General features: G+C 47.1%; 1 protein-coding gene and 1 long non-coding RNA gene across 5 annotated transcripts in view; both read right to left on the minus strand.

The window, feature by feature from the left end:
• RAPGEF1 (Rap guanine nucleotide exchange factor 1) overlaps window positions 1–28,421 on the minus strand; it is a 114,042-nt gene extending 85,621 nt beyond the window's left edge. For 2 of the 4 annotated variants that reach the window (XM_061603859.1, XM_061603858.1), the window contains exon 1: window positions 27,953–28,421. In XM_061603859.1, coding sequence (XP_061459843.1) covers window positions 27,953–27,977 — 25 coding nt within the window. In that variant the 5' untranslated portion in view covers window positions 27,978–28,421. The remainder of the gene's footprint in view (window positions 1–27,952) is intronic. The other 2 variants (XM_061603861.1, XM_061603862.1) reach the window with 2 other exon arrangements.
• Window positions 28,422–33,786: 5,365 nt separating this feature from the next.
• On the minus strand, window positions 33,787–40,981 carry LOC133373876 (uncharacterized). The gene is made up of 4 exons (XR_009759764.1): window positions 40,894–40,981; window positions 39,582–39,810; window positions 37,130–37,203; window positions 33,787–33,860 (listed from the first exon to the last, which is right to left on the minus strand). It is a non-coding gene; the product is annotated as an uncharacterized LOC133373876 (long non-coding RNA).
• Window positions 40,982–63,728: the final 22,747 nt, after the last annotated feature.

Raw genomic sequence — 63,728 nt, forward strand, 5'->3', positions numbered from 1 at the left:
CGCACGCGCGCACACATACACACAGACTCCAAAATGCAAAAATGAGTTTCCTTCCCCGTCACTCAAAATTCACACGAGAAAATTCCTCCACTCTCTTGGCAGAGAAATGCATTTATTGTTTTTAAAGACAGTAGGCATAGCTCAGCAGCACAGCAGCCCCTTTTTCCATGCACAAGATTCCAGGTTCAATCCTCAGCATCTCTAGGTGGGGCTGGGAAAGAAACACACACACAGAGAGAGCGTGAAATCCTGGAGAGCAGCTGCCAGCCAGAGTAGACAATACTGAGCTAGATGGACCACAGCCGTACAAAGTCCTGTGAAAAAAAAGTTTCTTAAAAAACGTTTTTAAATATATTTTGTTTTAATGTATTTTAATGTATGATGTTTTAAAGTGTTTTTAGTGCTTTTGTTTGCCGCCCGGGGCTCCTGCTGGGAGGAAGGGCGGGACATAAATCAAATAATCAACATGAAACTATTATTTACCACAACTAGAGCAGGTTGTCAAATAGTGACCCATAAGCATTGTCTCTAGAACAGCTTTCCTTAATATGGTGCACAAATTAAACCAGAACTCTCCCTAGAAGCTAAAAGGATGAAACGGAGGTTATCGTACTTTGGACACGTAACGAGAAGACACGATTCACTAGAAAAGACAATCATGCTGGGAAAAACAAAAGGGAGTAGAAAAAGAGGAAGGCCAAACCACAGATGCATCGATTGCATCAAGGACCTGAACTTACAAGATCTGAACAGGGTGGTTCATGACAGATGCTCTTGGAGGTCGCTGATTCAGAGGGTCGCCGTTAGTCGTAATTGACTTGAAGGCACACAACAACAACAAACCAGATGTTTCAGACTACGAATCTTATCAGGCCCAAGAGGGTCAGTTCTCTCCTGCATGGAGTTAAGAGTCACACATCCTCAGTTACGGTGATACCAGCTCAGCAGCCGTGATCGTGCCCCTCCCCTCCAGGTTCAGCTCATAACGCTAGGACTCGGGGTCATCAAATGAAGCTGAATGTTGGAAGGTTCAGGACACATGGAAGACAGAGTGCTTCTTCACACAGCACATAGCTGAACTATGGGATTCGCTCCCACAAGAGGCAGTGACGGCCACCAACTCAGATGGCTTTAAAAGGGGATTAGACGAATTTATTTAGACTAAGGCTCTCAACAGCGACTAGCCACAATGGCTGTGTTTGGCTGAACGTCAGGAAAAACTTCCTGTTAGAGTGGTGCGAGAGTGGAACCCATGACCAAGAGAGCTGGTGGGCTCTCCAACACTGGAGGCATTCAAGAGGCGGCTGGACAGCCACCTGTCGGGGTGTGCTTTAAGTTGGATTCCTGCACTGAGCGGGGGGTTGGAGTTGATGGCGTTTTAGGCCCTTCCAACTCTACTATTCTGTGATTCTACCTCCACTGTTGGAGGCAGTATGCTTCTGTGTTCAAATCCTGCTTGCAGGCTTCCCATAGGCATCTGGTTGGCAACTGTGAGAACAGGATGCTGGACTAGATGGGCCGTTGGCCTGATTCAACAGGGCTGTTCTGATATTCTTAGCTTGCAGAGGAGCCTATATGACAGCACTCTTCAAGTACATGAAAGGTTGTCACACAGAGGTGGGCCAGGACCTCTTCTCGATCGTCCCAGAGTGCAGGACACGGAATAATGGGCTCAAGCTGAAGGAAGCCAGATTTTGACTGGACATCAGGAAAAACTTCCTGTTAGAGCCATACGACAATGGAACCAATTACCTAGAGAGGTAGTGGGTTCTCCGACACTGGAGGCATTCAAGAGGCAGCTGGACAGCCATCTGTTGGGAAAGCTTTCATTTGGATTCCTGCATTGAGCAGGGGGTTGGACTTGATGGCCTTATAGGCCCCTTCCAACGCTACTATTCTATGATTCTATCCTGCCATGACTGACCACCTCATTGGGGAACAACTCATAAGCGTGCAAAGGCCTCCAAAGGTGCCTGAAACAGTTTGGAAACCTGCAATCTTGCTTTTACAGAAAACATGTCCATCATCCATTTCATGTGTATACACATAGCATGTCTGCAAATTAAGCAGTGCCCCCCCCCCCCGCCCAGGGCAGAAAATTCACAGCCTGTTGCTGCTGAACCACTGACCGCCTCTTGCAACACCAGCTCCCAGAACATCCCCAGATGCTGACTGCCACCGCAAGGATTGAGCAAGGCCAGCCAGGCCCTAAACGCAAACCCTTCCTCAATCTGGGCATCTGAGACTCAGCACACAAAGGCCTCCTTGTGGCCCCAGCCCACTCACAATACAGCCACAGTCGTCCAGAGTTATCAGGGACAAACATTATGACATTAAATGGCATCTGTTGAATAAACTGCTCCTGACAAGAGGAGCTTTTTAAATTTTTTGTGAGGCTGTTCTTTAAAAAATTTTTTTTTAAAAAAGCTCCTCTTGTCATGGGGCATAAAAGCATCCTCAATGCCACTCAGAGATGACACTGAAAAGCTGCGTTTGCAATGTCGCCAGTCCTGAACTAGCACAGCCCTCGCCAACCTGGTTAACTCCAGATGTTTCGGACTACAACTCCCGTCGGCCCCAGCTGGCACGGCCCTGCTGGAAGGTGCCAGGCTGGTCAAGGTCGCTATTCCTCCGTCCACACCTAACCCCGGCCTTTGCATTAGTGTGCTGTGGGGAAGAAGAGGGCACAGATTCCCAAATGATATGGTAAGAGAAGCTAGGGTGTCATGAGAAATGCGGTCCCTTTTAAACAGAGCTAGGGAAGTTGTGTAGATGAACTTTAACTCCCATCAGTCGCAGGCTGGGGTGGCCAATGGTCAGGGATGGTGGTAGTTGTAGTCCAACAACAGCCAGAGGGCTGCAGCTTCCCCATCCCTGCCTCAAAAAAAAAGAGAGTAACATCTCCTGTGGGCTCAAAGGTTGAAATATATGGACGAGACTCCCTGCTGTACATTCCATGCTCTGATCTCATTCACCCAGAAAATCAGCCTTTTGGTGAAGGGTGTAGCCATGCCCTTGGGGTCAGACTCCTTTTCTTCAGGGGATGAGTCTGGGGATTTGGAGCAAGCAGGAGCACATGTGCAAGGGAAGCCCACTGTGGCAGTGTCCCCCCGACCCTAGGACATCATCACAATGCTCTCCTCTGAACTCAGAGGAATTCAGCTGAAAAGCCCTAGTGCAGGGGTGGGGGAACCTTTGGCCCACCAGATATTGCTGAACTACAACTCCCTCTGCCCCAGCAAGCATGGCCAGTGATGATGGGAGATACAGTTCATCAACATCAGGAGGACCAAAAGGGTCCCCACATGCGCCCTAGCAGAACCACAATCTCCCCTGCTCCATCAGAAGCAAGGATGGCCGGACCCCTTTAAAGGAAGTGGCTCCTCTTGCCAGAGAGGGCTGCAGCTCCTGTTGGAGGCTCAGTCTGAGAACACCTGCTGCTGAAGCAACAATTGAGCTTGGCTCTTCCGGAGTCTCCAGCTTGAGCCTGGCGTGGAGCTGTCCAGGGTATCACTGAAGCCTTGCCTCTGGACTGTCAAACAGAACAGATGTGCCCAATTTCAGGTTACAAAAATAAAAATGATCCTGTTCTCCTAAGTTTTGGAAATAGTGGATTTAGGCTGCTGGAACTAGACTCACCCCCCTGGGGAAAAACCTGGCTCCAAATCTCAACTCAGCCACGCAAGGTCACTGGGTGCCCTTGGTTAGCCTTTAATTATTGGTGTAAACTTGCATACAACCAAATCCCAGGATACTTAGCTAAAATCTGGGGAGATATGTTTACTTCCAGATGGATGTCATCGTACTCTGATAAACTTTCTCATTTAGGTCTCTCCTCACAATATCTAGCTTCTCTTGACATAACTACTGCCAGAAATACCATATGCTCCAGACTAAAAGATATAGACAGACAAACCGATACAGCAGCAGCCTTTAAAACTTGCTCACCCTTGTCCCATGCTTTATCCTTTGACCCCCTTAAGTATCCGAGCTATCTTAATTATCAGTTAATTCCTAAATATTGTCATATGTTCATAAAAGCTAGATTTAACTGCTTAAGTTCTTCAATAATGGATGGTAAATTCCGTATGATCAACGGCTATGTTTGTGTAATGAGGGGGTAATGGAAACGCTCTCTCATACCTTGTTGGATTGTCCATTATATACTCGGGAACATCATAATTATATTTTTCCAATTATAGAAAAATACCCAAGTAAATCTTCTAAGGAACTCATAACTTGCCTCTTGAGCGGTCTGAACGAACGACATACGAGAGCAGTAGCTAAATATCTGTATGTAGCTCAGCTTAAACGTTCAAACCTTTTAAAGTGATTGTATTAACATTGAAACTCTAATTATCAGATCCCTTGATGATACTTGAGAACAACTATTTTATTTATTCTTGTAACAATTACTTTAAATTCCTTTATATTTTTGTATTAACTCTGTATTATTTATTAGTTTGTTTTAATCCTATTCCCACACTTCCAACTATTGTATATTAACCGCTGATTTTTATGGGTCTTTGACTGCAAATAAACTTTGTAAGATGGGTGCCCTTGGGCCAGTCACACTCTCAGCTTAACCTACCTCGCAAGGTTACACTGAAGAGAAAATGAAAAGAATCCCCCCCCCAAAAAAATTCACCATGAGAACATTGGAGGAAGAGTGCAAATGTGGGTTTACATACTACTTTTATCTCCTCTCTCCTCTAAGGAGCTCAAGGCAGCGCACATGATTTCCCACTGTATCCTCACAACAACCCTGTGAGGTAGGTTAGGATGACAGATGGTGAGTAGCTCATGGCTGGGGAGGGGAATCTGAACCCGTGTCTCTCTGGTCCTAGTCCGACACTCTAACCACTACCCACACATAACCCACACTGGCTAATTAAGCACAAATTGTTGGAAGCCCAAACTTACGGGAGCTGCTTTGCTGGTAGATCTTTCCACTAATATGCCATAAGGGTCCACTGCCAAGGGCCACACCTCACCATTCCTTGAGCCAAACGTGATGGCCAGGCATTATTGCAGGTTGCCCAACATTGCATCCAAAGCGTAGCTCAAAGCCACCCAAACCCAAGCCCCAGCGTGAAGTCAACAAGAAGAGTGAGGCAGCTCACTAGAGTCTCCTCGTCTGTATGTGTGCAGCAGTGGACAACAAAGTCCAGTTTCCCCCTGAGCACGTGCTTTGCATGCAGAAGGCTCCAGGTTCAAGCCCTGGAATCTTCAGGCGGGGCTGGGAGAGGCTCCCTCTCTGAAACCCTGGAGAGCCGCTGCCAGAGTAATGGAGACAAAATTAAGGGAGGTGGTCCAATGAGTCTTAACTCGTTGCAAGGCAGCTTCCTGGTGTTTTTAAAAAGCAACTTTGGGAGTGCCGGAAGGCCGGCTGAGTAAGATTTCCAGGCTGGGGGTGGGCAAGCAGGGGAGTTCTGCAATGGCAAGTGAGTCAAAATTATGTAAAGTACAAAACATTTGTGCAAATTGGCTCAGCTTGTCAATGTTCTACAAGGGACAGAATTCAGCTCCCTCATCCCTTGGAGCAAATATATATATTTTAATCACAATGTTATCATTGTCTGACATTGTGAAGTCTTGGAATAACTCCTCTTGGGCATCACTGCCTAGATTGGGAGTAGCCAACGTGGTGCCCTCCAGATGTGGCAGGACTCCAACTCCCATCAGGCCCAGCCAGCGTGGCCAATGCACTTGGGATGCTCATAGTCCAGCAACATCCAGAGGGCACCATGTTGGCTACTCCTGGCCTAGGCTCTGAACGGTGGTAGTGAGATCTTCCTGAAGCCTTTTCTCTGCAAATTGTTTCTCACGCACCCAGATCCTGTGCTACAAAGGGTGGCTGAAGTTCAGGAGGCAAGAGCTTTTCCACAAGAAGAGGGGCATCCAAACTGGCAGCTGAGGCTGCTTTGGGCACTTGCCCTCACAGCCACAGCATCCCAGCTTCCTCCATGATGATGAATGTCACAACCAAGCAGGAAAGCAGGAAAAGGGGGCCACGTCCCCAAACCAGGGTCTCCCAAACTTCAGGTAACCAAGGGGGACTTAAAAATAATTTTAAAATAAGATTTTACAGGGACATGCCCTAATATAGTAAAATATACAGCTAAAATGTTCAGTGTTAGAGTGTGTAAGAGTAAAAAAATTATCCAGCTTCAGAGCAATCGACTCGTGTATTTCTATGAGAGGCACTACTCTGCCCAGACCCCTCTTGACAGGATGTCTGCAAACACACAGATCAGTGATTCATGCAGAGATGCAACATGCAGCCTCTTCAGAGGAAAGGGTAGTAATCCTGCTGTGCTTTCTGGATCAAGAGTGATGCCAGTCATGCCTGGTGCACAAATGGGGCCCAATTACATGCTCCCAGAGGAGGCTGTTGGAACGCAGCAAAGCCAGAACAGTGACTCATGCAGAGTCATAGCATCCTCCCATGTGTTCGGGTATATTTTAGGTTCATGGAAGCTTTCAGTTATTCAAGTGATGTCTTGCAGCCTGCCCCAGTACACCGTTTGGGAGTTAAATTGCCAGAACCATTTGCTCAGATATGTCTTCTGCCTCAGTGCCACTCAGTTGTGGGAAAATATCTACAAGCCACTCATTTGCTCTAAAAGGCACCAAGTTGTCTTCACACCCTCACAGAATGCAGGAAACGCATTACTCATGTTTCCACCCCTTGCTGCAAAACAGACCCTTTCCTATTTTTAGATTTGCATGTGCAACTTTCATAAGGCACCAAGCATTTTAGAGTCTTCCTCCTAACTGCCCCAACGCCCCTTTCAAGTAGGCTAAACCTATTTTCCAAAGAAAATATTACAACACAGAGATAGCCGGTTGCCCTCAGCTACCAAGACTGTGGGTTGTGACCTATACTAGTCCTGCTTAGAATAGACCGATTGAAATGAATAAACATGGCTAACTTATGTCCATTAATTTCACTCTTACTCTGAGTAAAGCTTAGTTGGATGCAACACAGTGTTAGCTGTACTCAGAGTAGACCCATTGAGATTAATGGCCATGGCTAACTTCGGTCCATTAATATCAACTTAGTTGGAAACAGCCCTGTACATCATTGGGATGGGATTTGAACTCAGGCCTTCTTCAAATTCAAGTTGAAAGTTGCATGCAATAGGTAACAGCTTCTACGTTAGGGATCAACATGGTTTTGCCAAAATCAGGCAACTGCTCTCCAGCTGTTGTCACATGATAGCTCCTATCATCCCTGCCCGTTGGCCACACTGGCTGGGGCTGATGGGAGTCCATCAACATCATTTTAAAGCTTTTGTTTTTAAATGTTTTTAACGTTGTTTTGTTTTAATGTATTTTAAGGTCTGTTTTTATGATGTTTTAAAGTGTTTTTAGAGCTTCTGTTTGCCGCCCTGGGCTCCTGCTAGGAGGAAGGGCAGGATATAAATCAAATAATAAATAAATAAATAAACATCAGAAGGCCCACAGCTCCCCGCCCCATAGCCTAAATGCACAGAGCTTCCAAGAGGCAGAAACTGCACCCAGCGCACTTTAATAAGCAGGGCTGCTGAGAGCCAGGAAGGAAAGCAAAGTGCTTCTGCAGCGCAAATCCACCCCTGCCCTCTTGCCAACTGCAAATGCATCTTCCATTGGCTACTTAGTGGAGAGGCAACTCAACTCCTGATTGGTCGAGATGCCCAAAGTGACCTATTGTACATTAAAACTGCTGTGTCTGCCCCTCAGTGATGCCACAATGGACCACTGCCGTTCCCTGATTGGCTGGGATCACTCATAGGAAGCCGCCTTAGACCACTGGTCCCTCTAGCTCAGTACTTTTCACACTGACTGGCAGCGGCTCTCCAGGGTTTCAGGCAAGGGGTCTTTGCCAGCCCTACCTGGAGCCGCTAGGGATCGAAACTAGGGCCTTCTGCATTGCAAAGCAGGTACTCTACCATTTGGCCAGCCCTTCCCCCAGAAGATAAAGCAAAATTCTAGTCCTCGTGGTTGCATATAAAGCACTGATTTAATAGAAACCCAGGAAGCTGCCTTATGCCGACTCAGACCATTGGTCCACCTGGCTCCCAACGGTCTGCACTGAGTGTAACACAGGCCTTCGTCTGCAAGCAACGCCCTTTAGCTGTCTCTACAGCACCAGCAGGTCAGTGCCTTTGCAAAAGAATAAACGGACACAAAAGCTTCCAATTGGGAAAAGTTAACACGTGGAAAGACAGCACGTGTGTATTTCAATCTCCCTGGACATGCTGGCGCTAACCTGAAAGTCGCCTTTCTTCAACGGAGGAATTGCAAGAGGGAGACTCCAGTGTGAAATAGCTGAACTAAAATAATGATGTTTGATTTTAGCCATTTAGACTTGAAGGGAGACAACGGCTTCTTCTTTAGCCACAGGGGCTAATTTACACAGCCACGATAAAATAATTACGCAATCAATGACTGCTGCTGTGAACGTATATGCTACTTATTTTGCATACACTTTAAGTTCTAACTGAACTGACACAGACTGTGTTTTTTGCATTTCATTACTATCAATTTTTTTTTTATTAACAATTCCTTACATTGGCCTCACACCAGAACTCAACAAAAGCTTGTGTCAAAATCACATTAAATACACAAGGTGGGTCTTCCTTGCTGGTATGCTAGATATAGCCAGCATGGCTATGTTCCCCCTCCACTGTCAGAGGCCGTATCCCACTGAGAATCCCAGTCGACAGGAATCGCAAGGAGGGAGATTTGCTCTTGTGCTCAGTCCTGCTTGTTGGCTTCCCATAATAGGCAACAGGTTGGCCACTGTGAGAACAGGATGCTGGACTGGATGGGCCTTTGGCCTGATCCAGCAGCCAGGCTCTTCTTGTTTGCTAGAGACAGCCTTCAGACCTGGCCCGGGCTACCTCTAGGACTTCAGGAAGCAAATTTATTTATTTATTATTTAATTTATATCCCACCCTTCCTCCCAGTAGGAGCCCAGGGTGGCATTGCTGAGTTTCTCTAGAAAGTTTTTTGTTGTTATGTGCCTTCAAGTCAATTTTGACTTATAGTGACCCTATGAATCGGCAACCTCCAATAGCATCTATTATAAACCACCCTGTTCAGATCTTGTAAGTTCAGGTCTGCGGCTTCCTTTATGGAATCAATCCATCTCTTGTCCGCCCTTCCTCCTTTTCTACTTCCTTCTGTTTTTTGCCTTTTCTAGTGAATCATGTATTCTCATGATGTGTCCAAAGTATGATAACCTCAGTTTCATCATTTTGGCTTCTAGTGACAGTTCTGGTTTAATTTGTTCTAACACCCAATTGTTTGTCTTTTTTGCGGTCCATGGTGTGCGCAAAGCTCTCCTCCAACACCACATTTCAAATGAGTTGATTTTTCTCTTATCCATTTTTTTCACTGTCCAACTTTTACATCCACACACAGAGATTGGGAATACCATGGTCTGAATGATCCTTTGGTGTTCAGTGATGCATCTTTGCACTTGAGGACCTCTCCTAGTTTTCTCATAGCTGCCCTCCCCACAGTCCCAGCCTTCCTTCTGATTTCTTGACTGTTGTAGTGGCTCTTATCACAGGCTGAACATTCACTGGCTCCTAATAAGCCGGGAGTAAACAGCATGTCTCAAAATGGACTTTTAATTCACACAACTGGAGCACAGGGAGTTTGCCTGACCTATCTAGCTCTGTAGTGTCTACACTGATTGGCAACAGCTCTCCAGGGGGTTTCAGGCAGGGCTCTTTGCAAGCCCTACCTGGACGTGCCAGGGATTGAACCTGGCACCTTCTGCACGCAAAGCAGCCCTCTGGAAGGTCACACTCAAATTTAATTGGCTTTTGTGCGAGTGTACAGAAGAACGCAAGCAGTTTGCTGGCCTCAGCTGGGGGCGTGGGGGGGGCTGCAACAGCTGCTGGGTGGTGGACAAAATCGGGGTCCAACAAGGTTGCTTCAGCTTCCTGAAGAGGTTGCCAAAGGCATCTCAAGCGGCTGCTGCTTCCAACCATCTTAGCTAGAGGCACCCTTCCATCACCAAAGGGATCCGCTTTCCAAGAGATCCCTCAGCTGCTCAAGGGCTGCTGTTCAAGGGAACACGCGGCTTTAATTGGCGCAACACATCTGTAAAGCCAAATACTTCGGATTCCTGCCGATTTTTCCCGGTTAAGCAGAAGCGGTGATGACTTCGCAGAGTTGGGTTTTGTTTTTGTTTTGTTGCTTCGACTGTGTCATAATCCATCGACACTGCTCAATATATCCTGAGTGGGCCAGCGTTGCTGAAGGGTCCACGGCAAGCAAAGTGGGCCACCTCCTTGCACAAGGAAAGCATGAGCACCTGGTAACAAGGTAGCAGCTAACTAGCGTCTGAACCAAAACAGGGGGAAAAAAAACTTTTGGTCAGAGCTGAGAGAATCAAAATGTTGCTGCTGGCATAAAATATACAAATTGTTGACGTCTACAACATACGCACATATGCACAAGCTATTCTGCTTCTATGCAGTTTGGTGTAATGGCTAAGGTGTTGGACTGGCACCTGAGACACCAGGGTTCAAATCCCTGCTCAGCCTCACTGGCTGGCCTTAAGCCAGTCACTGTCTCTCAGCCTAACCTACCTCACAGGGTTGTTGTGAGGATGAAATGGAGAGGAGGAGAGCCCTGTGCACCACTTTGAGCTCCTTGGAGGAAAGGCAGTATATCAATGTAATAGATAAATAAATATCAGTCATTGCAGTAGGAGGGGGGGTGGACACGAAGAAGTAAGAAAGGCATTGGAGACCTTCCTTTTTCAACATGCCTTTTAAGTGGAGATTCAAGAGTAAGCTGTTCGTAGCTGTATTGTATTGTTTTTATATATACATCGATTAATCACTTCAGGATGTTGCACGGGAAGCAATTCATAAATAAAATCCCTTCACCCACCCACCCAACTCTTACTCAGGGTTGTATCCAACTGACTCCTACTCAGGGCAGACACACTGAAATGAATGAACCCATGTTAGTCCTGTCCGCTAATTTCAATGGGTCTACTCTGAGTAGGACTAACATGAAATACAATCCTCAGTTACTCCTTTAACACCGCTGCTGTCTAGTTCCTGTGATTTTACCAGGCGCTGTCTACACACTAGGATGTCTTAAGGACTAGAAACTTGCTGCTCGCTTCCCACTCCCTTTTTCTAATTTAAAAAATAGAAAGCTAAGATTTTTAGGATATTTTATTGCTGTGCCCTACTACCACTTTTTAACAACAGTCTTCAAGTCACCTTGGAGACCCACAGGTGGAAAACATTTTACGCAACTCCTCCACCCACTCCACGCCATCTAGCCATCTAGCATTGCTCTGCTCAAACAGCAAACTCCTTGGCGAATTCTGTGCCAAGGGAGGCAGCCTCATGCAAGCCAAAGGCAGACGCAAAGAAGATGATGTCATGCGCTGCCCCAGTTCAGGCAGATGAGTACACTGCTAAATCAACTTGTTTACAGTGGTCTAATTGCCCCTGTGCCAGCAAGGAAGCATAGCCCTGAGGGACAATTACTGCCTGCCTGTACCACCACCGCCCTCTTTGAGCTACCTCCCAAACTTCTTTCCTGGGAGGAAAAAAACAGCACTGAGTAGAGAAAACATGCACCTAGCGTTGCGCCTGAGAAGCTTCCCTGGCTCCACCAGGAGTGAGAAAACTGGTCGTCACTGGGCCCAGATCCGGTCCTGGGAGCCATTTTATTTACCAGTGCCACTGCTGACACTAGCAAATTTTAGGCTTCATCTGTGCTATACATTTAAACCAGTATGATACCATTTTAAACAGCCATGGCTATTCCCAAAGCATCCTGGGAACTGCAGCTTGTTAGGAGACCCTTGTCCCCCCCTCCCAGAGTGACAGTCCCAAGAGTGGTTTAACAATAAATCGATCTTCCTAGGGAACTCTGGGAATGGTAGCTCCATGAGGGGAATGGGGTGTGTGTGTGCATCTCCTAACAACTCTTGGCACCCTTCACAAACCACACTGCCCAGGGTTCTGCCAGGAGGAAGCCGTGGCTGTTTAAAGTGGTATGATATTGTAGGTGGGCCTTTAATCAAAATGCAGTTCAAAAGGAGGGACCATGTGGAAGCATCGAGATCGCACGGAAGAGCCACACTAAAATCAGAAAACCTATCAGGCATTTATTTAAAGCATTTTCAGCCCGCTCTTCAGTCAAACAACGAGAATGCCACTCCTAGGGCAGCTTCCAGATGTCAATGATACGACCGTCCCTGCTCTTGGGGTTAGGCTCCACAAGACGCGACACAAAAGGAAAAAGGGATTAGGAGGGAGAAAGAGCTAAACGTGGGCACTGAGATGATACGAGTGCAAGTTCTTCCTGTATGATCACATGACATTCCTAGATTACTAGAGTGGTATGAAGAGAATTCATGGCTGCTACTGATAGCTGGAACAGAATGGACTCTCGTGCAAGACTCGTCCATCCTTACCCCAGCCCTGTGAGCAGTGCACGATCCTGCCCAAATGGAGACCGGAATGCTGGGCCGAAAGAGATTATTAAAATGCATATAGCGTCTTTTGCCTCCTCACATCAAATGATCCATCCCTGAGTGCCACATATTGTTTATTTTCAAAGCACTCCTTGTAAACATCATTAAGTGCTGATTCATTTAGTCATCTGTTTCTCAGTTTCAATTCCTGACAGCTTTATTTTAAGATTCCAGAATGTTTCCAAACATTTTTTTTAAAATCAGTTATTTCCAAACAAAATCACTTAACACAGTCAGGCTGCTCTAAGAATGTTTGTTTGTCCCACTGGAAGCCCAACAGTTGGGTGGTTTCTAAATATGTGTGGAATTTGGTTGTTGTGGAAGAATCCTAATTCTTCTCCCTTTCTTCAATTTTTTTTTACTCCAGGAATTCTTCAGGACTGGGGTTTCTAAAATAAAGGGGGTAGAGGGGGAAACTCTTTCTCTGCAAACTAGAAGATCAAAGTTCTGGAACAACAATTAGGGGCAATGGGGTGTGTGTATGTCTATGACCTTCACACTTGGCTGGGCACATGTGCATTTTATATTCTGGTGGGGATATTTCAGAACAAGAAATAAAATGAAAATGATCCCTCAGTCTCTTTCATCTGTAAAACAGGAATACAACGAGTCTACCTTGCAGGTAGTCTAGGCTATTTTAAATACTACTCATACTAACAATAATAATTTGATTTATTCATCCTAAGGTTCCAGAGTGGGCCACAACAATTTAAAAAACAAAACTGAAACAGTTTAAAACAAATTACAATCACAAGAGGAGGGTGGGTGGTAAAATATACATCTCAAGTGTCAAAGAGGTGTGCCTTAGGCATACAACGGAAACTGTACAGTGGAGGTGCCAGACGCACCTCTGTGGGGAGGGAGTTCCATAACTTGGGGGCTGCCACAGGGAAGGCCCTCTCAAGGGCCAACCCCAACACACACTAAGCTTCTGAAAGCTGTGGAACTACCAAGAGAGCCTCCTCTACTGATTTCAACCCCTGAGAGGATCTGTAGGGAAGGAGCAGGACTTTCAGATATATGGGCCCTAAACTGTTTACATTTTCCCCTCCATTTTGCCAATTATTTCAAGGGTGCTGACTGTTTGCACCACAAGAACCTGTGCGCCTGGGCAAGATGTCCCTGAACATTCAGGACACGCCATTCCAAGTCTGTCCGCAGATTTCCTCCAGCAGCTGGAAGTTACCAGCTCAGATGAATAATTCACTTTACAGCTGCTTCTGCTGTCAGACAACTGGAAATGCAGACTTCAAACCATGCATTTTTTAGAGAGGTGGAAAATAAGATCTGCTAAAACATGCACCAGCTATGTCTAGCTTATGTAATATCTCTCTGGGGGGAAAAAAATTCCAGGCGTCTGAGGTCAAATGTGTACATTTGGCACATCTGGGGATCCAGCCTGTCACATAGCAACTGCTCAAGATGGGTGTCAGGTGAGATGATCTGGTGCTTAAGTGTTCTAGACACGTCTCTGCTGCAGCCCCCAGCCCCCAATCACTCTTCTGAACCAAGGCAGGCAAACTTCGGGAACCCAAACGTGCATTTCTGAGTCCTCGTGGCTATAAAGCTCAGTGCCAAGATAAAATGGCAATAAACAAATAATCAGCACAGCTTTGCAAACGTCCACAAAAGTGACGTGCCACTCATTTGTGGCAAATCAACAGCCCAAGAGGGAACACAAAACCAAGACTCTTACCGTTCACAAAAGCTCCCTGCTCTGGTCACTTGAAGGCAATTCTTACTCACTGCAGACCAGAAGCCTGAATTAGGGATGCCGCCACATAGGAAGCTGCCTTACACCGAGTCAGACCACTCGTCCCATCCAGCTCAGTACTGTCTGCACTGACCAGCAGCGGCTCTCCACAGGCAGGGGTGTCTCACAGATCTACCCGGAGATGCCAGGGACTGAACCTGGGACCTTCTGCTGCTCTACTGCTAGCTGTGGCCCTCCCCCTGAAGAAATCAACTAGGAACGCTCAGGCAGATGAACACCCCTGCTCGATTTCAGCTCCCACAATTAGGGTGGGCTGCACTCTCTGATTCCGCTCGTACAGCCCACCTCCCTAGCACATCCGAGTCCCAAAGAGGAAACAGCTCAGATTGGGAGAGGGCAAGATGTGGTCGAAGGCAATGGCTCCTTCTTGGATGAGGGTGGGACCGCTCAGGCATCTTCCCCTTTGAAAAACAAAGGGGATGCTTGCAGCGTCTCCTCCTGCTGGGATCACGGGGCCTGAACTACAATTCCTATTGTCCCCTGCAACCGGCATTTTGCACCTGTAGCAATCAGTGCTACAGTCCAAGGCAGGATGACGGCTCTCCTCTGCCTCCATGGTCGGAGGCAGCGTGCTTCTGAACACCAGCTGCTGCAGGAGGGGAAGGGTGCTCTTGCACTCAGGTCCTACCTGGGGGCGTCCCACCACAATCCAGCTGGCCACTGTGAGAACCGGATGCTGGGCTACAATGGGCTACTGGGCTGATCCAGCAGCAAGGCTCTCCTTATGTTCTTATGATGAGACACTCCAAGGGTGTCCTTTGCTCTGACCTCCAAGGTGAGCTTTTCTCCCTTGGGACTGGGCTAAGTGGGCACGCTTCCTGGGTGAGGGCCCTTCCGCTTGCCTATTCCAGGTCTGAATCAGAAAGATAAGGAAATCAGGAAGCAAGAGTGAACAGAGCTAAAATTCACTGGGCTTTTCAAATTCAGAAGCCAGGGTGGCCTAGAGCTACGTACCCACCATACATGCAAAGCACAAGTCTTCCCCCAAAGAATCCGGAGAACTGTAGTTTGTAATGGGTGCTGGGAATTGTAGCTCTGTAAGGGGGATGGTACATGATTCTACAGTTCCCGGGATTTTTTTAAGGGAAGCTGTGTGCTTGAAATGCATGGTGGATACACAGTCTGAGAGGCACCACAATGGGCCAGACAGAGGAAATTTGGGTTCAAATCCCTGCTCGGTCAAAAATCTCCCTTGATGGTGAAGCCATTTTGAAGGCCATTTCCTCACAGTTTTTTTGTTAAAGTTTGTGTGTAGGATAGAGGAAGCTACCTTAGGCGGCATACACACCATACATTTGAAGCACATGGCTTCCTCTTCCCCCAAAGAATCCTGGGAAATGTAGTTTGTTAAATGCTGCGTACTCACCATACATATAAAACATTTGACTTCCACCAAAGAATCCTGGGAACTGTAGTTTGTTAAGGGTTCTCGGAATTTTAGCTGTGTGAGGGGTAAACTATAGTTCCCTGGATTCTTTGAGGGAAGCCATGTGCTTTAAATGTGTGCTGCGGATGCAGGCTGAGAGGCACCATGTTTGGCTGAATGGAGGAAGCTCGGGTTCAAATCCCTGCTTGGTGAGAAATTCTCCGGATGGAGGTGCCGATCCCAAGAGGCTACTCTCAGATCTGAAAGAAGTAACTAAATCTGGAGAGGGGTTGTGAAGCCAAGTGAGATAATTATAAAGCACGCTTGATGTGCTTTGGAAATAAGAGGGAGGTCCCCTTGTTGCCTTGATCACATCAATCTCCCCGCTCTCCAAGGCTCCTTCACGGCTCAGCGTAGTCAGTCCTCAAGTGCCCACAATCTGCTTGCTTGATGCCAACCTGCCCAGCTTATCAAAGCAACATGCAAATCAAGTGGAGAGATTAATATGCAAATGCAGCCTCAGCTGGCAATATATTTTCAGCAGGCTCGCCTGTAAGGCAAACTGCTTTAGCCTTCCTCTAGCCCATCATCAAGAAAATAAATACATCTTTGGGGACATAGAACGACTACAGCTGGGTGGAGAGAGAGGGGGGGAAGAGCAAGAGGCAACTCGGCTCGCTACGCCTGATGCACTTCGACGCAGTTCGAGTCCCTGCTTATCCATGACAAGTTTCAAGCGACTAACACGCTCCATGAGGAAAGGTTACAACACTTGGGCCTTTTCGTTTAGAGAAAAGGCAAGCGGGGAAGGGAAGGACATGGCAGAGGTGTATACAATTATGCATGGCAGGGCTGTGGAGTTGGAGTCGCGGAGTCGGAAGCAATTTTGGGTGGAGTCGGTAGAAATGTACCGACTCCGTCTTCATAATAAATTTTGATTGACAAATTTTTTAAAATATCAATTCACAATGTCAGAGAAGCTTCCCATGAAGTCAGCTGTAGTTGAGCATTTCACCATAACTCAAGATGGAAAACATTTTGTGTGTCACAGGACCCAGATGAAGACAAATGCTGTGATGCCAAGATCAGCGCATATTCAGGCAGCGATAAAAATGCTCCTAGGAGAGCTTACAATTTAAAAAGACATTTACAGCCCTTTCCAGGGCTGTGGAGTTGGAAGCAATTTTGGGTGGAGTCGGAGAGTAGAACAATAGAGGAGTCGGAGTTGGAGGTTTGGCATACCGACTCCACAGCCCTGATGCATGGTGTGGGGAAAGTGGGTTCTCTCTCTCTCTCTCTCTCTGTCTCTCATAATATTAGAACTTGTGGACATCCAATGAAGCTGAGTGCCACAGAGAGAGCTTCCGCATGGCTTCAGGACATTCCGGGGCGTCCGTGTGCATGTTTGGTTACAAGCCATCAACCGTTCGGAGCAGAGCTTCCAAGGAGGAAGACCCTGAAGACAAGAAGTGGTCAAGAAGTTTCAAGGGAAGATGAGAAAGAGAAAGCTAGTGAAGAAGAAATAAAGAAGTATTTAACATTTTAAAAAAGGAAACAAGCTGAGGGTGGGGAACCCTCAGGGCGCACGCTGGCAGTGGAAGGGACCACCCCTTCAAACACCTCTCTCTCTCTCTCTGATTCTTCCTGCCAGGGAAGGGGTGGATTGCTCTTGAAAGAGGTCTGAACTGAGTTCTTGCTCCTTCCATTCCCCCCTCCCCAGCTCTATCTCTCCCCTCCGTACACACACATGAAATTAGGCCAGGGGTACAGGCAGGCCAGATCACTCTCTGTCCCCACCCCTGCAGGCCAACTCTGATGGGTGGGTGGGACAGCCCACCTGTCAATCACCTGACATGATTGCCAGGTGAGTTGCCTTACCCACCTCTCAAAGCCACTCACACAGCAAGCACCCAACAGCCAACTGGTTGCTGGGCACTCGGGAACTGAAGCGCAAGGAGCTTGGACGGTCCTATGCTTGGCAAAGCCACTTTCCGCAGAAATCAGCTAGGATCGCATTCACAGAGTCAATGCGGCAGCCTTTGGGTGCAGGTTGCCCACTCCGGATATAAAAATATCTGCTGGACCAGGCCAAAGGGCCACCTAGTCCAGCATCCTGTTCTCACAGTGGCCAACCAGATGCCCACAGGAAGCCCGCAAGCAGGACCTGAGTGCTAGAGCACTCCCCCCTCCTGTGGTTTCCACAACTGGTATTCAGAAGCACACTGTCTCCGACAGAGGAGGGAGAACAGAGCCATCACGACTAGTAGCTTATCCTCCCTGTTTAAGGAGCTGAAAATGTCACAAGCAGATGACAGCATTTAAGACAGCACAGAGCAGCATTTAAGAATGAAGCAAGGGGATCAAGCCGGAAAAAAAAGTTACAATATTCTGGGATGGAAATAACGGAAAGGCTTGTGAGTGTGCATAACGAAATTTGCAGGGACTGGCGGTAGGCTCACGTGCCTTCTGCGGCACAGTCACTGACTTTTTTTCATTGGAGGAAGGAAGACCAGAAAGGCTTCTTTTGGGAGGAAGGGTGGGATAAAAATTTAATAAATAGAAGATTCCATAGTTTCCCACATGGGAAGAAAATTCCAGATATGACTTTGTACCTAATTCATTCTGAGACCCCAGATGCTGGAAATAATTATCTACCCCAAGGGTAGGAAAAACAAGAAAAGGAATCACTCCCCCCACCCCCTATCCACCTTGAAATATAATAAACTCATAAGGTACTTCCCAAACTATGTCCCAAGGCCTTTCTCCAGAGGAGGGTGCCTGCTTTATCTCTGCATGACTCCCACTACTCTAAGGTGGCTTCCTTCCAAGCAGAACACATGCACAGATCAGGGATGCCCGCAGAAACGCAAGAGGTGGACTTCTCTATATACTCTAAAATGGGGTGGGGGCCTGTGTTCCTCCAGATGTTGCCAGATCACAAGTCCCATTGCTCTAGACCACTGGCCATAACAGCTGGGGCTGATGGGAGTTGGAGTCCAACAATATCACGAGAGCCATAGTTTCGCCACTCCTGCTCTAAAAGGAAACCCTTTCAAGTGTTAAGAATGAAAACAGCCTCCAGTTTTTATCAGGGAGACAGATGCTTTACTTTCAGAAGTTTCAAAAGAAATTATGGAAAGGCAACCCACTATGCCAACACTTTGCCTTTAATTTTTTAAAAATACATATATTATACATAATACTATTGTGATCAAAGTTAGTATTCCAAATTGTTCGGCAGCACATTCTCAGTCTGAACCTTGTGGTGAAGATCCTAGCTAAACTACTGATTTCGCCTTAAGCTCTGCATTGCGTGACAGTTGGCAAGTTTTTTTAAAGCAAACACACACACTCTAAATAGGAAGTATGTTCCTCAGGCTATTTTAATGCCATTCAGACCATGCAGGCATGGAGATTTCCTGGATTAGAAAACATACTTCAGAAAACTATAAGAGGGTTACAAGGCCAAAGTCACCCTCGGTCAGGCATCAAAGAAACTCTTGAGGCAGTTTCATGGCCATTGTACTCAAGATTGTTTGGGGCGTGGGTATTCTTTTCTGTCGTGAGCTTTTCTCTGGAAAGGAAGGATATGGATTTATAAACAAAAGGAAGCAGTACTGAAGATAGCAGCAGACTAATTTCTGAATGAATTAGTTCACATTTATGATGTCCACAAATTGCAGTTCTTTGAAGGCGTGTGTGATTCCGAAAAGAGTCATACTCTGGAGGCAAACAGTTGTAATCTTTTGTAAGTGAAGACCTTGAGAACAAACATAACTTGCCTTGCCGGATCAGGCCAAAGGCCTCTTCAGAGACTCTCAAGCTGTAGCCCATGGACCACTGGTGGCCAGCAAGCTCTGTCCAGGTGGGCTGTGGAACAGTTACAGAAAAGTCAAGAACAGCCACGACAGCATAATGCAGTGGTTCAGAGGGTTGGACAAGGACCTGAGAGACCAGGGTTCAAATCCCCACACACCCAAGAAGCTAGTGACTGTCTCTCTGCCCAACTTACCTCACAGGGTTGTTGTGAGGATAAAATGGGGTGGGGGAGAACCAGGTATGCTACTTTGAGCTGCTAGGAGGAAATGGGGTTTATAAATGTAGTAAACAAATGCAGTAAAGATAAATCTGTTCTTGGCCCTACGCTTTATGTATTTTTTGTCTTATAGTGGAGACTGCAGTAGTTTTGACCAGGGCTGGGTTTTATCTGACAAGGGCATGGACTAGGACAGGGTTCTCCAACCCTGGTCCATGCTGGCAAGGGTTGATGGGAGATGCAGCTCAAGGCATCTAGAAGGCACCAACTTTTTTTGGGGGGGGGAGAGAGAGAGACTGAAGTGCAATCTTACTAATTCCCCCTTAATTCACAGTTCTGGAGCTCACTTTTTAAGTCATAGCCCCTTTCCCCACAATTCAAAATAAGTTTCATATTTTAAGGTTTAAAAGGAGCACACAGCAGAGAGACACTGAATCCTGCGATCCTTGTAAGGCTGGAAATAGTACTATATCCAAATGAGGAGGTGGGTAATCTGCCCCACCATCTAGCTCACGTCAGAGTGGCTTGAAAATGAAGTGAGCTGTTCTCCTCCAAAAATTCAGAAATGGCTCAGCTGATTTCCAATCCAATCTCGATTCACTAAGTTTTCCCAAAGGTGGCCTTTCAAAGCAGCCCCTATGCAAATGGATGGCTACTTGGAAAGGCTGCCCCGGGGTGAAAAGTGTTGCTGGAGAACAAAAAGCCCACCCAGCCCATCTGGGGAAGTCTTCCCCAGATCAGATATTAACCTGAGCCAGAGAAGAATCTGGGATCTTCTAACGCTCTTCTCTCGTTTGAGACCCCTGAAAGTTCATCTCTCGGAGTAAGCATGGCGACCCTCACCAGCGTTTCTAATCCAAACATTATCCAAGTGCAGCTGCGAAAATTAATCTAAGCAGGTTTGCAATACTCACCTTAGCATGAAGCAAGCATTAAATACCCAAAAGTTCATCTATAGTTTAGAACAGAATTTGAGTTGGAGAGAATACCTAACCCTCTCACCCATCTGCATAAGCCCTGATTGTCTGCGCCTTATTATTGTTGTTGTTGCTGCTCTGACAGCAAAGAAAAAGAGAATCATTTTCTTCTCCCCTTCCTCCCTAACGTGTGACGTGTTGCCATGGCTGCATTGCCAGATGCAAGGAGCACTGGGAAATGTAGATTTCCTGGTGCTACTGACCCATATCGGTGGCACTGGAAAACTCTGAAATGGTCAAGAGTTTGGTTCAAAAGAAGAGAGCCGGTTTCCAAATTTTGGGGGGGAAATAGGCTTCTGAGCCAGGCAAGGAGAGTTCACTCACCACCAGACTGAAAGCAGCTGTGTTTTGCTCAACAACAGGCTAGTAGTCTCCAGAAACAGTGTAAAGTTGTCCACTACTACACAGAGTGGCAACCTACAGTCAAACCAAAACTGTGACCAGGTTGGTCAACCTGTGCCTCTCCAGATTTGCTGGACTGTTAACATCCATCATCCCTGACCATTGACCATGCTGGCTGAAGCTGATAGGAGCTGAAGTCTACAACATCCTCGGGGCTGTAGATTCCCCATCCTAGCTCAAAGCATCGCAAAGCAGAGCAGGGATCCCAAAGAGGTTAACAGCACAATCACATAAGAACATTAAGAAGAGTCCCAATGGCCTATCTAGGCCAGCTTCCTGTTTTCACAGTGGTCAACCAGAAGCCCCAAAGGGAAGCCCGCAAGCAGGACCCGAGCTCAACAACATTCTCCCCACTTCCACTTCCCCACAACAGCTTCATCCCCCATGAATTTGTCTAATGATCCTCTTTCAAGGTCCTCCAATTTCAGTGGTCCTCACTACCTCTTGGCTGCAGCTAATTCCACAAACTGCCTCACTGGCCCAGGCAGGACTAGCCATTCTCCTTTCAGCCACGAGAAGAGTCTGGCAACAACAACTACACGTTAAAGAAAAAAAAATTACGGGTTCAAGATAAGTGGGGTGGGGGGAAATCTCTCACCAAAGGGGCAGTCTGGTCGACCAAAAAATTATTTTTAGACAGATTTCCAGCTCCTCTTCCCTTTGACAGAAAACCCAAAAGGACTGTCCACACCCTGAAAATAAATTTAGAAATTCTTTCCAAATTCAGCTTTTTGGTGAAGTCACCAGTCAGCTGCCTCGCATTCCAGCAAACTTCAGCTGTCTCTTCCCTCCCTAACCATACAAAACATTCATTCCCTTCTAACACCCGAACAGGCATCTGTTTGTTGCCTCAACGAGCTCATGGACTACTTTTTTATTTCAGTAATGTGGCTTTTGAGATTATTACCATACAGTAATATTTTCAAGTGCTTCTGCTGTCAGAGGTCTCTGAATGCCAGTTGCTGGGAATCACAATCGGAGAAAATGCTGTAGTGCTCAAGTCCTGCTTAGGGGCCTTCCCAACCGGGCATCGGGTCGGCTGTTATGAGAACAGGATGTTGGACTAGATGGGCCTTTGGCCTGATCCAGCAGCCAGGCTCTTATACCGGCTCTCTCTCCCCCACCACATGCCACCGCTCAATCTTTACGCGATGTAAAAGCCACTCACTGCACATGGTGTACAAGCCAGACATACACTTAAGCCAGTCTGCTTTACTGATGTGCAGTAAGACATATTGACACCAGCCTGTGGACGGAAGTCAGCTGATGACAGCATCCATGCAAGTGCATATCCCAACAGAAAACCCTGCCAGAACAAACTATGAGGCCAGTAATTCCCAGAACTGTGTGCCACGCACAGAGATATGCAGGTTGACCTATTTTCTGCCCATGTCAATTTTTCATTCATAAATAAGTTCCGTCCCATTTTCCATATTCATCTATAAATTTTATTAAAGAAAAAAAACGACACCCAAGAACATAAAAATGTGTATTTAAATGTTATTTTATCTCAGTGCACACTTTTCTTAACATATTTCATTTATCAAATATGCGTTTTTAACCATTTTATTAAAGTCAAAAACTTCATCCCCAAATTCAGAGAAGAATAAATTAGAATAATTGTGTTCTGATCCACCGATCAGTCTGGGAGCTTAGGATAAGGTCAGTTTGCATCAGAATTCACAGAATCCGATTCCTCAGTCATCCCCAGTCATAAGACAAATATGTTAGAGGTTCCTGTAACTACTCAAAGGACCTACTCACAGACAAGGCTGCTTGCTGTATCTCTGCATGATCTACTGCTCTGGCCCCTGCTTCCCTCCAACCGGCTTCTGAAGGAAGGTAGAAGGCAGCTTCCTATGTATGGGTCAGACTCTTTCGTCAATCTAGCTCAATCCTGTCTACACTGACTGGTAGTGGCTCTCCTGGGTTTCAGACAGCAGCCCCTCCCAGCCGGGGCTTTTTGCACGCAAAGCAGGTACTCTACCACTGAGCTACAGCCCTTCTGATATCTCTGCATTAGATGCAGCAGAATAAATTAGTCACTCCCAATACACACACTCATTAGAATCACCCACCCTCAGAGTAGGGTTGTCCGTTGGGTCCCTGCATAAGTCACTGCTCTGAGCAGGAGGTACACTCAGAACATCAGCTTACACAGAAACACAGGAGGGGAGCTCCTTAGATGCTTCAGAAGTAGACCTGCTGGGTATGGGAACAGAGGGTACCTCTCATTTTAATTCAGAAAAAGCAAGCCTCTGCTATCAGAAGTCTGGAAAACATTGTTGTAGCCTAAGCAAGCATTCATAAGATCACTCGCCGTGGATCAGATAACCTTAAGAAGCTGTTTAGGTTGCAACCCTGCACACGCTTGCTTAAGAATACATCCCACCAAACTCAGTGAGGCTTGCTTTCAAGTAAACATGCCTAAGATCCATCTCACAATCGCCTACTACTTTACAGCAGAGGTGTCAGTAAAAAGTCAATTAACAAGGGAGACAGGCGCACCAGAGAGGGCATTCCACAAATGGTGAACAGCCACCGAAAAGGCTACCAACCGGGTAGCCCCCAGCAGTGGCACTACTACCACCAAGGGCTCACTCGCTAATCGTAAGGCTTGAGATGGTTGATTGTGGGGAACCTTTAATACCAACAGGTTATCTTCGGGGTGGCTGTGTGCCATTGGTGGACGGGGCCAGAGGCAAGGTGGGAGGGGCAACAGATGTGACTCTTGCCATTGTACAGTAGGCTACATTCGGGCTGTGCAAAAGTCAGAGGCTTTTGCTTCTGTGCATCTTACCATCCTCCATCCAAACAAGTACCTATACCATATTTCGGGGATACATGCCAGAAAGGCAACAGCACTCAAGGAGGGCATGGGGCATCCTGAGGCCAGACAGAAAGGACGAGAGGGCCAAATCTGGGCCTTGGCCCTGGGGCTCCCCTCTGCTGCTTTACCCCCTCCCCCAATTGACAGGGAGGGTAGCCCCTTGAAAAGTATCACCTTAGGCAACTGTTGGCAGCCACCTACCCAATTCAGCATTCTGCTCCGAGCATTCAGAACAAGCTCTGGAGAGATTTACTCAGCAGTTAATCAGTATGACGATGTGGTGCGATGCTCACTTGTTAAGACAGTTACTTGGTATGGAAGAGACGATTTGCACAAGAAGGCATGGGGCTTGAAAGCCTGCTGCTTTGCAATCCTAGTAGCTTTTTAGTCCCAAGGGGTCTCTCCAAAACCTTATCACAAGAAAGACGGATTCGGATGCTGCACAGAGTTCAGAAGCTGGGACAAAATGCGTTTCAAATGATCAAACCCCAGAATCTTCTGCCTTTGACGCAAGAAAGGACAGACAGGTCTGAACGATGGGCTGTTCAGCGGGAAAGGAGGGGGCGCGACACCACAACCGTTACTGTACATTCCCCCAAGGCAGATATCCAACAAATCCTTACACCACGGAACACAACACAACATTGATTTCTCTCTGCTAATTAAATGCCACATAATGAAACCAAATAAATTTGCTGCTTGATTTGCAGAACACTAATTGAATCTTTAAATATAACACCTCTGGTACACCCAAAAGCAGCTGTAAAACAGCAACAACTGAAAATCCAAGGAGGCCCTTCAGGAGTTTGAAGCACCATCAGGCATCCCAGTTAACAGCTTCAAACAGAGCAATTCTAACCTCCTTCTTTTCATCATGGGGTCAGAGGAGATCCCAGCCAGACCCAACACTCTGGAGAACAAGAAAGAGCAGGGAAGGAATTTTAAGGGAATATATTCCACTCTCTCCTCTACCAGGAGTTCAGTATTTCAAAAATCACCCATCACGTACAAAACTATGCCACTTGTTAACAGCTTTGTTTCCAGTCATTAAACACACAGTAAAGTAAGTGTTTTGATGGACAGCAAAAATTCAACCTTCAGAAAGTGAATTATTAGCTTGTAAAAGAAATACTACAGCCTTGATAATAAACTCATTTCTGAGACGCCCCTCTCCATACGACATGCAAAAGGGCAAGACAGACACTATTAGCAGGCAGGAATTTCATGTGCTGTTTGGAGTTCACCTGACAAGAGGCCCCGACTCATATCTCCATTCACACTTTTAAGAGGCTCACTTACGAATAAAGGGGGAAACCCCATCCCCGCCTCACCCCCCTCAATGGACGCCGGAACAGGCATTTCCCCACCTACACACACCCCCAATATTGGTCTGTCACATGTAGAAACGCCCTCCAGTTTCCCCACACACCATCAGATTTCACGCTGCAAATCAGGAACAGAACATGTGGAAATTCCACAAGGTCTACGAGGCTTTTGCAAAAATAATAAGCATGCCAACAAGGTCTTTCACAGAGCTAGTCAGTCGAGTGTAAGTATGCAGGTGAATGAGGTGAACCTCCTCCTTTAACCCCAGGCTACCCTCAAAGGGCCTTCCTTGGATGGTGGGGTGGAGGGGGTAAGCCTGAGGCTTGCAATGGCTTCTTTTTGTAACACGAAACCAACCCTCCACAACTTGGTGCCCTCCAGATGTTATGGGCTGATAGGAACTGTGGTGCAAAACATCTGGAGGGCCCCAGGTTGAGGAAGGGTGCATGGGTTAGTATTGTGCCCAAACACAGCCAGCAACTTTTATGGCTGAGTAGGAATTCGAATTTGAGTCTCCCCAGTTCTGGTCAAGCACGCTTATCCTACGCCACCAAATCTTTGAGCCACAACCCTATTCACGAAATATGGAACAGCCTGTGGAAATCGAAATCACTCCTTGGACTCTAGCTGCAAAAGCTCTCTCCCCAAATCTGCTCTATGGGGCCCTATGAAACTGCAGAACAGCTCTAAGACACCCTTTGCCAACCTGGGGCCCTCCAGATGTTTGGGACTACAACTCTGGGTCTGATAGGTGTTGTAGTCTAAAACATCTGGAGAGCGCGAGGTTGGGGAAGACTGCTCTAAGGAGCTGGGGGGGGAGGAGAAGCAACAGAGATGAATGTACACTGTAGTTTTTATTAAAGAGCCCAGAGCCAGCGCATGGGGAGAAAAAAAGAGTGTGTTAATCTATAGGTGGAATGAAGTTTGTTTTACGGAGCTTTATGAAGCTGGAGAGCCATTTGTTATAGGGTTAGAAGAAAAGCTGTGGCGTTGGGGGAACCATCCATTCTACAGTAACAGGAAGGATCTGTTTTACGAGCCTGAGAAAACTGTTTGGGACATATGAAGAGCGTTCCATGGGGCTCTAAGAAGCCAGGGTGGTGATTGACTACGTAGAACCACAAAAGAGTCTGTTCTAGGGTTTTTATGAAGCTGCTGCCACCCTACGGAGAAGGAACTCTGTTCTGCATGATTCTGGGCTGAGAGAGGTTACGGGACCAATATGGAGGGAGGGTACCTGACCTACAGGCCTGTGACATGAGGAGTCTCCTGTGGTGGTAAATCCAGTCTGTCCCTTGAAGACTGGTTTCGAGCAATCTGTATGTAGCCAGTGTGGTGCAGTGGTTAGAACATCAGGCCAGGACCTAGGAGACCAGGGTTCAAATCCTCACTTGGCCATGAAGCTTGCTTGGGCCAGTCACTGCCTCTCAGCCTAACCTACCTTACTGGGTTGTTGTGGAGATTAAATGGGGAGAACCATGTACTCCACCCTGAGGTCCTTGGAGAAAAGGTAGGATATAAATAAAATAAATAAATATAAGGGAGTTACGCTATAGGGCTAGGCACGAGTTCCACTATAGGTCAAGCAGCCATTAGTCTTTTATGACGGGAGCACATGAGTATACAGTTGCTATCCTATGGGACAGGAAGAGGCCTGTTCTTTCAGACCCATAGGAGGGTGCCACAGAACAAACAAATAACTCCACAGGGAGGGATCAAGTTTGTTCCAAGGAGGGACCAGGTGGTACGGAATTATATGGGGACATGTGGGGAGAACTGAATTTGGAAGAGATGCATATGATTCTACACATAAAATACAGAGCATTTATGTGTGGGGAAATTAGGGCTGTCCCGTGAACCCCGGTTTGGGGGTTTCCCCAGAGCATCTGCCCTATGGGCTGACAGCAGCCCCACAGGGCAGGAAACCTGCACCCCACAGCTTTAGAAACAAATTCTACTTGGAACAGAAATTAATGGACATAAATTAGTCAACTCCATGAATTTCAGTGGGACTGGATGCAACCCAGTAACTTTACAAAAGGGATGTGGGTGGGTCTTTCTCCATTGGGGGCAGAGAGGGCGTCTTTTCTATGGGGCTCCCCACCACCACCCCATGCCTCGGTTTTCTTTTTTGTCTATTGTGCGTTTATCGTTTACGATTTGCCACCTTATCTTTTAACAACATTACTAAAAATTAGGATTTTTAAAAAGGGGGGGGGAATATCCTTCCTTAGGACAGGACAGGTTCTAATCTCGAGCATGGGGAAACATTTTTTATTTTTTAGTGAAAGCAGGGGGCTACTATGGGGCAAGAGGAAAGCCTAACTCCAATGGAGCTCTGTCTTGGAAGGCGGAGAATAGGTGGCAAAAAAACAGAGGCAAATAATGACTTTCCTCTAGGGCGGGAGCCAGCCTTCCGGGGTCTGTGTGTGTGGTGTTGGTGAAGCCTCCACTAAGTGTGGGGTGGGATATTGGGGGGGGTGCACCCCAGACCCATATAAGCCAGCTGATGAATGAAAGGAAGAACCAGGCAGCGAGTGGGAGGGAGGAACCAGCAGTGGGGTTCGCCCCCTGGTTTCCAGGGGGCCTCAACCCCTTTCGCCTCAGCCAGCCCCCCCCCCCACACACAGTAGAGCCCCACAGATTGAAGCAGAGGAGGAGAAGGAAGAAGGCGGCCTGTCCGCCTGGCGAGTCGCTGGGCGGCCTTCCCTCCGCCGGCATTCACCCACCTACCTGTTTTCTCGATCTTGCCGGACATGTCGCGGCCGCGCCGGGGCTGGGCTCCAGTCCCGCCCGCCGGAGAGGGGGGCTCGGGCTCAGAGGCCCAGCCCGGCCGGAGGAGGAGGAGAAACAGCAGCAAGAACAGGAACGGAAGACGAGGCCGCCACTGCAGCCCTCAGCGCCGCGGAGGAGCCGAGCCGGGCCAGAAGGGAGCTCGCTCTCGCTCCACCTCAGGCGCCGCAGCGGCCTACGACGAGCCCGGCCTCCGCCTCCTCCTCGCCGCTGCCGCCGCCTCGTCTCGCTTCCCCTCCCTCGGCCCCGCAGAGAGGGAGAGCCCGAGGAGGTGGGCGAGCGGGCGGGCGGAGGAGTCTGAGGGAGAGGAGATGGAGGAGGCCGCACAGCGCGCCCTGCTGCCCGCCCTCGAGAAGGCAGCGAGGCCCAGGCCGCCGCCGTGAGGGGCCGCTCCTTGGAAGAGGCGGAGGAGGCGCTGGGGGAACTACCCGGCTAGGCGCCCGATGCCCCGAGAGGAAAGGATTTGCCCATCACGGACTCAGGGGTTAGACCCCGCCGAAATCTTTAACGCTCCTAAGTTAGGCCGCAATCCTATACATGTCTACTCCGAAGCAATGAGTGCGGTGGCAAATCCAGAAGTGCAGGGGCCCTTCGTGATAGTCCCAGCCACGCATCTCGCCCCACTTTTTTTGTTTTTGCTGAGGGGTTGAGAATGAGATCCTTGTTAATGGCTTTTTCCCAGAACAACAGACGTCCCTAGGAGCCGCTCGTGAAAGTGTGTTAGCTACTGAGAAGAGTGTTCTCAGTGGTCAGCTCACTTCACTCTGATTGCCTCTGAAAAAAGGACAAGGAAGCAAGTTAAAAGACTTATTAGTGGACAACACACTCTTTAATGCTGATTAGCTTGTAGGATGCTGGAGATACAGGGACCCCGCTCCCCAAAAAGTAAGGATCTAAGACACACACCCCAAGACCCCGGACAACTACAGCCCTGCTCAGAAGTATCTCCATTGGGTCCAGTGGGATATATTCCCAGGTAATTGCACCCATAATGTTTGGCCATTGCAATGGGTCTGCTCTGGAATAAGACTAGCATAATAATAATTTATTACCCACCTTTCTCCAGTATGTCGCAGGCAGTCCACGGCACTATAAAATACATTATTAAAAGGGACTAATGTTGAATACAACCTCCATGGAAATAAGGGCAAGAAATTTGTATTCAACTACATCCTACTCAAGAGCATCCAACTCAGAGTAGACCCACTGAAATTAATATTCCCATGTTGGTCCTGTTTATTCACTGCAATGGGTCTACTCTGGAGTAGGATTACTCTGTTATTGTTATTATTAAAATGTATTGGCCACCCTTCACCAGTAGGTTCCAGGGCAGGCCACAACAATATGGAAATGGAAATGGACTGCCTTCAAGTTGATCCCGACTTTCGGCAAACCTATGAATAGGGTTTTCCTGGTAAGCGGTATTCAGAGGGGGTTTACCATTGCCTTCCTCTGAGGCTAAGAGGCAGTGACTGGCCCAAGGTCACACAGTGAGCTTCATGGCTGTGTGGGGATTCGAACCCTGGTCTCCCTAGTCCAACACTCTAACCACTACACCACACTGGCTATCGACACAACAATATAAAATACATGATTAAAAACAGTTTGAAATAAATTAATTGCACATGTAAATAAGGGCAAGGGATATTGAGGTTGTGTATTCAGCTAAGTAATTTCAGTGGGTCTACTTTGAGTAGGATTAGCATGGGATACCACCCAAAGCATCCCCTTGCAGCTTTCTTGGGGTGGTAGTCAACCAACTCCTACTCAAAGCAGACCCACTGAATTTAAGGTACCGAAGTGAGTCATGTCCATCAGTTTCAATGGGGCTACTTTGATCAGGGGCTACTTTTTTCAATGGGGCTACTTTGATCAGGGCTGGCACTGGATGCAAAACCCTTGGGAGGAAGCCCCACTGAGCCCAATGGGGCAAGCCTCGCCCCATCAACTCAGGCATGAGCCCCTCTAACTCCAGGGCAATCATAACTGTATCTACTCAGGACATAAGCCCCACTGAATCTGGCAAGGCTTACTCCTAGGTAAGCATGTATAGGATGGTACCTACACTTAGAATTGGCCTGCCCCATTGAGCTCAGTGGGGCTTACTTCCATTTATGACTACTCAGCAGTGAGCCCCGCTGAGTACAGTGAGGTGTATTAAGGGAGTCTAGGACAGCACCCTTGGAAGTGAGCCCAACTGCATCCAGTGGGCCTTACTCCCAGATAAGCAGGATATACTTCTGAGTGGTCAGATAGGATTGCACTGCCCCACTGAGATCCTGTACTAGCCTGCCTGGGAGTGAGCCCCACTGGACTCAGTGGAGATTGCTTCTGAATAAATGCAGCTAGGATGACACCACACCATGGACTCCCAACGGGGCCCATTCCCAGGTAAACAAAGACAGGATCTTAATGGGGCAGTGATCCTGCCTGCCTACTCAAAAGTAAAGCACACTGAGTCCAAATAGTTTGTCTCAAGTGAAGCTTTTTTCCTGGTATGGAGAAATAAGATGGGAGGGGAGGAAGTAGCCTCAGTCGCCAGCTTTATTTATATGCCTAACATAGGTGTTCAAGAGCACAGCGCCAAGATTTATTTCTTTATTAATTTAAAAAAATTAATTGGCACTTGTGAGCTTTTCTTCTGCACGCAAGCACATTTCTATCCAGATTCTATCCAGATTTGGCCAGTGGTGGCGTAGTGGCTGTTAGAGTGTCAGACCGGGGCTGCCTGCTCGGCCATGAAGCTTACTGGGTGACCTTGGGCCAGCGCTGTCTCTCAGCCTAACCTGCCTCACGGGGTTGTTGTGAGGATAAAAATGGATAAAAATCCAAACCATGTTTGGATGCCACCTTGAGCTCCTTGGAGGAAAGGTGGGATAGAAATGTAATTACTGCTGCTGCTGCTAATAATAATAATAATTTTTTTTTTACTTTGGAAGAACAAAGAACAGTTACTTGTCCCCACCCTCATGTGATGGGAGGACCGGATATCATGCCTATGTAATTGAGGAGGGAGAGATAGTTCCTTAAACGATGATGGTGGTATTGCTTTAAATAACACACTCAGAACTGCAAATGGGTCCATGTGTCCCTATCTAGAACTTCCTGCCTGAAACTCTGGCTTCAGGCTGATTCCTTGTAATGCTGGCCCAGCTTGGAGCACTCTTTGACCGCTCCTGTGGAAAGCCCCTACATTATTTTGGCTGGAATGTAAGATAAAGAAAGCGGGCGACCTCTAGTGGGCTGGGAAAAAAAGATAACATGCTGCATGAATCTGGCATATATATTGTAAAACAGTGGCTCTCCAAAAGTTTCTAGGGAACCTTTGCCACATCAGCTTGCCTGCCGGAGAAGACCCACCCTGTGTGATTGCTGCAGAACCGATCTGCTTGAGGCTAAGCCTGGGAAGTGTACTAGGGTGCCCCCTCTGTTCCTGCAGGGTGACCGCGGTGGTCAGGGTGAGTAATCTTGCCCTTCAGGAACACTTGCTCCCTGTTGCAACCCCTCTATGTTAAACAAGTCCCTGTTTGTGGAACAGCATCCCTGTTGGGACATGGCAGGCACTCACTATTTGCAGTTTCTGAAAACAATCGAAGATACTTTCTTTTATTTCAACAAGCTTTTCCAGTTGACTGATTTATTTTTAAAGTCTCTGCCTTGGGTGTTTTTATTTGGGTTGTTTTCAAACCCATCCTCAGTTGTTTTGTATTGCTTTCAATACTATTTTTACTTGTTTTTCTTGTTATGCTTGCAAATCACCTTGAGACTCCCGTAAATTAATAGTGATAACGCCAGCATTCTAATTAATAAAATAATACCAGCTTTCTAATTAATAAAATAGTAAAATTAGTAAAAATGCAACTGTTCTTCAGAATACTAAACCCCTCCCCCATTTTAAAGGAACACATGTGAATCCTAGAACAAATGTTGCTGTGTGTGGAATGTTTCTGTTCAGAGTCCCAGGCAGCCAGCCAGTTATGCCCTCCTCCAGGGCACTCCATTCCATTCACCTCCCCTTCACCCACCCTCCCAACAGCCATCAACATTCTGAGCCCACTGAGGATGCTCAGTCCCCATTGGGCTGTTGTGGGGGCATTCTTGTAGTTCTGCGTACCTTTGGGTTTCTACAAGCCTGGCAATACCTCCTTCTTGTGCATACATAATGCTGTTTGGGCAAATAACAGCCTGTGCTCAGAGAATGACCATTCATACACAACAATATTGGTGGCAGGGAATAAGCCCTTCCCCCCACCCCGAGCTTGGAAAAGTTACTTTTTTCACCTACAACTCCCATCAGCCCCAGCCAGCATGGCCACTGGCTGGGGCTGATGGGAGTTGTAGTTCAAAGAAGTGGCTTTTCCAAGCTCTGCCCCCGCCGCCAGAGTTTGCCTGGAGACATCAACCAATTCAGGCGTGCCTCCAAGTGAGTTCCTACTCAAGAGAATAGTCATTGACATGAATGGGCCACAGTTAGTATTTTCCATTAATTTCAATGGGTCTACTCTGAGTAGGATTAGCATTGGACACAATCCTCAGTGCCAACACTGTGCCTTCCAAGAGCCTAAACTGGAGTGAACAACGTTGTCTCCAAAATGATTTGCAAGCGGGCCAGCAAGAAGGCTGGCAACCTGCTCCTTATTTCATGGGACACAATCCAAAGGCACTCATACCTCTGGCCAGGTGGTCCTCTGGATATTGAAGGACTCCCAACTCCCATCAGCCCCAGCCAGGTTGGGCAATGATGAAGGATTATGGGAGTTGTAGTCCTGCAATCTCTGGAGAGCCACAGAACCGAGGGCTGCCCCGCTGGTGCTCGTGACAGGGCCTGTTCAGTGCTGGCTCCCTGTTTGTGGAATACCCTCCCCAGTGAGGTGTGTCTGTCTGCATCACTATTGACTTTCAGGAGGATTTTGAAAACATTTGTTTATCCAAACATTTGATGGCTGAAAGGGACTGTTTCACTGATGAAAGAATGTTTTTAATTGTACTTTAGAATATTTGTAACTGTGTTTTAGAGTATTTTTAACAGATTTAGAACATTTTTAAGTGTTACTGTGTTTTGGAATGTTTTTAACCGTTGGTAGTATGCTTTTCTTTATCAAGTTAAATTTTTTTTTAATGTTTGCTGCCCTTGGCTGCTTTGGAAGGAAGGGCAGGATATAAATACAATTAGTAACCTGCAATTAAGCCTAAGCACACGCAAGTAAAAAAAACCCACATTTTGGTCCCTCCCAATCCTCCTGTTCAGTCACATGTGGCCTCAGTTTACCCTCCGCTGACACTCTGGCCATCGCCCTAATTGTCGCATTGCTCTCTGCTCATTGGAGAGCCACAGTGCCAAATGGGTTCTACAGAACAGGAGAGGGTCAGATGCTCAGGTCATCTCCCATTTCCAGAGAGCGGCCGAGGCATTGACAGAACCGCCAGCCATGTCAGCAGGAAAATCCCTCAGAGGCAGCTAAAAAACAGATGGATCTATCAGACTCTGGGGGAGGACCATTCTAATTGGCCCCCGCCCCTGCAGAGTTTTGAGGATGCCAAGAGGCTACATTTCTCCGGATAATGCCGTGAAAGGCTTTCCTCCTAATGACTGCATATCACTCCTCACTCCTCCCCTGCCAGTTGGCAACCTTGGTGCTATATTTTTAGCTGTCATTAGCCTTTGTGTTACTACCCATGGCAGAGATACATTGCCCATAACTAAGACACAGGAACTGTTTTTGCAGGGTAGTTAAAATAATCTTTTCTCGCCATTGGTAAATGCACGCATAGTTCCAGGAGGTGGGTTGTGGGCAGCAAACTGCAGTGAGAGAGGAGCCAGGGATCAGGACCGCAGTGCAGATCAGAACTGTAGAGCAAGCCAGGAGGCAAGGTTGAGGAACAAACCAGGAGGCAAGACTGAAGTCTTAAAACTGGATGGAGGAGAACATAAGAATAGCCCTGCTATTCACTGGCTGTATCAGGCCAGTGGCGTAGTGGTCAAGGTGTTGGACTAGGACCTGGGAGACCAGGGTTCGAATCCCCACATAGCCATGAAGCTCACTGGGTGACCTTGGGCCAGTCACTGCCTCTCAGCCTCATGAAAACCCTACTCATTGGGTTGCCATAAGTCGGAATCGAAGGCAGTACATTTACATTTTTTATCAGGCCAAAGGAGACCCATCTAGTCCAGCATCCTGATCTCTATACTACACAAAAATCCCTTCACATAGAAAGCTAGAGTGTCAGGGAGAGAGGTTGCGACCTAGCAATCTCATAGACATTATATATATCTATATATATCTCCAAGAATCAGGGGACATAATATCCCTGCTGGATCAGACCAAAGGCCTCTCTAGTCCAGCATTCTGGTCCCATACCTGTCAACCAGATGCCTAAGATATTTCAGAGTAATAAAACTAAAATGCATTTTGATCATTTTTTGACCCAGTGTAGTGTAGTGGTTAGAGTGTTGGACTGGGATCTGGGAGACCAGAGTTCAAATCCCCACTCGGCCACAAAGCTCCCTGGGTGACCTTCGGCCTGTCACTGACTCTCCGCCTAGCCCACCTCACAGGGTTGTTGTGAGGATAAAATTAGGATGGGGAGAACCATGTTTATACGGCACTTGGAGGAAACATAGGATATAAATATAATACATTTTTTTAAAAAAAACAAAAACCTTATTTTAAAAGTTTTTGTCTGGAAGTGAAGATCACTGGAATTAATGGGATATACTTTCAAGTATATGAGGTTAGGCTAATTCCAAAAACCCTATTTCCTCCCCCAGTATTTTAGTTTAGTTTACTGAAATTTCTTAAACACCTTTTTAAAAAGGCTCAAGGCATCTAACAGATTCAGATATACAACAATAAAACAAAACAACATTTCATAACAATAGAGAATGGATTATATCCAACTAAATTCTACTCAGAGTAGACCCACTGAAATCAATAGACCTAAATTAGCCATGTCCATTAATTTCAATGGGACTACTCTAAGCAGAGCTAACATTGGCTAGAACCCAGTATTTTTCATTTTAAAATCTAAACCTTCAACTGCCTATCCATCAATTCTGTATTAAATCTCTATTTTTTTCAATTATGGAAAATGGACTGCCTTCAAGTCAATCCTGACTTATGGCTACCCTACGAATAGGGTGTTCATGGTAAGCGGTATTCAGAGGGGGTTTCCCATTGCCTCCCTCTGAGGCTAGTCCTCCCCAGCTGGCGAGGGCCTGCTCAGCTTGCCACAGCTGCACAAGCCAGCCCCTTCCTTGTCCGCAAGTGCCCGCTGGGGGGCAACTGGGCTCCTTGGGACTATGCAGCTTGCCCACGGCTGCACAGGTGGCAGGGCACATCAGCCCTGAGCTGCTCACTGTGGAGTGATCTTTAGCTGTCCCTTGACATCCAGGAGACACGAGGGGGGCTTTGAATTCACAGACTCTGGACTCCCAGCCAGGCTCTCCTAACATAAAAGGTGTTATCATTTGCCAACAACAATTTTCTGTACCAGGACTCTAGAGGGCAGCATTGCATGAGACATAGCAAACATCCCATTGTAACTGAAGTTTAAATTATTGAAGGGATCCAAACGGAGTCATCTGCATTCATTGTAACCAGATGATATTCAGAAGCACAGAGTAGATCTACCCACTTGGTACTAAGTATTAGATGACAGAAAAGACAGCCATCCTTTTGCCAGGGCAACCTTGAGGGGACTTGTTACTGGCACCAGCCACTGAATCTGGGCATCATGGCACCCTTCAAACACTCCCTTGGTGCACACCAAGGCTGCCTGTCTATCTGAATTGTTTATTTCTTTTAAGATTTTTAAGAGGGGTTTTCCCCCTGCTTTGGGGGAGTTGCAAATCAATCAGATATTTGTGACTGTCAACCAACCATTAAAGAAAGCACAATAGGGTTGTATTCAACTAAGTCCTACTCAGAGTAGACACATTGAAATTAATGAACTGATATTTATTAACTTCAGTGGGTTTACTCTGAGCAGGACTAGCTTTGAATACCATCCATAATCACAGCCTCAGAAGAAGTTAAGAGAAAACAATCACAGCAAGTCTAGCAGACATTACAACATTTGGATATATTGCCATCTGTTCAATACTGGGTTTATTAGACCCCCTCAAGGAAGATACTCAAAAAGGTCTCTCAGGATCGACAGGAATCTGTCCCATAAGGGGATAAAGTATGCACCCTCTATCCCCTTGATAGCATCTACAGTAGAAAAACACAACAGAGACTGTTTCAAGCTCTAAATGATTGCAAAGAGAGCACATAGAGTTGTCTGGGTTTTTTTCCCCAAGGGGTGTTGATTGTTGCTTGCTTTTTTATGTCTGTGGGTTTTTTTGCCTTTGGGAGGGGTGTAGGTGCTTTGCCTGGTTTTTTTAGGAGGTTCCCAACATTTAGCACCGGGTCTGACTCCAAGAAGCAGAGCCAGGTCAAGGTTGAGCGAGGCAAAGGCAAACGCAGCAGAGGGTAATTTGAGATAAGGGCAGGCAAAGGCAAACTAGGAAGGCGGATTAGCACCCTGGATAGCTCTGAAGGACAACTAGGCAGGAAGCTAGACAAGGCTGTCCTGAATGCTGCTCCAACATGCAGTAAAATCACACTGTGCCTAAAATAGGTCTGCAGCTAGGTCCACCCCTAATGGGTGGAGCCTGTACTCCTAAAATATTCCATAGTTTAACTATGCGCTATGTGTGAAGGACTACTCTCTTTTTTGTCTGTCCTGCATCTTCCAATATAGTAGCTTATTAGCTACATTTTGAAATAATAAAAGAGGTGAGATTCTAATTGAGATGAGGGAGAAATTCAGTTCACTTTATACTGCAGTGCATATTTTCCCCCTAAGGCTGCTGGGAAAAAAAACAAGGGGTATATTGAGAACATGGCAGGCTGAGCCTTGCTCATCTTGGTGGGTCAAACATTGGACAGCGCTTGCCTTCCTCCTTGCCTTCCTCCTCTTGAATCAAGGGTGCTACAGATCCTGCAAAGCACAGAGGAAGCTAGTGTAATGCTTTTTGGAGACTGAACTGGGCTCCTTGATCATCTACCACTGAGCCACTCTACATAACAACTCAGCATGCAATCTATGGCATCTTTCTAGCCAAACACTCACCAAGCAGTCTTTTTTTTTTAACATCTCTTTCTGTGGCCAGCAGATCCAAAGGCAGAGTTGTTTCTTCCCTCCTCCTGCCCAAAAACAGAGAAAAGTTGAAGGTGACTCTGGGCTTGCTTTGCAAGGGGAGGAAAAAGTGAAAATTAACAGGACACAAAACGAGGAAAATCAAAATCAATACCCAAAGTCAGATCCTAAAAAATCATGCTCTGGAAGGAAAGGTGACCCCTGCGAGCAATGTTACAAGATGTGACAGCTCTGATCTCCAATTTCTTTTCACCTTGCTAGTCCCAGCACACAGAGTTTGTTCTGAAGCCAAAACCAGCAAACCCTCCATGTTGCCAAGTTCCCACAAAGTTGTGGGAGGTTGATAGCAGATCTGTTAACAACACATTGATAGAGAGGAAGGTGAGTGGAGTAGGCAAGGGGAGCCTGCAGAAGCCTGACATTCAAAAGGACAAGTGGGACCAGCAGCAAAATGTTGCAGTATGGAGTAGTCTGTTCAAGTTGCCAGCCACCCAGCCATGCCCTCCTCCGCAGTACTCCATTCCCTCCTCCTCAGTACTCCATTCCATACCCCCTCCCCCTGATTCCCATTCCCTACAACAATCAGCATTCTGTGGCCACTGAGCATGCTCAGTCTTCATTGGGCCACTCTGGGTTATTTTCCCCTAAATGTGTGTGTGTGTGTGTATCTCACAAATCTTGGGTTTCGCCTGTTGATTTCTCCCTCTTGTGCATGGATTTCGATAACTGTTTTCGATAACTAAAGAGCCACACTTGAAGAATGAATTCTCTATTAATCTTTAGGATGCTTCATTTCAGGGGTGGGGAACTTTTTTCAGGGCTGCATTCCCTTCTGGGCAACCTTGCAGGGGCCACATTCCATTCACACTTTAAAGCCAGATCTATCCATTTTTTACTTTCTGAAACAATATGAAAACCGTCACAAAGTCACAAGAACCAGATTTGACAGATCCTTCCACCCCTAACTGAGGAGCATAGCCTGGGGAGAGGGGCTGTGGTCTGAGAAGGAGTGTGGCCTGGGAAAAGCCCTGAGGGCCAGCTAGAGAGGTCTGGAGGCCTGCATTTGGCCCCTGGGTCTGAGGTTCCCCACCCCTGCAGAAAGGAATCTATTTTGTCTCCTGCCAGTCCTGTTAGATGGCACAGCAACTCTGCTCTTGCAAATGCTTCCAGTCCACATTGTTCTTCATGTGGTGCACGTTGTCCAGATAATGAGGCAAGCCTTCAGCTATTATTCCTCAACGCAGATTGCTGCTTCTTGTCTTCAAGTCTGCCTCAACCGTTTCGGTTTGTATTTCCTTTTTTCCCCTTTTGAAAGCCTAACCTCCTGGTTTCTGTCTGCGGTGGCTTACTTCATCTTTATTTTTGTTTGGTAGTTCAAAGCTAGCAGCAGGGAAAGAAGCCCTCCACAATGCCCATTTGTCAATGTGGAGCCCTTCTCCTCAGCGGACAAAAGGAAACAATGGCCAGAAGAGACAAGGAGAATTGTGGAGAGGGAGGTTGTGGCTTCATTAACCTCCTCTCCCAATGGCTGTGGGAGGCTTTCAGCCATCAAAAGGCTTCAGTGAATGCTTGGAGAGCGCCTACTGTGACCAGCTGGAAGAAGCCACAAGACTCATTCATTCTGGCCTGACTCAAGAGTTTGCCTCTTAGTGTCTTTCACAAGGTGCACTGGAAACAGAATCCAGCAGGCCCTGCAAATCGATGATACTGTCTCTAAACATCTTGCATCTGATGAAGTTGACCAAAGCACATGCCCTCATAAATTTTCCAGCCTTGAAAATGCCATAAGGCTCTTTGTCGTCAGGCGGCTAATTCTTACTTGGCAGCTTCCAGGCTTGGTCTAGAAAAGGCTGCTTGTGTGAGGCACAAATTCAAAGCTGTAAAAAAAAATAGAGGCAGATTGGTGTAAGGGATTTGTGTGTTGGGCCAGAGTCCTTTTTTGCTAAAATTTACATCCCTTGCTCCGCCCACTTTTGCCTCTGGCCCTGCCCACCAGTGACATATGGCCCTTGGAAGCTTGTGCAGAAGGGAATGTGGTCCTCAGGCTGGAAAAGGTTCTTCACTCCTTACTTCAGTACTGGCTGTGTATTTAAGTTTAAGATGCACTGTATGGCTTCAGTTTTGGTCCTATTTGTGGTCTGTTGAATCAGTTAATGATGACAGCATTGACAATGGGACAACACGGCAGATTTCTTGGAGGAGGGGAAGTGGCACCCAGTTCTGCCTGAGGTTCTCCACACCTTGTCTGAAGGACTGGGCTTCTCTTTTCATGTGCTCAGCAAACACAGAGGCAGGAGAATGAGTTCCATAAGGTCATTCTTAGAGCCGAGATTTTCATTTTCTTTGAACTGATGGGATTTTAAATCTTAATGCCCAAACATGCCAAGGTTTTTATTTTCTGGTTTTAAATATTGTTGTAACCCACCTTGATCCTCCGTGATAAGGGCAAGATAAGGAACTTCAATGAATAATACATTTCAGCACGACCGCAGTGATGACTTGCTGATCTTTCAACGGCAGCAATTGGGCCAGGAGCCCAAGATTGAACCTGGCCCAGAAGGCCAGCCCAGCCAGAATCTGTGACAGGAATCAGCAAAGGTGATAATGCGAAGCGTTAACACTCTCCCTCTTGCGCCTGACCGTTCTCCCGACCTCTGCAAAAGATCAAGGTGAAATGGCGTTCTTCAGAGAAGAAAATCAAGGAGGAAAATACCGCAGAAGGAATTAGAACATGCAGAATAAGAAACAGACAAGAGTCCGCTAGAGATGAGGAGAGGGAGAAATCCGATTCGGTTTCCATTGAAAGCAGAATTTATCGAATTCACAGTTTCCAAAAGAATGTGAGAACCTAAACACAGCCTTCCTTCGAAATTTGCACTTCTCCAACTTTTGCAATGCAGGTCTCCAACCAACTTTTACAAAAATGCATATATGTGTGCGTAAAAATGAGTATATTAGTGAAAGCAGCCTGCAAAAATGCATTACATCAGGAGAAATTGCTTGCAAAACTGTGCCCGTTAGTCAAAACTGCCTATAAAAATGTATTTATTAGGAGAAATTCACACTAAATTGCTGAATAATTTTCATGAGGGTTTATATAATAACAATTATAATAGCAAATTACTGCAGAAATGTGGAGGACTGAATTGAAGCCTGGAAAAATGAGAAAATAAGAGAGAACTGAAATGGATGGATCTTTGTCAGTTTCTCCATTCAGATCTGAGATGGCAATAACCAAATCCTAGAACAGGGAGCTACCCCCTTCTTTATAAGTTGTGCATGCATGAGTGTGTGTGTGCGTATGTTCATTTTAGATTTCAGAAAGGAGAGAGGTTAAGTCTCAACAAGGTTTAAAGCATTGGTAGGGAAGCTGTGGCCCTTCAGATGTTGTTAGATCCCAACTGCTATCAGCCCCAGCCAGCAGGGCCAATGGTCAGGGACGATGGGAGTTGCTGGAGAAGCACTGTCTCAGACTGCATACACACACCATACATTTAAAGCCCATGACTGACTCCCAAAGAACCCTGGGAACTGTAGTTTGTTAAGGGTGCTGGGAATTGTTGCTCTGAGACAGGCAGACTAGTTTCCAGGATTCTTTGGGGGGGGGAGCCTTATGCTCTGAATGTATTGTGTGTACACAGCATGGTGACTGTGATGGTAGAGAGGACAGGGCTCATCTTAAAACTCTCTGGGAAAGGAGTTCCACATGATGGGTGCCACCACAGAAAAGGCCATACCTGAGACTGCAGTCGGGTAAATAACATCAGAAGAGCCCTCCTGGATCACAGCAAGGGCCTGTCATGCCCCCGTCAGAGGACTCCTCAGATGAGGACGACTCGGGAGTAACAGCAGCAGACCCAGGAGCAGCAGACTCAGAAGGAGACATGGAGGAGCCTCCTGAGAATCCAGCTCCTTCTCCCCCTCAGCTGCAGAGCACCCCAGATACAGCAGAGTCCCTGCAGCCAGACACAGACAGTGAACAGGATACTCCCCCCTCACCTGCAGAACGTAGACAGCAGAAGGTCAGGCAGAAGAGAGGCAGGCCTGTCTCCTTAAGGCCCAAATGCTGAAGGCTCACACCTGCTGTCCATCCTGCTCTTTATAAGGCACACCTTGGCTGCAGCTTGTTGCTGACTGCAACGTCAGGCGTGGCTTGTGTGTTCCTAGTTTCCTGGCACCCTCTTTCGGACTGACCCCTTGGCACTTGATCCCGGACCTCTACTGACCTCACTTCCGGACTCCTGACTCGGCAAGTACGCTTCGGACAAGCCTGGCCCTTATCAGCTCCCCTCCTCCTAGACCTGGCAGATTTATGACCAGACTGCCAGCTAAGGACTTTGCTTCCCTGCCAACCACCCAGGAATTTCCAGCCCCCCACCGGCACTGCTGACGCATTGTAGAGCTGACAGGGCCCTCCTCACCCAGCCTTCTGTTCTCACAGTGGCCAACCAGAAGCCCCTATGGGAAGCCCGCTGTGTGCAACAGCCACGCTCCCTTCTAGCAGTTCCCAGCAGCTGGTTTTCAGAGGCATATGGCCTCCGATGGTGGAGGGAGGACATGGCCATCATGGTTAGTAACACAGCAGCAATCTAAGGCTGAGAAAATGTACACAAGGGGGCAGATACTCCCTTAAGATATATGCAGGGCTCTGGGCTTGAAAGCAGAGTTAGGGCATCGAAGGCCTCCCTGATGTCATTGGGCTCCACTTTGCACGAGCTCTAGCCAGCATGGCCAACGGCCAGGGGTGCTGGGAGTTGTAGTCCAGCAGCATCTGGAAGGTATCTCTGTCTTTATTGGGGAAAGAAGCAGCCTTTTCTCTTGCCCCTGCAGGCAACTTGCCACCTCAGGTAGCCATGTAGGCTTCCCTAAGAGCAAGGCTGGATGCCCACAGGTGAGTGTCCCATGCCCCGGTGGGAAGGGGCACATCACAGGGGCCCTGTTTCATGTCTTCCATGGGGCCCACCTGGTAAGGAGGGTCAAAATAATCAGTTGTAGATCTGGCTTTATTGTGGGAATGTTGCTTCACATGGTGAAAGCATCTGTTCCTGCCAGCTCAGGGCTGGTTCCATCTGCCAGGGGAGATTCCCCCCCCAACACAGACAGGAGTCTTCTACCTCACTGCCCTTTGCAAGCTTTAATCAAGGGCTCCTGGGCAAGCCACTCTGAAGAGCACAATGCCCCATTAGGGCTCTAAGTTGATTGACTTGTCTCTGCCACCCTTTCTGAAGAAACACTCTAAAGTCCTCCAGAACTGGGTAAAAGGAAAATACCTGTAGAATCTGCCTCCCACTACCCTTTACCACTTGTTTAATGACAACAGAATATTTAAGTAACTTTAAAGTTGGCAACAAGGACATTGAACTTGTCAAGGATTATCAATACCTTGGCACAGTCATTGACCAAAATGGAAACAATAGTCAAGAAATCAGAAGAAGGCTAGGACTGGGGAGGGCAGCTGTGAGAGAACCAGAAAAGGTCCTCAATTGCAAAGATGTGTCACTGAACACTGAAGTCAGGATCATTCAGACCATGGTATTCCCGATCTCTATGTATGGATGTGAAAGTTGGACAGTGAAAAAAGCAGTAAGAGAAAAATCAACTCATTTGAAATGTGGTGTTGGAGGAGAGCTTTGCGCATACCATGGACTGCGAAAAAGACAAATAATTGGGTGTTAGAACAAATTAAACCAGAACTGTCACTAGAAGCTAAAATGATGAAACTGAGGTTATCATACTTTGGGCACATCATGAGAAGATATGATTCATTAGAAAAGATAATAATGCTGGGGAAAACAGAAGGGAGTAGAAAAAGATGAAGGCCAAACAAGATGGATTGATTCCATAAAGGAAGCCACAGATCTGAACACGGTGGTTCATGACAGATGCTATTGGAGGTTGCTGATTCATAAGATCGCCATAAGTCGTTATCGACTTGAAGGCACACAACAACAGCAAACATTTACCACTCACTCAACAACATCCCTTTTAATCCAACTCCCAAGATCTGAAACGGGCAGAGGCAACACAGATGCAGCATCCCTCTGCCCTAAAGCCTTCCTCACCACCCGGTTGGCCCATCTCATTCCCAGCAATGCCCACGTGAGCAGGAATCACTTGCCACCTTCCCTTTCTCGGAGGCCTTTTATATCTCCCCTGACTCCTCTCCACCTAAAACACAACAGCCAGGCTCCTCCACCATCAGGCATCTGAGGGAGAGGGTCCCACCCTTCTTCTGCCACATATGGAGTCTCCAGGCAGTGTCCCAAGGAGGCCTCTTCGGGAGTCATTGCCTGGGTGTTGCCTGCTGGTGGGACTGGGGCCTACTTAGGGGCCAGCACAGAAATGGCGAGCCTTGGCGGCTCATCGCAGGGATATTCCTGTGTCGTGCCAGGAAGATCACAGGACTGGAAAAGGGCGCACAACCCCACACGTCTCTTTCCACAGGCAAGACGGACGAGGCTTTTGCAAAGCTCTGTGTATCCTTTCAGAGGGGAAAGTTTTGGAAGAGTATCTTGGCCGGCAAGTGCGGGGTGCCTACGGTGGAAGTGGGGGCGAGGAAGGGAGACTGAGACTGTGCAGTTAAGGACAACTTAACCCCCTTCCGAGCCCTCCAGCCACCGCAGCCCAATCAGGTTAAAGGGAAGACCTCTGGCAGAGCAAAACAATAAAAAGTCTGAAGAGTTAAGGTTAACAGGACTATTAACGCACCCGTATTCTCGGCTAATGAGGACCCTGCATGCAAGAGGGCGAGGGGGGAAGCCAATCCGTGGCGAGATAATGAAGTGCAGCGACTTTAACTGACTGGGGGCGCTCCAGCTAATGAAGTCACCTGAGAGTTGAGATACCTCCCCCGGCAACTCTGACATTGTTCTGAACAATGCCTCGCTTCTTTCCGACACCCAACGCAGGAACAACGGGCCCAAGCAAACCATGGTTGCTCTGCTGCGATTACAGAGATGGCCAGTCCTGCTCCGCCTCTGTGAGCCTGGAGAACGTCTAAATGAAAGGAAGAGACCAGCTCCAAAACGAATGCCACTGGAATTCATGAGAGTTTGCCAGCAGGGTGGGTGAAAGGGCCGTAGTTCAGTGGCAGAGCATGTGATTTGCATGCAGAAGGTCCCAGCTTCAATCCCTGATGGCATCTCCAGGTAGGGCTGGGAATGCCCCGATTGCACCCTTGGAGAGCAGCTGCCACTCAGTGTGGACAATACTGAGCTAGGTGGACCAATGGTTTGACTCTGTACAAGGCAGCTCCGTTTTTCATCAGGAGCATCGGGATCACATTGTACTGTTGCCGTTATTTGAATCTCTGTGTTGTTAACACAGAATACGCCAGTATGTTTTTCAGAGCACCTGTGTACCTGAATGGCAGAGCATCTGTTTTGCATGCAGAAGGTCCCAGGTTCAATCCCTGGATCTCCAGATAGGGCTGAAGAGCTGCTGCCACTCAATGTTGACAATACTGAGCTAGATGGACCAATGGACTTGGGATAAGGCAGCTTCCAACATCTCCAGTCTTAAGGAAAGGGGCCGTACATAGCTGAATGGCAGAGCATCTGCTTTGTGTGCAGAAGGTCCCAGGTTCAATCCCCAGCATCTCCAGGCAAGGCTAGGAGAGGCCCCTGCCTGAGAACCTAGACAGCTGCTGCCAGTCAGTGAGGATATTACGCACCTAGATGGACCAAATGGTCCGACTCAGGATGAAGCAGCTTTCGGTGTTCCTCAATATGTAGAACCTGACGGCGTTTCAGCCGCATTTGTCAGCAATCCTAGCGAACCATGGAAACATAATGGGAGTCCCAAAACACACCCACCATGAAGACCAGTTTCGTTTGCCAGTGAGCACTGCTCGACCGGTTGTGCACCAGAAGAAAGGAAACTCAGCACCAAGTCAGCCCCTTGGTCCACCCAGCTCAGTATTGTCTACACTGACGAGCAGCAGCAGCAGCTCTCCAGATATTCACACAGGGAGGTTTTTCCTAGCATGGCCTGCAAATGCCAGGAATTGAACCCGGGACTTTTTACCTGCAAAGTGTTGGCTCTACCACTGAGCTACGGCCTTGACCATAAAAAATAAGATTCCAGTCCTCATGGTTTAAACAGGAAAAAAGGAAGCTGCCTTACACTGAGGGTTCATCCAGCTCAGTACTGTCTACACTGATTTGCAGTGGTTTTCCAGGATTTCAGACCGGCAGGGGAACTTTCCCAGCCCTGCCTGGAGAAGCTGGGACTTGAACCTGGGACCTGCTGCTTGCAAGGCATGTGCTTGAGTATTTAGGAGAGTCGGAGGTAGCGGCACAGAGCTGTCATTTCTTTTCTCTTCCTGTCGTTGGGGGGCAGATTTTGCAGGGTTCTGCAACATTTCAAAAGCATGTCTAACCAATTTGCCAAAAACAACAGAGAACCGAATGTGCACAACAACACATCAAGGATCTGTCTATCATTACACACCTTCAACTCTCCGATGAAAACCTTTTGACCAGAGAGGATAAGAGGGAGAATATAGCAATATAGCAAGGGCACCAACACCTCTGTCTGACCAGCTGTCAACACTCTTACAAAGTAGCCAGCGTGGTACAGTCCTTAAGACTATCACCCACTGAGACACAGAACTCACTGGGTGACTTTGAGCCGGTGTCGATCTCAGCCTCCCCTAGCCTTCCCCAAACTAGTGCCCTCCAGATATTTTGGACTACAACTCCCATCAGCCCCAGCCAGCACATGGGAGCTGCAGTCCAAAAACATTTGGAGGGCACCAGGTTGGTAAAGGCTAGGTTAACAGGCTACCTACCTTACAGGGTTGCTGTGAGGGGGAAAATATGATGTATGCTGCCTTGAGCAGAGATATATGTGTGATAAAATAAAATGTAAGAATATTGGTTGCCATCACTGTCTCTTGCCATCACTTTTGCCGTCAGTACCCTGCTTTTCTCCACATCCTCTTCCCCAGCAAGGATAAATCACGGTAGAGAAATTCTGACAGGCCATTGGTTTGTCTCTCTGTCATAGAAACACGGGAAGCTGCTTTGTATTGGGTTCGACGGCCTAGCTCAGGACTGCCTACACTGACTGGCAGCAGCTCCCTGGGGTTTCAGGCAGGAAGTCTTCCCCAGCCCTACCTGGAGATGCATGGATTGCACCCGGGACCTTCTGCATGCAAAACAGATGCTGTGCCACTGAGTTATAGGTGCTCCTGGTGAACAGAGGAAGCTGCCTTTATACCAACCCAAACCATTGGTCCATCTCACTCATGGCAGCGGCTCTCCAGAGTTTCAACCAGGAGTCTCTCTCAGGCTCACCTGGAGGTGCTGCTGGGGATTGCACCCGGGACCTTCTGCACGCAAAGCAGACGTTCTACCAAGGAGCTACGGCCCATCCCCTAAAAACAAAGCAAGGTTCTAGTCCTCGTATTTCTGAATAAAGGACTGCATTAAACAGGAACGCAGGGATCTGCCTTACACCGAGTCAGGCCATGGGTCCATCTAGCTTGGTATTGTCTATTCTGACTGGCAGCTGCTCTCCAGGGTTTCAGGCAGGAGGACATTCCACTCCCTACCTGGAGATGCCATTGGGGATTGAACCCGGGACCTTCTGCATGCAAGGCAGCTGCTCTGTCGCCGAGCGACGGCCCTTCCCCTCGCTGGCTGCCTCAAGAACATTTTGCCTGACCTCACCTTGCTTTTGCCTCTTGGGTCTCCTGAGATTCTGGGTGCCTTGCCTGGGGAGGGGGGAAGAGCAGGAGTTTGCTCTATTGGGACTCGGGCCCGGCTGCGCCATTACTGCTGAGCTGCAGATCTCCCCATCACATTCCTCCTCATTGCCTCTCCCTCTCCCCCCACCCTCCAGGCTACAGCTGAACAGATTTGTCCTGAGGGCTCATGACTGATTCCTGCCCATAAACTTCCTGACGAGTCTCTGCACTCACCACACGCAGCCCCACCCCCTTCCAGGTTTCAGAAAATGCTTACTATGCAGACGTGAAACAAATAAATGAAAACAACCAAACTGTAGAGTTCTTTGTTTTTTTTAATGGGCTTTTATCCATACAGCCCCACCTTTGGGTCCCCAGAGGTTGTTGGGCTGCAGCTCCCATCAGCCCCAGCTGGCATGGCCAATGGTCAGGAATGATGGGAACTGTAGCCCAGCAACAACTGGGGACCAAACGTTTGGGAAAGGCTGATATAGCTTGTCCTTTCAGGCAGGGGTGGAGAACCCCAGGCCCAGGGGCCAAATGTGGCCCTCCAAGCCTCTCTATCTGGCCCTCGCAACTCTCCCTTGGCCACACCCCTTCACTGCCCCTCCTTCACATTCTCCTTGAGTACTTTTGCTCGACTGGAATGTGCCTTTGGAACTATATGGAGAATGGTGGCTTCGATGTCAGTGGGGCAGTGAATCTGCTTGGACAGCTCCTTGAAAGTTTGGACTAAAACCTGGAGCTGGCCCATTGACATTGGAGCCACCAGCCTCCACTGCAATGACTATTTCTCTTGCATGCCTAATTGGAGTTTTTTTTTTTAAAGCAAAGAAACTACTAAGGCAATATTATGAAAAAGGTAGGGCCTGCAACAAAATGTTGCAGTGTGGAGTGCTTCCCTTTCAAGATCCTGGTCTGCTCCATTCTACCCCATCTGCCAGCATTCCTTGAGCACTGAGCGTGCTCCGTCCTCACTGGGATGCTACTGGTTTTCCCTGTCCCTTCCCACTCTTCACATCCCTGCCCCAAAGTTGTTGGGTTTTTTTGGTACCATGGGGGTTGTCTTGAGCTTGCTGACAACTCCCTTCTTGTCTGCTTTGGCAAAAATGCAACATCACTCACACCTGAACATCAGAAATAGAGGAAATTATGGTTTTTGCTTCCAGGAACATGATGTGCAACTGCTACATCTCCTTTGCGATGCTTTCCTCTTGCAGGCCATTTAAGGGTTCCTCTGCTAAATTTCAGTATTTTTCTCTCTTTGCACAACTTTTGATTGCTCAAGGTAGCTTTCAGAAAACATGCTAAGCGCAGCCCTAAACTCAGATCGTGAAGTCCTATAACACCGTTACGTTTATGCAAACATTATCAATGTAACTTGCAATTATTTTATTTTGTTCCATCAATAATGAATGTATAATGTTTTTTCATTACAAAATTTCATTCTTGAGAACTTCATACCTCTAATAAACCGGTGCATTCGTTTCAGTCATGATTTGGAGTTTGTGGTTTTTAGTACACAGTAGATTGTGTTTCCTGATTGTTCCACCAGGGTTGCTGCTGAGCACGAAGCAAAGGAAGGTTGATGCATGGGCCAGAATTGGCATGTTATGCATGGGCTGATTGGGTCCATTAATTGACATTTAGTCCCCATGAAAATTTGTCAGCATTTAAGTGCAAAGAAATCAGAAGAAGGCTAGGACTGGGGAAGGCAGGTATGAGAGAACCAGAAAAGGTCCTCAAATGCAAGATGTATCACTGAACACTAAAGTCAGGATGAGAACATAAGAAGAGCCTCCTGGATCAGGCCAGTGGCCCATCTAGTCCAGCATCCTGTTCTCACAGTGGCCAACCAGGTGCCTGGGGGAAGCCCACAAGCAGGACCCGAGTGCAAGAACACTCTCCCCTCCTGAGGCTTCCGGCAACTGGTTTTCAGAAGCATGCTGCCTCTGACTAGGGGGGCACAGCACAGCCATCACGGCTAGTAGCCATTGATAGCCCTGTCCTCCATGAATTTGTCTAATCTTCTTTTAAAGCCGTCCAAGCTGGTGGCCATTACTGCATCTTGTGGGAGCAAATTCCATAGTTTAACTATGCGCTGAGTAAAGAAGTACTTCCTTTTGTCTGTCCTCAATCTTCCAACATTCAGCTTCTTTGAATGTCCACGAGTTCTAGTACTGTGAGAGAGGGAGAAAAACTTTTCTCTATCCACTTTCAGGATCATTCAGACCATGGTATTCCCAATCTCTATGTATAGATGTGAAAGTTGGACAGTGAAAAAAGCGGGTAAGAGAAAAATCAACTCATTTGAAATGTGGTGTTGGAGGAGAGCTTTGCACATACCATGGACTGCGAAAAATAATTGGATGTTAGAACAAATTAAACCAGAATTATCCCTAGAAGCTAAAATGATGAAACTGAGGTTATCATACTTTGGACATGTAATGAGAAGGCATGATTCACTAGAAAAGACAATAATGCTGGGAAAAACAGAAGGGAGTAGAAAAAGAGGAAGGCAAACCAGAGATAGATTGATTCCATAAAGGAAGCCACAGACTGAACTTACAAGATCTGAACAGGGTGGTTCATGACAGATGCTACTGGAGGTCACTGATTCATAGGGTCGCCATAAGTCGTAGTCGACTTGGAGGCACATAACAACAAGAAGTGCAAATTTCTCCTAATATGCACATTTTTGTATTTAATTTTCCCTAATACATACATTTTTTGCAAAGCAATTTTTCCTGACATAATGCATTTTTGTATGTTATTTTCACTAGCTTATCTGCATTTTAATGCACACTTTGCCTAGCATATGCATTTTTGGTGCACGTTGCGTGGTTGGAGAACTGAATTGCAAAATTCAGAAAAGTGGGGCTATCAAAGGATGGCTGTGTTTCAGTCCATGCATTGTGTGAATTTGGCATATTCACCTTTAAATGTGAACTGAATCAAATCCCCCCCATCTCTACCTCAGCCTCCACTCCCAGCTATTGGGGTGGGGGGCCTGCCTGACCAGCAGACAGGGAGGGGGACATGTGTAGACTGGAGGGGAGTGCTGTGGGAAGGGTGGGGAGCCATGATATCATAAGGCTAGGCGGCAGATCCTGGAGAGGTGTGGGTGGCAGGCCACGCCAGTTTAGGGGAACAAGGGATAGATGCGTTATATCCATCCCCTGTTCTGGGCCTGTCCACAACCAGAAGATAACTGGGGGATGCAGGACTCCATCCAACCTTCGACTGCTGTTGTGTAATGCCAGGTCTGTGGTTCAGAAAACATCGCTCATCCATGATATGATCATGGATGAGAACGCAGACCTGGTGTGTATTACGGAGACCTGGCTGGATGAGGCCTCAGCTCCCATACTTGAGGCCATGTGTCCAGCCGGTTTCCAATACGCACAGCAGTCGAGGATTGGTAGGCGGGGAGGGGGAGTGGCAGTTATCTATCGAGGGTCTTTGGTTTTCACCAGACCCCCTCTCCACGAGACCAAGTTTGTTGATTGTATGTACTGGAGGTTGTGCCCAAAGGGCAGTTTAGGGATTCTGCTTGTGTACCGCCCACCCCGCTGCACGACAGACTCCCTGACCGAGGTGCTCGAGGTGGTCTCGGACGTGCGGTTGTTCTCCCCTAACCTATTGGTTCTGGGGGACTTCAACGTGCACGCTGAGGCCGCTCTCATGGGAGCCCCTCGGGATTTCATTGAAACCATGACTTCTTGGGAACTGCACCTGAGTAATACAGGGCCCACCCATGTAGCCGGTCATGCTATTGACCTTGTGTTTGTCTCGGGAGGGGAGGGGAGTGCTCTGAAAATGGGGGCTGTTTCCTCTAACCCCATGTCATGGTCAGATCACTACCTGGTGAAGATAGACCTCTCACTGCCGCACACCCTCCGCAGGGGACAAGGACCTATTAGGATGGTCCGCCCAGAGCTTGGAAAAGTTACTTTTTTGAACTACAACTCCCATCAGCCCCAGCTAGCATGGCCAGTGGATTGGGCTGATGGGAGTTGTAGTTCAAAAAAGTAACTTTTCCAAGCTCTGGGTCCGTCCCAGACGCCTGATGGAGCCTAAGGGATTCCTGAATGTGCTGGGTGATTTGGAGCTGACTGAAGGACGCCCGGTCGAAACCCTGGTAATGGAGTGGAACAGGGAGATCACTAGGGCGGTAGACTGGGTGGCTCCGAAACATCCTCTCCCCTGAATAGAGCTCAGACAGCACCCTGGTATACACCACGGTTGCGGGGTCTGAGACAGGAGGTGAGACGACTAGAACGCCGGTGGCGGAAATCTCGCACCGAAGACGATCGGACGCTGGTTAGAGCGGCAATAGCGGCCTACCAGGTGGCAACAAAGGCAGCAAAGAGGGAATTCTTTGCTGCCTCTATTGCGTCGGCAGAGTGTTGTCCCAGGAGGTTGTTCCAAGTGGTCCGAAGCCTGGTCGGTCCAGTTGCTCAGCAACCCATGGAGCATTCTAAAGCCTCCTGTGACACATTTGCCAAACACTTTGCCGATAAAATCGAGCGCCTGAAGAGCATGATTCCGTACGCCGTGGATACAGGTAGTGGGCCAGAGTCGGCCAGTTGCATTCCGGTCCGGTGGGATCGGTTTCAGCCTCTTCCCTCTGAGGAAGTGGACAAGGTGCTCTCTACTGTAAAGCCAACCACCTGTCTGCTTGATCCTTGCCCTTCGTGGCTCATTATGAGCTGCAAAGAGAGGCTGGGCGAAGGGATCAAGGCAGTGGTAAATGCATCCTTGGAAAAGGGTGCAATGCCATCAGCCCTCAAGGAGGCAGTGATAAAGCCCATCTTGAAAAAGTCCTCCTTGGATCCCCAAGAGTTGAATAACTTTCGCCCAGTCTCTAATCTACCATTCTTGGGCAAGGTGATTGAGCGAGTGGTGGCCAAACAGTTACAGACACACTTGGATGAAGCAGATTATTTAGATCCATTCCAATCGGGCTTCAGGACTGGACATGGAACTGAAACAGCCTTGGTCGGTCTGGTGGATGATATGAGGAGGGCGTTGGATAGGGGAGAATATACCTTCCTCGTCCTCCTGGATCTCTCAGCGACTTTCGATACCGTTGACCACGGTATCCTCTTAAATCGCCTGGAGGGATTAGGAATAGGAGGCACTGTTTTATGGTGGTTCCGTTCCTATCTCTCAGACAGGCATCAACGGGTGGCATTGGGGGATGAGGTTTCAGACCCTTGGCCTCTCAATTGCTGAGTGCCACAGGGTTCTATCCTCTCCCCCATGCTATTCAACATCTATGTGAAACCGCTGGGAGCCATCATCAGGAGTTTTGGGCTGCAGTGTCACCAATATGCGGATGACACTCAGCTCTATCTCTCATTTAAGTCCTCACCAGAGTTGGCTGTGAATACCTTGTCCAAGTGCCTGGAGTCCATAAGTGGATGGATGGGAGAGAACAGGCTGAAACTCAACCCTGACAAGACCGAGGTGTTGCTTGTGGGTGACAAGAGAAGGTTGGGAGATATAGACTTGGTGCTTAATGGGGTGAGATTACCCCTGAAGGACCAGGTCCACAGCCTAGGGGTCATTCTCGACTCCCAGCTGTCCATGGAGGCTCAGGTCTCGGCAGTGAGCTGGGCAGCTTGGTATCAATTACATCTGATACAGAGGCAGCGACCCTACCTTCCTGTGCATCTGCTCCCACGAGTGATACATGCCCTGGTCTCCTCTCGCTTAGACTACTGTAATGCGCTCTATGTGGGGTTACCCTTGAAAACGGTCCAGAAATTGCAGCTGGTACAGAATGCGGCGGCACGCTTGATTAAGCATAGCCGCCGCCGGGATCATATTACTCCAGTGTTGGTAGACCTACACTGGTTACCAGTTGTTTACCAGGCCCAATTCAAGGTGTTGGTGTTGACCTTTAAAACCCTATACGGTTTCAGCCCAGTTTATCTGAAGGAACGCCTCCAGTATCACCAATTATGCCGCCAGACAAGATCAGCCTCACAAGACCTTCTCTTGGTCCCACCAGTCAAAACAGCTAGGCTGGTGCGGACCAGAGAGAGGGCATTTTCGATTGTAGCCCCCACCCTCTGGAACTTGCTTCCTTTTGATCTTTGACATGCCTCCTCCCTGATGGGCTTTCGCCAAGCCTTAAAGACCTGGCTATTCAGGCAGGCCTATAGGATTTCTGGGGGGGATTAGTTTTTATGATTTATTAATTGAAGGATGTTTTAGATGAATGGATGATTGGGGTTTTTAACTTGTATATGTATTTTATATTGTTGTACGTCGCCTAGAGTGTCCGTTAGTTCGGACAGATAGGTGACTCAAAAATAAAATTTATTATTATTATTATTATGGCAGCAAAAAAGGTTACACACCTATACCTTTCTTTTAAATAGTGGAACAGACCAGTATATTAGCATTTTTATATACCACTTAATGCATTCAGAGAATTTACAACTAACTGTAAATTGTTGCTTTTATGTTATTGTTAGTTTTTATTGTTAGTCTCTTAATGTTTTGATGTTTACATGTTCTGCTTTGTACGTCGCTTAGAGTGGCTGGCAATTCAGCCAGATAAGCGACTAATAAGTCGAATAAATAAAATAAAATAAAATAAAATAAATAAATAAATAATGTCAGTAAAACCTCTGCCACTGAACCCAGTGGAAATTCAGAGCGTGCTACCTGCAGCCCTCCCAATTCAACAGCACCACCATGATTGAGCATAGGATTCCGACTAACTCTGCCCCCAGTCACAGAAAACTCGTGGCTGTATAGAGAAACCTCTTTCAGAGATCCCAACATCATGTTCTACCCACTGACTCAACAGCATCTGCTTCTGTAAGAGCACAGTTGAAGCTTTTTCTGTTGCTTGCCCTACTTGTAACAAGTAACCTAAGCCAGGGGTGGGTGGGCAACAGACAGAAAGGGATTGTTCCTTCTTCAGTAACTGCTTGTTTGATTTTTCTCAGGATTTCCTTCCCCCCTTCCTTTTCTAATCAGCCAGGGGCAGTGCCTGAGTGGAAGCCTCATGGCTCTACAATGGCCATGTGTATGCCTGCAGTCACAATTACTTTATTTCCCAGTAGTAATAAGCCTCATGTTTCTTTATTCTTTCAACCAACAGTCTTGCTAATATACACCAATAACCTTTCCCGGGCAAAAGGCTTCTTTCCTTCAGATCGGTATTGCTCCCTCAGCAGAACTCGGCCTTTCGCCTCAGAGACGTCGCACAGAGTGCATCGTTAAACTACTAAATTTGCTACTGCAAGAGGTGGTGATGGCAGCCAAGTCGGATGGCTTTTAGAACGGAACTAGACAGATTTGTGGAGGTTGAGGCTACTAGCCACGATAGCTACGCTCTCCCTCCCCTGCCGGAGGAAGTATGCCTCTGAATACCAGTTCTGGGGGATTGCAAGTGGGGAGAGTGCTGTGGCGCTCAGGTCCTGCTTGTGGGCTTCCCATAATGGGCATCTGGTTGGCCACTGTGAGAACAGGAGGCTGGACAAGTATGGGCCTTTGGCCTGGTTCAGCAGGCAGGCTCTTCTTATGAGTCATCATTCTGAGAGATCTGAGGACTTTGCCGCAACTCTGCATTCATAACTAAGGCCTTTGATTTGTCGACAGGTGCTAGGACTGACACTTCAGCTCAAAAGATCCTCTGCCCTTCTCCCGGGTTGCCTCCTTGAGCCCAGCGCACCAACGTCAACCGTGGTTCAAAAGCGCAGCTTGCATTAACACACAGCACCATCACCTCGTGAGCTGAGATCAGAAACACCTGCAGCGTTGATTGATTGCCTGATTAAGGGGCGGATTGATTGGCCTGTCCTCATTAGCATATTGTTAGCAATGACCCTCCGGCTGGCCCAAGATGAGGAGGCAGTGACCTGGATGGATTAAGAAGCGCAGTGCGTCGGAAATGGATGGAGGGGGCAATGGAGGAAGATGACTCCCTGTAAAAGCCTAGATCAATACTACACACATCATTAATCTGCTGAGGTTTAAAGAAGTGCTGACTGGCAGCCGAGGAGAGCAGTCCGGCACTAAGGGCTTCCAATTTTCACTGGGTACTTCTGGATCACCCCCTCCCCTCCATATATTTCTGGCTCTCAGAAGCCAGTATTGGCATGGAGCCGTTGATCCTTGACGGGACCACACAACCTTTTGCACCCAACTCACAAAGGCCTGCGCCAGGCGATCAAATCCCACGAAGATCCCACAATTTACAGCCCTAAATTCAGTGGGTGACATCAGCTGTGAGGGACACAAGGCCCGTGGCATCTGCAGGAGCCCCTGGCCTGCAGAGCACAGTGATCGACTGGGTATTTAAGGGGTAAGACGATCTTTCAGGTATCCTGGTCCCAAGCTGTATAGGGCTTTGTACACCAAAACCAGAACCTTGAACTTAGCCCGGTAGCTAAGACAATGGGCAACTGGTCACTCCAGGAGAAGAATGCAGGCAGGCAAAACCAAGAGAGGATAAGAGAAGAAAGATGTTCAGGACCACAGACAGCTGCAGGGCAGCAGATGAGTTACTTTGACAAAGGCGCAGAGCTCAAAGCGTTGGTTGCCTTGTCATATTTCGATGCGAGGTTTTAGAAAGGCAGCTTAATGCATTCATCTCCGAATCGTGTGTGTGTGTGTGCTGAGGATTTCATTTCCTTGTGGCTAACCTTTGGGAGGCTGCATTGTTGTGGTGGGTGGGGGCACCGCACTTGCTCATATGCATCCACACATAAACATATTCACAGAGACACAGCCCTGCACAAACAACCATTCTTCCATACGCACACACTCTCATTGGAGCTAATTTGGAGGTTGGTTTTCAAGCCCTACCTGCCACCCTGGGGGAGCAGATCAGGCAAAAGGGGAGACAGTGAGCTCAATGAAGGAGGCTCAAAGGCCACGTCTGACCGATCTAGAGGTTGCTGCTGGGGTGGAGGAACATTTAAGACAGGACATAGGAACATAAGAAGCAGCCTTCATTGCTTCATCTAGTTCAACGTTGCCTACCCTGACTGGCAGCGGCTCTCCAAGGTTTCAGGCAAGGAGTCTCTCCCAGCCCCACCTAGAGATGCCAGCAGGGATTGAGCCTATGACCTTCTGCATGTGCTCTTTCATTGAATGACTGTCCTTCAACTAAGAATAAAGACTCCAGTCCTCATGATTCTGAATAGGAGATGTCAGAGATTGAACCCAGGACCTTTGGCATGCAAAGCAGTTGCTCTACCACTGAACTATGGAGCGGACCTTCCCTAAGATGTATCGTGTTAGCTGTTGTTTGCATATATGTTTTTGTATCTCTGCTGTTCGGCCTTAGCAGTGGAATCCGCCCCCACAGGAGGCAGTGACGGCCACCAGCTTGGAGGCTTTAAAAGAGGATTAGACAAATTCATGAAGGGTGAGGCTATCAAATGGCTACTAACCCTCTTGGCTGTATTCTGCCTTTACTGTCGGAGGCTGTGTGCTTCTGAATAATACCAGTTGCTGGAAACCGCAGGAGGGGAGAGCACTCTTGCACTCGGGTCCTGCTTAAGGGGCTTCCCACGGGGGCATCTGGCCGGCCACTGCAAGAACAGGACCCTGGGCTAGAGAGGCCACTGGCCTGATCCAGCAGCCGGGCTCTTCTTGTTTCCCTGTGCCGTTAAGCATCTGTACAGGGACAAAAAAAAGAAGGAATTTTAGCAAGTGTAGCTTTTCTTTGACAAGCTGTATCTGCCAAAAACCCCATCTTTCACACAGCTACGAAATCCACTGGAGCTCCACTGTCCTCCTTGGCATCTGGTCCTCACTCTCATGCTACCAGCGCTACCTGCCTCAGATTGGAATCGTTCCCCCTTCTGAAGCATCTCTCTGTCTCTCTTTTGCACATTGACTAACAGGCTTCTTGCTGTCCTCCCCCCCCCAATCTCCTTCTTTCTTTCTTTCCCCACTTTCTTTTTTCATACAGTGAATCACTAGCCTCATATAGGATTTCCATCTGCTCAACGGCAGACCTTGCCAGACTGTGTGGCGTTCGGCTTCTGTCCAAATCCAAAACCCAAACATAGAAATGTTTTAACTTGCTTCTGCTGAAGCTCACTCTCTCCCTCTTTTGCAAAAGAAGAAAAATGATAACGATTACACGGACAGGCTTGTCTTCTACCGAATCCTACTCAGAGAAGATCCGTTGACATGAATGATCCTAAGTTAGCCATGTCTACTAACTTAATTGGCTCTACAGAATACCACCCACAGGTTTTTAAGACAGGAAACTCTTTTATACTGAGCCAGGCCATCTAACTCAGTATTATTTTATTTATTATTTGATTTATATCCCGCCCTTCCTCCCAGCAGGAGCCCAGCGCGGCAAACAGAAACGCTAAAACACTTCAAAACATCATAAAAAGACCTTAAAATACATTAAAACAAAACAACGTTATCTCCTCTGAATGGCAGCACCTCTCCAGACAGCGGACATTCCTAGCTCTACCTGAGAGCTGCACTTTCTCAACTGGGCCTGTTTATACAGACTGCTTTATCCTGAGTCAGATCATTGGTCCATCTAGCTCAGGACTGACGAAACTGACAAGCGGCGCCTCTCCTTAAGACTGTATGAGCATCCCTGCTGGATCAGGCCATAGGCAGCCCATCTAGTCCAGCATCCTGTTTTCACAGTGGCCAACCAGATGTCCTAATGGGAAGCCCGCAAGTAGGCCCTGAGTGCAACAGCTCTTTCCTGCAGTTTCCAGCAACTGGTATTCAGAAGCACACTGCCTCCAGCCATGAAGGTAGAACATGGCCATCAGGATTTAGTAGCCATTGATTGCCTTCTTCTGTGTGGATTTGTCTAACTCTCTCTTAAAGTCATCCAAGTTAGTGGCCATCACTGGAAGCAAATTACTTCCGCCCTGTCTGGAGAAGCCGGGGATTGAACCAGGGACATTCTGCAGGCAAAGCAGGTGCTCTGCCACTGAGCTATGGCCCCCATTCTCCAAGCCCCTAAGAACATACAACACAGCTTGGTAGCCCAAGCAGGAACAGAAGGGCCAGGCTCCGACTGCTTATACCAAGCTAGGTGAATGCTTCACAGTAAGGTTTGTCACCTACAAGGTTGAAGTTGCACAACCTAGAATCATAGAATAGTAGAGTTGGAAGGGGCCTACGAGGCCATCGAGTCCAACCCCCTATTCAATGCAGGAATCCAAACCAAAGCATTCCCGACAGGTGCCTGTCCAGCTGCCTCTTGAATGCCTCCAGTGTCGGAGAGCCCACTACCTCTCTAGGTAATTGATTCCATTGTCATATGGCTCCAACAGTTAGGAAGTTTTTCCTGATGTCCAGTTGAAATCTGGCTTCCTGTAACTTGAGCCCATTATTCCATGTCCTGCACTCTGGGATGATCAAGAAGAGATCCCGGCCCTCCTCTATGTGACAACCTTTCATGTACTTGAAGAGTGCTACAATATCTCCCCTCAGTCTTCTCTTCTCCAGGCTAAACATGCCCAGTTCTTTCAGTCTCTCCTCATAGGGCTTGGTTTCCAGTCCCCTGATAATCCTTGTTGCCCTCCTCTGAACCTGTTCCAGTTTGTCTGCATCCTTCTTGAAGTGCGGAGACCAGAACTGGACACAGTATTCAAGATGAGGCCTAACTAGTGCTGAATAGAGGGGAACTAATACTTCAAGCGATTTGGAAACTAAACCTATTCCCTTTTGTGCTGGTTTGAGCACACACATGCCCAGGGTTGGTCCCAGTCACAGATCATGAGGTTCTTGGATCAAGTCTCTGGCAGTCTCCAGAAAGAGTTCCACTGACAGAACAGCTGTCAAGAGGAACACAGGAGCATGGGGAGTGTTGCTGGTTTATTGTCCTGCTGTCATAGTATGAAATATCAGTTTTCAGTTTTTTAACGTAAAAACATAAGAAGGTAAGAACAGCCTCACTGGATCAGGCTAGCAGCCCATCTAGTCCAGCTTCCTGTTCTCACAGTGGCCAACCAGATGCTCCAATGGGAAGCCCCCAAGCAGGACCTGAGCGCAAAGAGCACTCTCTCCTCCTGCAGGTCCCAGCAACTGGAATTTGGAAGCACAGTGCCTCTGCCTATGGAGGCAGAGCATGGCCATCATGGCTAGTAACCACTGATAGCCTTTTCCTCCATGAATTTGTCTAATCCTCTTGTAAATCCATCCAAGTTGATGGCCATCACTGCTTCTTCTGGGAGCAAATTCCATGCGTGAAGAAGTATTTTTTTTTGTCTGTCCTGAATCTTCCAACCCTGTTGTACGTCACTTGGTAACAAGCGACTAATATATCTTAATAATGTTAATGTCAGACAATTGTCATGCCTCCCTCGGATGAGTCCCCAGAGGAGGATGAGGCACAGTGGATTGGCACAGCAGACTGGGAGAGGGAACCTCAGAAGCAGCTCCAGACCCCACCACCACTGGAAGATGTTCAGGATACAGCTGGGGCCCCTCAGTCAGACTCAGGGAGTGAACAGGAGACCCCTCCACTCCCTGCACAGCAAAGACACTTGCGAGTAGGCAGAGCCACGCAGGCGTTCTGGCCGTTTAAGGCTACAAGCTCCTGGGTGTTGGAGGGCTGATTGCTAGCACCTGAACCAGGGAGGGGAGCTTAAAAGGCAGTGAGACACCAGTTGCCCTTTGCTGGAAGCAATGTCAAGATGCCAGCATCAGACCCTCGCCAGTCATGCCTTGAAACCCAGATTGCCTTCGTTAGAATATCGGACCTTGCTTTGTTCACTGACTTTGCCTTTTAGAAGACGACCTGGTATGAGCACTGAGACCCCTTGACTTCTCCCTTGCTTATCTGCTTTACAACCAAGCTGCTGCCTAGGCAGCTGCGGGCGAATTGTTTTACGGCACCATATATCACCTCAGTGCAGCCGGCAGCGGCTGACAACCATTGCTGCATCTAGCTCAGTGTTTTCTGCACTGACTGGCAGCAGCTCTCCAGGGTTTCAGGTGGGGACATTCCCAGCCCTACCTGGAGATGCCATTGGGGATTGAACTGGGGACCTTCTGCATGCAAAACTATGGTTCTCTTTCTCTGTCCTGAGGGAAACCTGATCCTTCCCATAGCCCCTGGGATGCCTTCTCAGGAATCGAATTGCAGGGTAAGATTTTCCTAACAGGACAACAGCCCTAACTTTTATTTTTTATTTATATATAAGAATGTTTATAAACCGCCAACTCATAAAGAATATGGGTAACATTCAGTTAAGTCTTACTCAGAATAGACCCACTGAAATACAAGTCTAAGTCCTATTAACTCTACTGGGTCTACTCTGACTAGGACTACCACTGTATACCACCCTGTATATCATTTTGTTGTACAGTAAATTCATCAAGACATCCTAAAGATCATAACATTTTTGTTTATTTAAGACATTTATAATACTGCTTAATTATTCACATTTCTAAGCAGTGTACACAAAAACAAAACAAAGTGAAATAAAACCAACAAAACCCAGAAAATGAAGCAGTAAAACCACAGCATTTTATCATAAAACCGAACATTAAAAATGAACATACCTGCTGGAACAATAAAGTTTCAGTCATATGCCTGAATTTCAGCAAGGAGGTTGCCTGTCTAAAATACAGAACAAATGATCAAGACTGAATCAAATTAGTTCTCTAAAAAATGCTTGCCACACCTTTTGCCATTTTTAGGGGTCTGAGGCCATGATGGCTAGAAACGTTAAAATAATAAATAAAAATTGATTTCTCAGGTTTTAACGGGTAGGCCTTTCCAGACAGCTGGGCTGCAGGGAAGAGACTAGAGATGGAAGGATCTGACAATTTTGGTTCTACCCATTTCTTAATTTTCCAATTTTAAATTCAGTTCTCCACATTTCTGCAGCAATTTGTGATTTTTTTAAAATCCTCATGAAAATTCTTCAGCATTTTACTGCACATTTCTCCCAATACATTTTTATAGTTTTGACTAATGAACAAATCTCTGCAAGCAATTTCTTCTAACATAAAACATGTTTGTATTTTTCCCCACTAATATATTCATTTTAATGCACAATTTCCCCTAACATATGCATTTCTGTAAACATTGCTTGGTTGGAGAACTGCATTGCAAAAGCTGGATATGTGCAAATTTCAAACAATGCCTGCATGTTGGCTCTTGCATTGTTTGGGAAAGTGTAAATTTGATAGTTTCAGCTTTAAGTGCAAACGGAATCAAATTTCTCCCCCATCCCTAGAAGAGACCTTTCCCGAGGATTTATGTGATATCCCTTTCTCTCCTAGAACGACTGTTCGACCTTCAAAAGATGGACCTCCTTTGGTTTCCAAAATAGGTCAGCGCTTCCCATCCCTTTCAACTGTCTTCAAGGAAGCTTGCACCAGGCAATGTGCAAGACAAGGTTTTCCCAAAGGGCCCCCAAGGAGGAAATACGCACCGCAAGTAAGCACGGGGCTTCTGAACATTAAATAAAAACGTTCACAGATTCAAACAAGCAATTATGGAATGATCTGTTTGACGAGGTGCGCCTGGCGCCAACACTGTTATCTTTTCGGCACCAGGTCAAGACTTTCCTCTTCTCCCAGGCATTTTAGCATGTGTTTTAAATTGTTTTTATATTGTTTTAAATTTTTAAATTGTGTTTTAAATTGTTTTTAAAATATGTGTTTTAAATTGTATATTTGTTTTAATGTTTTTGGTTGCTGTAAACAGCCCAGAGAGCTTCGGCCATGGGGCAGTATACAAGTGCAATAAATAAATAAATAAGCAACCCTGTGAGGCAGCCAATTAAGACACTGTCTGGTTAGCAGAATACCATTTAGTCCTAACTAAATGCACCTACCTCCTGCACCAGTTTCCTCGACCAGCTGCTTGTAGCTTCCGAGTGTGCTGGAGAATTTGTGTGCCTTTTGCAAAAATAAATAATAAATCTGTATTGCTTAGTATGAACTCACAGAGAGCTGCACTTTCTCAGCTGGGCTTGAGATTTTGTGCATGTGGCTCATATGTTTGTTTGATTTGTTTCTTAGCGTGGTTGGTTAAATGCTGAGTGATGACCCACACAGTGTCCTAATTTGACATAATGTGTTATCTACAGGGGGAGGGTAATTTCTTCTTGACTTAGAACTGTACCTCTGAGACAGACAGAGGCAGACAGATGTTATTGTGCGATCTTTGTAACTTTTGGGGAAAAGGTGCTAGATCTCAGAAATAATCCCTTTTAACAGGCAGCAAAAAGGGTTTTGAAGTTCTCGTTCCATCTTTGTGCTCAGCTGTTTGTCTTTCTCTACTGACTGCTGCAACTGAGAGAGGAATCTTAACAGACAGAAAGAATGAAAGAAAGGATTAAGATGTAACTATTACATAGGATTCGTTTGCAATCAAATCCACGATCATCACTTGATAAATGCAACCTCAGGGGATGACTCGTTTGTATGAATGGAACGCCGCTTAGCACCACAGGGGAAGAATGTACGTATCGCCTCATCTCACCTCCAAGAAAAATGCAACTCCCTGGTGCTTGTTCAGACATTCAGCTGCCAGAGGTTGAGAAACCAAGTGGTGTACATATATTCAGGCACTATGGGCTCAGGATTGCCACCTTTGATTGTGTCACCCTCAACACCTTCCCTTGCAATTGTACCCTAAACTGTTTACCCCCTCGTTTTATTTTTATTTAAAGTATTTCTAGAACACTATTTTTTGGCTGGGCGGGGACAGAGTATATTCCAAAACCTATGCAAACAAGCCTAAGCACCTGCAATTGAAACATTCTTCTTATTTATTTATTAAATTTATATCCTGCCCTTCCTCCCAGTAGGAGCCCAGGGCGACAAACAAAAGCAGTAAAAACACTTTAAAACATCATAAAAATAGACTTTAAAATATATTAAAACAAAACATCCTTATAAACTTTTTTTAAAAAAGCTTTAAAAACATTTTTTAAAAGAGGTTCAAAAACATATTAAAAAGCAATTCCAATCTTGCGTTCTGCCACTCTTTATCCCTGCCACAACTTCCTCCCTCTCCTCTCTGTTGTTTTCTCTGTGTTTTATTTTAGACTGTAATCTCCTCGGGGCACAGATTATGATTGCGTCATAATCACGGTTCCCAAGCTGTGGTCCGTGAACCACCAGTGTTCTGCGAGCTTCATTCAGGTGGCCTGCAACGTGTCCGCATTAAATATTCATGTTGATTCTTGTGGTTTCTTTTGCTTCTTGTAATTGTATTCTATTGTATTATAATTTGAATTCTGTGGAATGCAAATTGTAATGCAAGAAAATACTATCTAAGAAAAAAATAGTTACAGATACAGAGTCTAGCACAACTCATTACAATTGCTACAAGAGGCAGTAAAATAACTAAGTGGTCTGCCAAGGGCATCAGTAATTTTCAAGTAGTCTGTGGAGGGGTAAAGTTGGGGAACCCACTGAACTATATTAAATATTGCTTCTGTTACAACTACTAATAAACAGTTCACAGTATTAGCAACAAAGAAATGTATATACCTAAAACAGCAGCAGTAAAACCATTTAAGAATTATACAAAACAGCAATGAAATAGCATTAAAATAAGAGCACTAATTATCCAGTAAAAAGCCTTGTTTAGTAATAAAAAAGTCTTCACCTGCCATCTAATGTTTTATTTTTTATTTTAAAAAGATTTATGTACCGCTTAATCAGAAAAAAATAACCAACTGTATGAGTGGTTTACAGAAAGGAATATAAAATATTCATACGAAAATGCTGATAGAACCAACAATTTTAAAAACAAAAGTGCATCATAATATTACACACCTGGGTAGGCTTACCTAAACAAACCAAGTTTTTAAGCAGGTGTCTAAAACAGTACAGTGATGGTGCCTGGCTATTATCGACAGGCAGACAGTTCCTGACAGTAGGTGCTGCCAC

Source organism: Rhineura floridana, chromosome 20 (assembly GCF_030035675.1).
Source record: "Rhineura floridana isolate rRhiFlo1 chromosome 20, rRhiFlo1.hap2, whole genome shotgun sequence".
NCBI classification, from domain to species: Eukaryota; Metazoa; Chordata; class Lepidosauria; order Squamata; family Rhineuridae; genus Rhineura; species Rhineura floridana.